The sequence below is a fragment of the Ranitomeya imitator genome, chromosome 6 (assembly GCF_032444005.1).
Source record: "Ranitomeya imitator isolate aRanImi1 chromosome 6, aRanImi1.pri, whole genome shotgun sequence".
In the NCBI taxonomy this organism is placed as follows: domain Eukaryota; kingdom Metazoa; phylum Chordata; class Amphibia; order Anura; family Dendrobatidae; genus Ranitomeya; species Ranitomeya imitator.
In genome coordinates, this window is record NC_091287.1 from 299,892,740 (window position 1) to 299,964,828 (window position 72,089).

The window sequence follows — 72,089 nt, forward strand, 5'->3', positions numbered from 1 at the left end:
AATCAGCAGGGAGCAATGACCTTTGGATTTAGCTGTCATTAGATCATTAGAGACTTTAGTGAGGGCAGTTTCAGTGGAGTGTAAAGAGCGGAAACCAGATTGTAAGGGGTCGAGAAGAGAGTTATCCGAGAGATAGCGGATTAGATGAGAGTGGACCAAGCGTTCCAGGACTTTAGAGATGAAGGAAAAGTTAGAGACAGGTCTGTAGTTAGCAGTGCAGCTCTGGTCCAGGGATGGCTTTTTAAGGAAAGGGGTTATGATGGCATATTTAAATGAGGAAGGAAAGATACCTGAAGAAAGAGAGAGGTTATTTATTTTAGTCAGGTGAGTGGTGACCACTGGTGAGAGAGACTGCAGGAGATGTGAAAGAATGGGGTCACTGTTGCAGGTTGTAGGCCGAGCAGAAGCGAGGAGCTTGGAAACTTCTTCTTCTGAAACAGGCTCAAAGATGTCTAGTGAGCTTGAGGTGCAGCAGGGAAGGGGATCCATGCACTGAGGAGATTGAGCTGAGATATCCTGATGGATGTGGTTGATTTTTTCTAGGAAATAAGTTGCCAGATCCTCACCGCTGAGGTTGGTGATGAGGCCTGTACTTTAGGTTTCAGGAGGGAGTTTAAAGTTTCAAAAAGTCATTTTGGGTTATTGGATAGTGAGGTGATGAGGATGGTGAACTAGGTTTGGTTGGCCAGATGAAGGGCAGAGTTATAGGTTTTGAGCATGAACTTATAGTGGATGAAGTCTTCTGCTAAGAGAGATTTTCTCCACTGCCGCTCTGCACACCTTGAGCAACGCTGAAGAAAGCGTGTTTGCATAGTGTGCCAGGGCTGCCATAGTCTGTGTCGGGTCTTTCTGCATGTAGAAGGTGCTGCTTCATCTAGGGCATTCTTCAGTGCATTATTGAAGTGTGACAATGCTAAGTCTGGACAGGAGAGGGAGGAGATGGGGGCTAAAGAAGTGTAAGTAAATTAAACCACAAAATACAAATTAAAATATAAAGTACGTACTGTTAGATTATATGCCGCCTACTTCCTGAAAAGAAACAGAAGGTAGGTGCAGAGTAAAGAATAGAAAAAGCAAGGAGATAACCCCCAGCTGGAATTTCACTGACTGGCTTTAAGATACAGCAGAATGGCTGAACATACACATGAAACCAGCAGGAAATGCCAGCAGAGGGAAAGAATTGAAAACTGCACTTGAAAGGTGATAGGGCAGACAAATGAAAACACCTGTATTATGATAAACAGACTGCAGTGAGAATAACAGAACCTAATCATGTGGAGAAAAGGTGTGTCTGCTGTGGACTAACAAACAGAGAAGCTGACCACAAAACACAGGCTTAAGGGTTCAAACCCAGGAGCATGACAAACAGACAAGCAGCTGGGGTTGACATCTGAACTGAGCAGGCCTTTCTAATTCTTCCACACCAAACTCACTCAACCATGTCTTTATGGACTTCGTTTTTTGCACTATAAAGGCAAACTACATGGATATGTGCTTTAATTTCTACACCTGTGGCAATGGCACTGAATCAAAAACCTGAATTCCACGATTCAATTTTGAGTCTCAATACTTTCATCCAAGCCTGTTTTTTGGCTAGTGTTGTGGGTTTTGTGTCTTTTTTTGTTTGTACCTAACTCATTATTCTATTAAGAAAAAACACAAAAATTAAGCTTGACTTAAGTTGGTACACATGGCAGCACATAAACGCATGTTCACATTGGCCATAAAACATATAAAACCTACAAGAGAAAAAATGAGCAAAAACCCCGCTGTAATTAGGTAAAAATCAAAAAGTGCATCTAGATAACACAGAGTTTTTCGTAAAACTGCTTTTGATCAAAAAATAGCATAAAAGCCATCTGACCATGGCAAGGTAACTCTGATCGGGACAGTCCTACATTGTCTAATATTAAAAGCCTTACCTTGTGTCAATGTTGACCTCAGTGTGAATAAGGGCAGACAACAAGACATTATTCTATTAAGTCTAATTTATATGTTCTCGCCTGTTTTTTGTTTTTGTTTTCCGCTTTGTGGATGGAGTTTAACGATTCCAAGTGTTTTGCTTGATTCATCAATTTCAATGTTTTTGAAAGGTCGCAAAATTGGATGCAACTCCACTCAATCATGAAGAACGCAACTATTGTCAAAAAAAGTTGCAATAACGGTTCAAGACAAAAAAAGACCATTTTTGACTTTGCGTCAAATTCATGAAATACGTGCTCCATTTTAAAAAATATGGCACTAAACATAACAACTAATACCACAAGACAAAAAAGGAAAGTAACTTATAAAGAACGTAAATGATGAATCAGTGGCATAGTATAGTTTAGCATCCATTCATCTCAGACACAAGCCTCTTAGCCTGTCACCGATATCTTCTTCCCGTGTGTCTCCTCAGTAGGTCACACACAGACTACAATAGGACTGTTGAAAGTGAACATGATGTTTATCTCCCTGTCTACATGTGTAATGAGCGACCCTTGCTGCACTTGTGTCCCCATTCCTACATTGGCCGAGGAATACCCTATCATGATGCTCGGGGCCACATTCTCTCATTACACAGTAGATTACCCAGACTAAGCTGTACCCCACATTTCAAACAGCAAAAACATCTATTCACAGCAAAAACACATTCACCAAAAATGGTAAAAGTCTATGCAGGAATTGCTGCTTGGCTTGTGATTGTGGGGGGAGAGTGGCATCAGCCCACTGTATATTCTCCGTCTCCGCTCCATGATGTACTGTGTACAACCACCATCCTCGTCATGGTGCTATCTCTAAGGATGCCTCAGACAATAGGATGATTCATGCAGCAGTGATGCGGCACTGCCAAACTGCTGGTGCCTTACTACAAATTTGACGTCATGATGTTATTGGCCACGAACGAGAAATTGACTTTACCCTAACAAAATACCTGTGTGTGTAAATTGCTATCTCAGAACAGTTTCATTATCATTAAGATCAGTCTGCTAAAAAGTATTTGGGATAGATGAGGGGTAGGGGGGGTGGCGGTTTTAGGGCTTATTCACATGTCAGTGTTTGTATGCCAAAACCTGGTTTGGCACTGACAGAGAAAAACTATGAAAGATGGACACCTGTTCTTTGTTTTGGAGACATTCCTGGTTTTGGCATAGAAATACTGATGTGTGAATAAAGCCTAGGTACATTGCTGTTCAGTACACTAAATTGTATCAATGTGTTGCCTGGTGCTTGTTATATTGGGGTGCTTTTTAGCATAACACAGTAGTCCTGCCTCTTATCATTTTATTACATAAACTAATCTCAGCCTGTTCTGCCATACTCTACCAAATCGGACACAAATAACATGCTCCCCCCAAAACAAAACAAAAATTGAGCAGGATTTTGTAAGTGTTGGTCTGGACGCCCTCAGCGCTATCTCATTCTCATGAATGCTGCAGCCCTTTGTTCCACTTGGTGATCCCATGAGATGCTCTCATCTGGAAATCCATCCTCGTGTCTGCAGAACACACAAGGTATGACAGGTCCAACAGGGCACGACAGGTCAAACGGCACGACTGATCCAGCAGGGTACGACAGGTCCAACAGGGCATGACAGGTCCAACAGGGCACAACAGGTTAAGCAGGGCACGACAGGTCCAACAGGGCACGACAGGTCCAACAGGGCACGACAGGTCCAACAGGGCACGACAGGTCCAACAGGGCACGACAGGTCCAACAGGGCACGACAGGTCCAGCAGGGCACGACAGGTCCAACAGGGCACGACAGGTCCAACAGGGCATGACAGATCCAGCAGGGCATGACAGATCCAGCAGGGCTTGACAGGTCAAACACGGCACGACATGACAGATAAAACAGGGCACGGCAGGTTAAACAGGGCACAACAGGTCCAGCAGGACATAGCTTTCTTTTTTTTTTACATGTTCCATGGCCACATTCATTGTACTCATAAATTCATAATTTTCCCATCAAAGTACTCATGTTTGCCCTCTATTTGAAATGTAAAAATCTATTATGCTTTTTGTGTTCAGGAAGCCGCTGATGTCTTGTGCCTTCGGCCATGTTCACATGGTCAGTATTTGGTCAGTATTTTACATCAGTATTTGTAAGCCAAAACCAGGAGTGGGTGATAAATACAGAAGTGGTGCATATGTTTCTATGATACTTTTCCTCTAATTGTTCCACTCCTGGTTTTGGCTTACAAATACTGAGGTAAGGGGCGTGGTTTGCCAAGGACAGGAGCAGACGTGCTTGTCTGAAGCTCCTGCTATTCCCTTGTTTGCTACTAATTTAGCTTACTATAAAGTGGACTATTCATCTCCTTAACCTATATAAACATGCCAGGACCAAGAGGAACTTGTGGAATCGCTGGCACACCGACGAAATCTCCCTCATTAGGGCTGAGAAGTCCCCGGGAGAAACACAGCAATGGCGGCAGTAAGCTTCCCTCTAAGGAGGAAGAAAGAAGTTCCGTGTACCAGAGCAGTGGTGCTTCTGGCCGAAGATCGGCGGCTATGCGGCCCCAAAAGTCACTGGTGGCCACCCAGACCCCTGCACAGAAGACCCCTGCCCCTGCCTCAACCCCGGCGCTGACTGCAGAGGAGCCGGTAAGAGGCAGAGAAACTGCGGAGATCCACAACGGAGCGACGCGGCGGAGGGATACCTCAAGCAGTGGAGCGGCGCCACCGACGAGAATCCCCTCGCCTGTCAGGACAAGGATGTCGGACGGGGAAGGCAGGAAGGAGCGCCGAGGATTCACACAGGCACAGCAAGATATGGCGCCGCAGAGAGAGCCGATGGAGGACATCGCGTCAGCACAGCAGCCCAGCCGCGGAGTGATCCCCCCGGCGCACCGCAGCTTGTTAAGGTACGAAGCACAGGAGTTCGTACCTGGAGGCGAGGGGGACAGGCGGCGTCGGGCATCGGGAGCGGCGGCGGAGGTAGAAGAAGTCAAAGTGCAGCGGCGAGGCTCGCCTGCAGCACTTCACTCTGAGGGAGAATACCCTAGACACCGCACATCCCCCCAGATCAGAGAGGGGAAGTTACTAATGAATAAGGAAAGCGGTAACAAACATATAGTATCAGACTGGGACAGTCTCTCTAGGGATGGGGCAGAATTACATTCACAACAGGTGCAGAGCCACAGATACAATCCCCATTTACTTCCACTGCAGAGCCACAATGAAGAAGAAGTTCTATCACTGGAGCTGGGGATCCAGCTCAGCACCACCAATGACTGTGTATCCTCAAAAAACAAATCCAATTTGTGTAGGAATAAATCCTCTTCAATTAGAGAAATAGCAGAACTTGCTGCAAAGCTGCCTCAGTCATTTATTGACTCGCTCAACGCACAACTTGAAATCCTTACTGGAGGGTTATCTAAAGATCAGCCCAATACTGACTGTTCTCAGTTAACCCCTGACCCTCCTATGTCACCATTAGAAGAGAAATATGCACACTCAGACAACTTTGTGGAATCTTCAGCTTCCTCTGACTTTGACTACAATGGTTCCTCTGATGACTTTGACAATGAGGGCTTATCAGACTCAGACGGGTACTCAGAGGGGTCTAACGACACTGAGGATTTAAGCGGCTCAGACGACATGTCAAGGTCCTCAGATAATAGCGACATGGAGCACGAACAGTCTTGCTATGAGGTTCCTAATTACGCCTTGATAGACAAAATCTCAGCCTCTGACGGCTACCCCTCAGTGAAATTCATGGTTAATCTAAGTAAGGCTCTCCTAACATCTATGGACATAGCGGGAACCAGAGCATCTGAGAAAATCTTCAAAAAACTATTAAAAGACATTTTTTCACAAATGAATGCGGTTCCAACCTCAAACCTTAAAGTGTCCTCTGTCAAACCTCCCCTCTCCCTGAAAAAGCTTGACGCCTCTAGGGAACGTCACGAGTTGAAGTCTTCCCATAATACAGGAGGTGTACCTATACAACCAGATCCTATGACCAATCTAAAGAAGGATATAGACATATTTCAGAATAACTTATCAGATTTTGAAAACTTTAAAAGAAAGAACAACCTGAAAATCCGAGGAATCCCAGAATCAGTGGGAAAATCTCAACTGGGAGACTATGTCTCATCTATGATATCCTACTTGCTCCCTGATACGAAAGGGAATAACTTAGTTGCGAAAATATTCAGGATACCCAGACCACCGTCTCTCTCGTCAAATCTAGCTGCAGACGTAATTGTCTCATTCTATCCCAACTGGTTAAGAGACTCATTGCTCGATGTCGCAAGGAAATCAAAATTTCTCTCTTCCCCATACAGCCACCTGTCCTACAGGGACTTGTGTAGGGATACTCTACAAAAACGAAAATCATTCCAACACGTCACCTATAAACTACAGCAGGCTGGAATTCAGTACATTTGGCATCAGTTCTCCAGCCTAAGATTCTTTTTTGCGGCAAAGTGGCGCACCTTCACTTCTCCAGACGGGGCGGCGGACTTCCTAGATTGCGCGGGAATTGGTCCTCCTAGATCTCCTCCTGGCCCTGCGTCCATACCCAAACCAAATTGAGAACTTTGAGGGACATCTCATTTCTTTACGTTTAGTCCACGTCACAGCCTGTATTTGAACCGAACATTTTGCCCACAGAGTCCTTAGGTCATCTGATGATGTCCGGGACCTGACAGGCCTTCACATAATCTTCATCTCTACTGGACAGCTTTTGAGACATCTATATTTACGTTTATAATATGCCATCACTGAACAGCTTCAGAGCTAATGCCTTTATTATGTCTATGCTTTTCTTAACTAACCCTTTATGTTTTTAGGTTGTATATTTGGAGCTGCAACACATCGTCAGAGTTATCTAACAAGCTTAGGTGTGACTTTCATATATTTGTTTCTTGTATGTAAAATATCGGCCACTATATTACTCTACAAACCTACTATGATGCTCTATCTTAATGCCACTTCAACTTTGTATATTTTTACTGTATTGTGTGACGGGATGTCTCCCCTATTTTTATAGGGGTATTTTCCCTACACTCATATCCCTCCCTTCCCCTTTCCCTGATCTACCCTCCCCAGTTCAAAGTTTGGAAAACCCAATAAATTCTTTTGAAACAAATACTGAGGTAAAATACTGACCAAATACTGCTAGTGTGACCCCGGCCTTAAGCCAATGTCTTCGCTCTTCGATGTGTGGTGTTTGTGTACTTGCCCACACTGAAGGGGTCACGTATCAAATTAAACTGGTCAGACTATATGATGGATGTATTGTGAACCGAATTTACCACACAGACGCCATGACTACCAGCAGAAACCTCCATATACATGGAGGACAGTTGGAGGAGCTGTGGAAATGACAGGACGACAATGGATGGAGAAAGAACTTCCCGTGTGAGACAACAGCCGCATTGCCTCACACTTCATGAGGTGAAGACATTGGGGAGAGAATGGAGAAGTGAGGGCCGGGCTGTGGTAATACCTGGCCGCCTCCTCCCCGGATAATAAGCCCTCCTTCCCGGCCTCCAGTCCTCCTCCTTCCCGGCCTCCTCTCCTCCTCCTCCCCTTGTCCAGGACCAGGCCGCACGCTGCTGTCTCCCTCCCGGAAAGATGATACGACGCCGGTTCGTGGTGCTGCTCTGGGCGCTGCTGGTCAGCGTGTCCGGGGAGATGGGGGAGCAGGAGGAGGACGACGAGGACCCGCACAACAAGCACCTCTACTCCGCCGAGATGTTCAGCCATGCTGTCAGCCAGGCGCCGCACTTCATGATGTTCTTCGCTCCCTGGTAATACCTGCTGTAATGGCCTGCAGCCTGGCCGGGGCACGGACCCCTCTCCTCAGGACCCCCGGTCTGGCACCGTGCCTATCCTGCCGGTTCAGTTTCTGCTAATCTTCTGTTGGCATTTCTTATCTGTCAGTACACAGTGATTGTGGCTCCTGTCCCAGCTCCAAGCCGTGGCCGCACTTTTAACCCTTTCTATCTGTTGTGCTTATAAGTACACAGTCTCTGTCACACTGGCCTTGTAGTTCGCTGCGGCCTTCCCGTTGGGCTGTGTATCCTGCGGTCCGGCCGCGCACTGGGTGTGGGGCTGCTGACGTGGCAGTCGGTTACGTGCTGCTGCCCGGGGGTTGTGCTTGTCCCTGGGATGAGGGTTGTGTGGGGGCCGAGGCCTCGTCCTAGGTGCACTCACCGCTCTGTGTACGGGTCTACGAGCCTTTATATTGTTTTCTGTACATAAAGCACAAGCTGCTGTTTCCTTCCATGTAGGTGCAGTAATCCTCCGTGTCACTCGTGTTCTTATTACCGGCAGCCCTGTCCTGTTCTATAGGTCCGAGTAATAGCTGCATTCAGCGTCGGACTGGAGCACCTTGGGCCCACCAGAGAAAATCATTCTTGGGGCCCACCATGTAGCTACATAGAAATAGATACAAGACCACCAATTGTGCGGTAAAAAGCGCTAATATCCGGGTATAATATAAGGTAGTTCATGTCTTAATAATGTAGCAAGGGTTGGGGTAGCCCCCTCACAGAATATGATGTAGCCCCCTCAGGTATGACACAGTCCCCACCATAGAATATAATGTAGCACCCCCATAGGGTATAATGCAGCCCCCCTCATATAGTATAATGCAACCCACCACAGAATATAATGTAGTCCCCTGAGAGAATGCAGTTCCGCCACAGAATATAATGCAGCCCCCCATAGAGTATACTGTAGCCCCCATAATATAATGATGTACCCTGAGTATAATGCAGTCCCCCCACAGAATATAATGTAGCCCCCCAGGGCCGTATTTAGAGTTTCTGCTGCCCTAGGCACTTTTAGCTCTGCCTTCCCTTTTGGTGAGTATGACACTATCGGCAGTGACTTTGGCAAGAATCGCTGATGTGAAAGTCGCCATTTGCAGCGGATCGAGCAGTTTTTCTGCATCTGCTGTGTAACGGATCACTTACAGTAGCACTGCATTCAGCCTCATTCTTTCCCCATGGGATTTGCGGCACTTGCCGTGATCTGGCAAATGTGGTACCATACCTCCCAACTTTTGAAGAAGGGAAGGAGGTATAAAGTTTGCGGCGCGCGTAGTGCGCCGCGGCAAATTTTAGGCCACGTCTCTGACCACACAACTAGTCACACCCATATCCACGTCCCAACCACAGCCATTTAGCACTGCTGATCACACTGTTTCATATACAATAATTATAAACAAAAAAAATATGGCCACACATAATAGCCACACATGATGCTCAATACTGTACAATGGCCACCACACATGATGCTCCATACTGTACAATGGCCACCACACATGATGCTCCATACTGTACAATGGCCACCACACATGATGCTCAATACTGTATAACGGCCACCACACATGATGCTCCATACTGTATAACGGCCACCACACATGATGCTCCATACTGTATAACGGCCACCACACATGATGCTCCATACTGTATAATGGCCACACACAGTTCTCCATACTGTATAACGGCCACACATGATGCTCAATACTGTATAATGGCCACACATGATGCTCCATAGTGTATAATGGCCACACATGATGCTCCATAATGTATAATGGCCACACAGTGCTCCATACTGTAGAATGATCCCACATGATGCTCAATACTGTATAATGGCCACACATGATGCTCCATACTGTATAACGGCCACACATGATGCTCCATACTGTATAATGGCCACACAGTGCTCTATACTGTATAATGGCCACACAGTGCTCCATACTGTATAATGGCCACACACGGTTCTCCGGTGGGCCAGTCCGAGCCTGGCTGCATTATCCTGTTTGCTCGGATAGAAATCTGAGTGATCCTAATGATCATCACTGCACGCTGATTGCCCCAGACAATCAGAATTTCCTGATCTAAACCCTGGACACATGCCAGCCACTATAGTGCTGTAAGGTGGCATGCAGGACGCCCCTATGCAATGACACAGTCCGCTCCGCTCTTCATATAGCTGAAAACATTTATACCGATGTTGCCTTTGCCAGCTAGACGGGCTTCTCTGTCAAGTTAGATGGCTAGTGAATACTTTTGCAGCTGTCCTACAGCAAGAAAACACTGCGTCAATTTAGCCTTAGTCAGTGGGGTGAGAAAATAATCCTAAGGGCTTGTTTTCACTTGCGAGGAACACGTCCGTGTCTCGCATGTGGAAACGAAGCTCTGGCGCCGGCACTGTGGAGCAGAGCGTGCGGCCGCATAGGAACACATGCAGCCGCACGCTCCACTCCGGAGTGCCGGCGCCAGAACTTCGTTTCCACATGCGAGACACGGACGTGTTTCTCGCATGTGGAAACAAGCCCTAAGGGCGCAGACAGATGGCCATATTTCCTGTGCGAGGATCTCATCGCAATTCTCAGACTGGCGGTTTTCTCTCTTGACCTGAGCGTGACAGCTGTATAGAAATACATCACACTCAGGTCAGGAGGGCAGACGGCCAGTCCGTGCAGTGTGGTGCGATCCTCTCACGAGTTATACAGCCCTCTGTCTGCACCCTAACATGATATTGGCTCAGGTCAGGAGAGCAGATGGCCAGTCCGTGCAGTGCGGTGCGATCCTCTCACAAGTTAGACTGGTTTCGCATTTGCGTTGGGCAGAGCTGTGGAGGGCTGCGTACTTCTTCCATGAAGCCCCGCCCACTGCCGCACCTCTTCCATTCAGCTCTGCCTACGTCTACATGCGTCCTGCGTACCTATCTTTAACATTGGGTACGCAGGCCATGCGGATGCATCATTTTGTCGCTGCGTCAACTGCAACAAAATGCAACATGTTGCGTTCGGCGCAGCGTCAAAACAACCCATGCGTCGCATGACCTGCATACCCAATGTTAAAGATAGGTACGCAGGACGCATGTAGACGTAGGCAGAGCTGAATGGAAGAGGTGCAGCAGTGGGCGGGGCTTCTCGGAAAAAGTACGCAGCCCTCCACAGCTCTGCCCAACGCAAATGTGAAACCAGCCTAACTTGTGAGCGGATCGGGTGCAGACAAAGGGCTGTATAACTCGTGAGAGGATCGCACCACATTGCTTCATACACAAATATGAAACCAGCCTTATACATCCATCTGTCTGCGCCCTAACAGATGACATTGACTCAGGTCAGGAGAGCAGATGGCCAGTCCGTGCAGCGCAATGCGGTCCTCACATGAGTTGTGTGGCCGTCTGTCTACACCCAAACAGATGATGGTGGCTCCATCATTTCTGTCTCTGTTCTATACCCCAGTGTGAAAACTGTACTTCGCCATATCCCAATTACACGAGCTGGGTCTCATGCTAAGGACACGTTCAGTATTTTCCATCAGTATTAGGCCGGCTTCACACTTGCGAGTTTTACGGACGTAAGAGCGCAGAAACTACGTCCGTAAAACTCGCAAAAAATACGGCACAATTATTCTCTATGCCCCTGCTCCTATCTGCCGTATTTTACTGATCAGTATTATACGGCTTTCTACGGCCGTACAAAATCGCAGCATGCTGCGTTTGTCACCGTACTGCGCAAGAAATACGCCAATGAAAGTCTATGGAAGCGTGAAAAATACGGATTACACACGGACAAGCAGTGTGACTTGCGAGAAATACGCAGCGCTGTTAGAGAGAAAAGCCGGCAATTCAGTGCGGTGTACAGTAAAATCACACTGACAGCTTACAGTAGAATAGGTAGAATAAATGTGTACACATAGAATAGGTATATATATATATATATATGTCAGTGAGACACATATATGTATATATATTAATATTTTTTCCAGCGCTATACAGCTTGAAAGCCGGTAATTCAATTACCGGCTTTTTCCTTCTTCCTAAAACCCGACATGATTTGAGACATGGTTTACATACAGTAAACCATGTCTTCTCTCCATTTTTTTTGCAGATTCCACACTACTAATGTCAGTAGAGTGTATCTGCAAAATTTGGCCGTTCTAGCTCTTAAAATAAAGGGTTAAATGGTGGAAAAAATTGGCGTGGGCTCCCGCGCAATTTTCTCCGCCAGAGTAGTAAAGCCAGTGACTGAGGGCAGATATTAATAGCCTGGAGAGGGTCCATGGTTATTGGCCCCCCCCCTGGCTAAAAATATCTGCCCCCAGCCACCCCAGAAAAGGCACATCTGTAAGATGCGCCTATTCTGGCACTTGGCCACTCTCTTCCCATTCCCGTGTAGCGGTGGGATATGGGGTAATGAAGGGTTAATGCCACCTTGCTATTGTAAGGTGACATTAAGCCTAATTAATAATGGAGAGGCGTCAATTATGACACCTATCCATTATTAATCCAATTGTAGTTAAGGGTTAAATAAAACACAAACACATTATTTAAAATTATTTTAATGAAATAAAAACAATGGTTGTTTGAGTATTTTATTCTACGCCCAATCCAGTCACTGAAGACCCTCGTTCTGTGAAAGAAAAAACATAATAAACCAACAATATACTTACCCTCCGCAGATCTGTAACGTCCAACGATGTAAATCCTTCTGAAGGGGTTAAAACATTTTGCAGCAAGGAGCTTTGCTAATGCAATGCAACTCCTCGCTGCAAAACCCCGGGGAATGAGTCTAAATATAGATCAATGAGCTATATTTAGCTTCATTTGCGGTGAGGCGCCCTCTGCTGGATGTTCATAGATCGTGGGAAATTACCTAGAAAGCTCCCAGGCTTTCTAGTAAAGTTCCCACGATCTATGAACATCCAGCAGAGGGCGCCTCACCGCAAATGAAGCTAAATATAGCTCATTGATCTATATTTAGACTCATTCCCCGGGGTTTTGCAGCGAGGAGTAGCATTGCATTAGCAAAGCTCCTTGCTGCAAAATGTTTTAACCCCTTCAGAAGGATTTACATCGTTGGACGTTACAGATCTGCGGAGGGTAAGTATATTGTTGGTTTATTATGTTTTTTCTTTCACAGAACGAGGGTCTTCAGTGACTGGATTAGGCGTAGAATAAAATACTCAAACAACCATTGTTTTTATTTCATTAAAATAATTTTAAATAATGTTTGTGTTTTATTTAACCCTTAACTACAATTGGATTAATAATGGATAGGTGTCATAATTGACGCCTCTCCATTATTAATTAGGCTTAATGTCACCTTACAATAGCAAGGTGGCATTAACCCTTCATTACCCCATATCCCACCGCTACACGGGAATGGGAAGAGAGTGGCCAAGTGCCAGAATAGGCGCATCTTACAGATGTGCCTTTTCTGGGGTGGCTGGGGGCAGATATTTTTAGCCAGGGGGGGCCAATAACCATGGACCCTCTCCAGGCTATTAATATCTGCCCTCAGTCACTGGCTTTACTACTCTGGCGGAGAAAATTGCGCGGGAGCCCACGCCAATTTTTTCCGCCATTTAACCCTTTATTTTAAGAGCTAGAACGGCCAAATTTTGCAGATACACTCTACTGACATTAGTAGTGTGGAATCTGCAAAAAAAATGGAGAGAAGACATGGTTTACTGTATGTAAACCATGTCTCAAATCATGTCGGGTTTTAGGAAGGAGAAGGAAAAAGCCGGTAATTGAATTACCGGCTTTCAAGCTGTATAGCGCTGGAAAAAATATTAATATATATACATATATGTGTCTACTGACATATATATATATATATAGACAGTATATATATATATTTTTTTCTTTTTGGGACACATGGATCACTTCTATAGCGGTATGTTGGTTTTGCTAGCCTGCGAGAAAACCACGCAGTACGGATGCCATACGGATTACATACGGAGGATGCCATGCGCAAAAAACGCTGACACACCCTGCCTACGGAGGAGCTACGGACCACTATTTTCGGGACATTTCAGCGTATTACGGCCGTAATATACGGACCGTATTTTCATACGCTGAGTGTGAAGCCGGCCTTAGTAAGCCAAAACCAGGAGTGGATAATACAGAAGTGGTGACATGTTTCTGTTATACTTTTCCTCTGATTGTTCCTCTCCTGATTTTGGCTTACTGATGTGAAGTACTGACCAAATACTCAAAGTATGAACGTAGCCGTAGATTTATAATGGACTGGTTGACCGCGACTGTAATTCTAGAATCTATCTTGAGACACCTTTTAAAGGGGTTGTGCCATATATATTTTTAACTTATCCAAGGGATGCATGATATATGGATAATTGCTTGAAGTCTGGCTACTGAGACCACCTGTGATTTCAAGATTGTGGACCTTAGGGTACCGTCACACTATAACATTTCGATCGCTACGACAGTACGATTCGTGACGTTCCAGCGATATCGTTACGATATCGCTGTGTCTGACACGCAGCAGCGATCAGGGATCCTGCTGAGAATCGTACGTCGTAGCAGATCGTTTAGAACTTTCTTTCATCGCTGGATCTCCCGCTGTCATCGCTAGATCGGTGTGTGTGACATTAGTCTCTAATGTAAATGAGACCTTGGAACACAGGCACAACGACTGTTCCATTAGTGGATGATAACTCCTCTAAGGTCTAGACAGTGTGAATGGAGCAGTGGTCGCACATGCCCACCAATTCTCTCTTCACACATAGGATTTTGGGACCCTGATTCTCAATATCAGTTTCCTGACTCTCATCATCTATCCCATGTGTTTATGGGGCAATCCCTTGTAAGGAAATAAATGTATTGACTTTGGAGATTTGCATTGTTGCCCTGGTGCTCCCTGAAGTTAACTAGAGACAGTCATCCCCCTCTATCACAGTTTTCTACATATTGGGACCTTTATAAATTAACACTTACTGTAGACGCTTTGCCAGGATTGTAATCATATATATCATTTTAAAGAGGCCTGTCCAACATTTTAATAGCTGCAAATGTGAAAGAAAGAGCTTAGTATTTGCAGTGGTCATATGAAACGTACAACCCCTGTCCAGAAATCTGAAACCTACAAATATACCTGTGTCTAATCATAAGATGTCATGTGTGATTTCAGGTGTGGTCACTGCCAGCGTCTCCAGTCAACCTGGAATGAACTGGGAGATAAGTACAACAATTTGGAAAAGACTCCGGTTTATGTTGCCAAGGTGGATTGTACTGTGGATAACAAAATCTGCTCAGATAACGGTGTTCGTGGCTATCCCACGTAAGTTTTTTTTTTTTTTTTTTTTCTCTTACAAGTCTTTAGAAAGGCCAATTCACACATTGTAAAGATCTGGATTAGTTGCAACTCCTATAATTTTTACAGTTAAAACTGCACCCAAAACTTTAATGTGAGATCTGGTGATGTTGCTTCATTCACTGTGTGGGGTCTTTTTCATCCTTGCTCCTAAACCTTGCAGGGGTTTCCTCTCACTCCAAGAGTGTTGTAAGGGGTTTGTGAAACAATAAGTACAGTACTGGCCCCATTGTGTCCTTCCCAGAAGCAAAGATTATTACAAAACTAATTAAAGCTGCCAAAAAGGAAACAGAGAAGCACATTGCTAAGGAGAGTAAAACTAATCCCAAACTGTTCTTCAACTATATCAATAGTAAAAGAATAAAAACTGAAAATGTAGGCCCCTTAAAAAATAGTGAGGAAAGAATGGTTGTAGATGACGAGGAAAAAGCTAACATATTAAACACCTTCTTCTCCACGGTATTCACGGTGGAAAATGAAATGCTAGGTGAAATCCCAAGAAACAATGAAAACCCTATATTAAGGGTCACCAATCTAACCCAAGAAGAGGTGCGAAACCGGCTAAATAAGATTAAAATAGATAAATCTCCGGGTCCGGATGGCATACACCCACGAGTACTAAGAGAACTAAGTAATGTAATAGATAAACCATTATTTCTTATTTTTAGGGACTCTATAGAGACAGGGTCTGTTCCGCAGGATTGGCGCATAGCAAATGTGGTGCCAATATTCAAAAAGGGCTCTAAAAGTGAACCTGGAAATTATAGGCCAGTAAGTCTAACCTCTATTGTTGGTAAAATATTTGAAGGGTTTCTGAGGGATGTTATTCTGGATTATCTCAATGAGAATAACTGTTTAACTCCATATCAGCATGGGTTTATGAGAAATCGCTCCTGTCAAACCAATCTAATCAGTTTTTATGAAGAGGTAAGCTATAGACTGGACCACGGTGAGTCATTGGACGTGGTATATCTCGATTTTTCCAAAGCGTTTGATACCGTGCCGCACAAGAGGTTGGTACACAAAATGAGAATGCTTGGACTGGGGGAAAATGTGTGTAAATGGGTTAGTAACTGGCTTAGTGATAGAAAGCAGAGGGTGGTTATAAATGGTATAGTCTCTAACTGGGTCGCTGTGACCAGTGGGGTACCGCAGGGGTCAGTATTGGGACCTGTTCTCTTCAACATATTCATTAATGATCTGGTAGAAGGTTTACACAGTAAAATATCGATATTTGCAGATGATACAAAACTATGTAAAGCAGTTAATACAAGAGAAGATAGTATTCTGCTACAGATGGATCTGGATAAGTTGGAAACTTGGGCTGAAAGGTGGCAGATGAGGTTTAGCAATGATAAATGTAAGGTTATACACATGGGAAGAGGGAATCAATATCACCATTACACACTGAACGGGAAACCACTGGGTAAATCTGACAGGGAGAAGGACTTGGGGATCCTAGTTAATGATAAACTTACCTGGAGCAGCCAGTGCCAGGCAGCAGCTGCCAAGGCAAACAGGATCATGGGGTGCATTAAAAGAGGTCTGGATACACATGATGAGAGCATTATACTGCCTCTGTACAAATCCCTAGTTAGACCGCACATGGAGTACTGTGTCCAGTTTTGGGCACCGGTGCTCAGGAAGGATATAATGGAACTAGAGAGAGTACAAAGGAGGGCAACAAAATTAATAAAGGGGATGGGAGAACTACAATACCCAGATAGATTAGCGAAATTAGGATTATTTAGTCTAGAAAAAAGACGACTGAGGGGCGATCTAATAACCATGTATAAGTATATAAGGGGACAATACAAATATCTCGCTGAGAATCTGTTTATACCAAGGAAGGTGACGGGCACAAGGGGGCATTCTTTGCGTCTGGAGGAGAGAAGGTTTTTCCACCAACATAGAAGAGGATTCTTTACTGTTAGGGCAGTGAGAATCTGGAATTGCTTGCCTGAGGAGGTGGTGATGGCGAACTCAGTCGAGGGGTTCAAGAGAGGCCTGGATGTCTTCCTGGAGCAGAACAATATTGTATCATACAATTATTAGGTTCTGTAGAAGGACGTAGATCTGGGTATTTATTATGATGGAATATAGGCTGAACTGGATGGACAAATGTCTTTTTTCGGCCTTACTAACTATGTTACTATGTTACTTTGCTAGCTATTCTAGTTTCCTACCATCTACTTCCCTGTGTTTACTATGTAGTTAATTACCTTGCAGTGACTAGTAATGCTTCCTCTCATTGTTCTCCCCAGTCTAAAACTCTTTAAACCAGGCCAAGAAGCTGTGAAGTACCAGGGTGCAAGAGATTTCCAGACCCTGGAGAACTGGATGCTCCAGACTTTAAGTGAGGAGCAAGAAGAAGTGAGTACATCCTTCCTGATGAGTTTAAAGTTATCACATCTCTTATGTGGTACCTGTTAGGAAGCAGGGCTGGCTTTAGATAAAGTGGGGCCCTAGGCAAAAGTTGAAAGCGGGGCCCAAGATGCTCACATATTGCACAATCACATAGAAACATTTACCACGCAATTACATGAGTTGAGTTCAGGCCGTTAAACGAGCATGATCAACAATATTGAGGTCGTTCGGTGCTTGTGTACTCTGGCTGAGGAAGAATGATGGGGACAGAATGAGCACTAATAGATCAATTTGTCCTCAAACCATATCATGTTATCAGCAGCACACCTGCAGTTTACACCTGGTGATGTGTTGCTGAGAACAATGACTTTTGTTCTGGCATAAACAGTTGGCAGCATTTTGCCCATTCGTTGGGCGATTGCTGATCGACACCTATGGCGTCCCTCCTGTGCTACCGGTATTTATAAATGTGGATGCTAAACTCACACACATGTACACAAACTGAATAGTATACACATAGCAAATACATACAGATACATGTACACAGAGCACCTGCATACTGCATGCATGGATGGAGCACGTGCATACAGAGACATAGTATAATGGACCCCACATAGTCCTCCACAGTATGATGGACCCCCACACAAACCTTCACACTGTATAATTGCTTGCATACAGTATAATTGCCCCCACATAGTCCTCCATATAGTATAATGGCCTCCATATAGCCCTTCAACTATTGTAATGCCCTCCACATAGCCCTCCAAACTCTGTAATGGCTTCCACATAGCCTTCCAAATATTATAATGGTCCCCACACAGCTTACCATGTACTATAAAGGGCCCCACATTGCCTCTTATATAGTATAATGGGCTCCATAATCCTCCATATAGTATAGTGTACTCCCTATAGTCCTCCATATACTATAATGCACTCCCCATAGTCCCCCATATGGCATAACGCACTCCCCTTAGTCCCCCGTATGATATTATGGTCACCACATTGTACTCCACTGATTTAAAACAATAAACACATACTTTCCTCTACCTGTTCCCCCTCTGCTCCGGTCTCCGCAGAGCGCCTCCTCAGCAGCTCCACTGCCCGTCACAGCATGGTGCAATGAAGTGACATCATCGCTCCTTCTGGCTGATGCGTCTGACGCTGTGAAAGAATGATGAGGGAGCGGGCGGCTTCCCTCCTCCATCATTGCTTTCAACTGAATCGGCATCCTCGATGCCGATACAATTGAATGTGCTATACTGGCTGGGGGTTCACGGCGCTGGCATCGGGCTCCCCCGAATCACGGACCCCATATGAGCTGTGTGATCTGCCGTGAATAGCAGCACGCCACTGACTTGGGGCTTCTGGGGGAGTGGTGGCCCTGGGCATTTGCCCAGTTTTCTCCCCAAAACGTCATCCCTGTTAGGAACATATATATATATATATATATATATATATATATATATATATATATATATATATATATATATATATATATATATATATATATATATATATATATATATATATATATATATATATATATATATATATGTATATATATATATATATATATATATATATATATATACACACACACACACACACACACACACACACACACACACACACACACACACACACACACACACACACACACACACATATCTAAAAAAAATTTTTTTTTTTTTTTGGTATGCAGAGCATCAACCACCTTATTTAAAGTAATAATAATTTATACAAGACTGGTTAGGCAGGATTAAAGGACGTTGACAGGCCTTAACAGGAAAATCTTGAGCTTCTTGTGAGAACTTTTGTTGATTTTATTTTTTAAATAAAGTGTTCTCTGTGAAACTGGAAAGGCCAGTTGGCATGGGGCGGTGGCTAATAAATACTATAGGTAATGGCAAGGGATATTCAAAATGGCAGGTATGGGTTCTGGCATGCACTATTAATGATGTAGGGAGATAGCATTGGCTTAAAAGGCTTTAGTTTAAATTGAGGAAAGGTTAGGCCCAATTTCAGCTGGTGTATGGATTAATAGTGGTAGGAAAAGCTCAGGTGTTCAGATCATCATAAAAGAACTGTACATACAGAGGAAAAAATATATACTGTATGTGGACGGACATAGCATGTCATGAGCAGGTGTCAGTTCCCGCACCATGATGTGCTATGTCCATCATGCATCTAAACTTTCAGTGCGTGCAAACACGTGACCGTTCCGTGCTGACAGCTGTCACTGATAATTGAGAGGCACGGGAAGAGGTGCGGGGACCCATGTCATCAATCCCCGTACTCGGACTGACCGATTTCAGCCCTCTATCTAACTGACCTATCACAGCATGATTGCTCAGGAGATGCTGAAATATCCGCACCTCCAGCCCAATCGCAGCAGGAGCCTGGTGCTGCTAGTACCTGAGCTTCTGCCGTTAGTCGGGGCCGGTGCCAGCACCGCCTCTGGCTGCTTAACCCCCTAAATGCTACTATTGAGAGTGATTGCAGCATTTAGAAGAGAGGGACGAGCCCCCCTTTCCCTTCATGGGATTGTTGCCATGGTGATCTAAGGTCGTCATGGCGACCCACGGGTCACCAAGCTACGGAAAGCCTCTTAGACTATGCTCAGAGCATGATCTAAGAAGCTTCTGTTAGGTATAAAGCATTACAATGCTTTATACCAGCGAACAAAGTGAGAAAGTGCAAGTCCCATAGAGGAACGAAGTTAAAAAATGAAAAAAAAAACACAAACATTGTTTTAAAATATGATAAAAAAGCAAACAAAAAAAGTACACACTTGGTATCGCCGCGTCTGTAACAAAAATTAGTGAACTACCGGTAATTCAGTGAACGCTGTAAAAAAAAAAAAAAAAAAAAAAAAACAAAAGTTTTTAGTCATACTGCTGGAAAAGTATGACAATGACCTCTGGCGTCATTGTCTGTTGGGTCTTGGTCCTTTGTCCTGAAAGGAGCTTCTAGCTTTGCCACCCTTGGGGTAGCTCCACCTGCCCGACTTCCCCTTACCCCTATAGTCCTGCCTGAGACGAGAGCGAGAAAGGTCGGCATCCTCTTTGGTTTTCCGTCGAGGAAGCCTTTTTTTTTTATCAGATGCTTTTTCAAGCAACTCATCCAGGACTGGTCCGAACACGTGTAGGCCGGAGAAGGGTATCGAGCGTAACTTATTTTTTGACTGGGTATCCCCGTCCATGATTTTAGCCAAAAAGCTCACCTTGCTGCGTTTGATAACGCATTATTTCTTGCTGCACACCGGACTGACTCTGCTGAAGTGTCTGCCATGAAATCGGTTTCCATTTTCAGCAAGGGTGGCGATTTAAGGATTTCTTCTTTGGGAGTTTTGTTTTTAATATGACTCTCTAGCTCATCCACCCATAGACTCATTGACATGGCTACCGAGGTGGCTTCTATGTTTATTTTCATAATGGCTGCAGACAATTCCCAGGCCTTCTTAAGGAGGTCCTCCGATCTTTTGTCCATCGGATCCTTAAAGCCAGAGGAGTCCTCGAAGGGAATAGCTGTTTTCTTAGAGACCCTTGCTACTGGTATGTCAATTTTTGGTACTGTCTCCCATACCTTGGTCTCTTCTGGATCAAAAGGGAGGCGGAACTTAAAATCCCTTGGGACCACTAGCTTTTTCCCCACGTCCTCCCACTCTTCCAGTATCATTGCGGTTATGATTATTAACTGGAAAGATCCTGTTCCTACGGGTTCTTAAACCCCCGAACATTTCATCCTGTACTGTCAGTGATTCAGTGGAATCCTCAATTTTCATGGTGCCCCTAACAGCTTGTAGGAGCACGTCCATGTTTTCAGAGGAAAACAAGTATATTTTACGTTCTTCCGGAAGCACTACTGAGGAACCCTCGCCTTCTCCAGAGTCCGGATCAGAATAGTCAGACACTTTGCCTTCCTCTGAACTTGGGTCCATGTCCCATCTGAGTCTCTTAGGATGGGGGAATTGGGATGGCATTAGAGCGGAAACTGTACTCTGTACCTCCTCCCTAGTCAATGTCTTAATACTGGTCAGTAGTGAGGTTTGCTCTTCCTTAAGTAATTTGGATATTCATCCTTCATAGAGGTTATTGTAGCTCTCTGGGAACCTGGCATTGCATATGGCACATCTGTTAGTCTTTCTTTTGGACGCGGAGGTGGACAGTCTAGGCGTCTTTGTCCTAAAAAGACAATATATGAAGAAGGCCTCTGTAGCTATTTGGATCTTGTGCCAAGCCAACAGACTCTTACTCCAGTTTACTCACATGGTCCAAGGATGGCTGTAAGGACTGGACGTCAAAACGATTAGCACTCTCCATACTAAGTCCGGAGTGCTGCCATCTGTCCCCCGTTTAACCCGTTTCTGACCTCGGATGGGATAGTACATCCGAGGTCAGAACCCCCGCTTTGATGTGGGCTCCGGCGGTGAGCCCGCATCAAAGTCTGGACATGTCAGCTGTTTTGTACAGCTGATGTGCCGCAATAGCTATCCACCCGCTGCTATTAACTAGTTAAATATCACTGTCAAACACTGACAGCGGCATTTAAATAGCTCTTCGGGCCGGAAGCGAGCGCATCGCTGACCCCCGTCACGTGATCAGGGGTCAGCGATGCGTCGGCATGACAACCAGAGGTCTATTGCAGACCTCCATGGTTGTTGATGCCGGCTTGCTGTGAGCGCCACCCTGTGGTCGGCACTCCTAGCAATGCAGTAAATCTATTACATAGGAGCGATCTGAGCATCGCTCCTATGTAGCAGGGCCGATCAGGCTATGCCAGCTTCTAGCCTCCCATGGAGGCTATTGAAGCATGGCAAAAGTATAAAAAAAAAAATGTAAAAAAATTATGAAAAAAAATAACAAATACAGTATGTAAAAGTTTAAATCACCCCCCCTTTCGCCCCATTCAAAATAAAACAATAAAAAAAATTAAAACCTACACATATTTGGTATCGCTGCGTTCAAAATCACCCAATCTATCAATAAAAAAAAAAAAGGACTAACCTGATCGCTAAATGGCGTAGCGAAAAAATTTTGAAACCCCAGAATTACGTTTTTTTTTGGGTCGCAAATGCAATAACAATATAGTGCTTTTTACAAAGCACTATAATAATGGGTGATCAAAAGAAGATATCTGCACCAAAATGGTATCATTAAAAATGTGAGCTCGGCACGCAAAAAATAAGCCCTCACCCGACCCCAGATCAGAAAAATGGAGACGCTACGGGTATTGGAAATTTGCGCAATTATTATTTTTTTCATTCTGCCTTCCAGAGATCACAGTAAGGCTCAGCTCACATTTACCTTGCGCTGAGCTCTTACATCGGGGTTTCTGTGTAAATCTCTGAAATACATTCCCTACAATGAGGCAGATTGAGGCACTGTGGACGCTTTCTGGCCTGTGATCCAGCAGTGTCTTGTTGTCTTTCTAGGATTACATAAAAGTGCAGTCGGCCACAGCTTTTTGCACTTTTAAAAAGGACACTGCCTGCTGCCTTATTATAGTGAATGGATCCCTTTGGGGTTTCGTCTGAATCGTGCCACTTGGAGATTTAGATGGATAGGGGCTCTGTATATGCAGTCTGGAAATTATTATAGGAAAATCTGCACTTCAAGAGGCAAATGGCGCTCTGTCCCTCCCGTGTTTTCTGTATGGCTAAGCAGTACTGTACAGCCACATATGGGGTATTTCCACCTTCAGTAATTGTTGGACAAATTTTGATGCCATATTTACTCATTTCCCAGTGTGAAAATGTAAAATCTGGGGCTAAAACAAAATTTTTGTGGTAAAAGAAACATTGGGGTGAGTGTGAAATCCGATATTTAAAAAAAAAAAAAAAAAATTTAAAATCAGATTGCACTTGCCCAATTGCAAAGCATGTGGGAATGAGCCCATAAAGTGACACTGGTCAGATTTAAAAAAAATAAAATAAAGAGACCCTGTCATTAACCTACAAAGTGGCTTGGTTCTTAAGAGCTGTTGCCAGATTGCTTTGTAATCCATTTTACATTTGCTGTCTTGTGTTATTTTGTTTGGGATTGAGTCTTGCTCTGCTGTCTATTGTACACCTTCATCACTTTGTTTTTTTTTACTCCTTTTTAAACCTCAGATATTTGCAGATTTTATGGCGATCCACCCAGTTATTTCTCAGCATCTATCACGTTAGATCTAGCTCTAAGGAATACCCGAGCAACGAGTATATTCGCTCATCACTAATCACAACCTTGCCATCACAACACCTTCCTAAACAAAAAGACAAACAAAAAAGGGAAATAAATAACAATATAACACACATCCATTGTGTGCTTCTCTGGGGTGTGATTTGGCTCTGGTTTCATGGAAACGTTCTATTTTTAAAGAGAACCTGTCACCAATATCGTGCTACCCTTAATCTTAAATTAGAATTATTACCGTAACCAAAATTTATGATTACTGCTGTATTTTGTACAGAACTGAAGGACTAATACATCTACATTTAAACCCTTCGGGAGTGGATGATTTTTAGGTTTTGCACTTCAATTTTTTTCCTCTCCTCCCCTTCTTGCTCCCGTTTTTCCAAGATTTAAAGGGAACCTGTCACCCCGTTTTTTCAGATTGAGCTATAAGTACTGTTAAATAGGGCCTGTGCTGTGCGTTACTATAGTGTATGTAGTGTACCCTGATTCCCCATGTATGCTGAGAAATACATTACCAAAGTCGCCGTTTTCGCGATGCAAACTCGGCTTTGGGAAAATGGCCGCCGCGATCTCTAATGCGCACGCGCGGCATCCCGCGGCCATTTTCCTGAAGCCCCGTGCAGCAGAGCACTCCATCTGCGCACGCGCGGCCCCAGGAAGATGGCCGCCCCCACCGATGCAAGGGATTACAGCGCAGATCGCGCGCTGTGTCTTCACGTGGGCGCAGGGAATTCGGACCTTGGACATGCGCACACCACTACGCCACCAACGGAAAGCTGGAGAAGAAAAGAGCGCTGTGAACACGCCCACCTGACCAGACCAGCCTGATTGACAGGCGAAAACGGCGACTTTGGTAATGTATTTCTCAGCATACATGGGGAATCAGGGTACACTACATACACTATAGTAACGCACAGCGCAGGCCCTATTTAACAGTATTTATAGCTCAATCTGAAAAAACGGGGTGACAGGTTCCCTTTAATCAATATAGCCTGTCTGAAGGGTTGTTTTTTTGTAGGATTAGTTGTAGTTTTGAGTGACACCATTCATATTACTGTATTGTGCAAAGAAAGTGGAAAAAGGATCCAAAAGTGGGATGAAATTGTGAAAATAAAAAATAAATAATTGCCGTTTTTGTATTTGCGGCATTCATTGTGAAGTTTAGTCTCCTAGGGGGACTTTAACCTGTGTTTCTTTGACCACTATCACTGAATACTGCAATACCACAGTATTGCGCTGTTTAGTATAAATCACGGTCTCCTTTGAAGTACAACATAAAAATAAAACGGTTACAGGTTTTGTAACGCAAAAATTAAGAAACAAAAGCAATTAAACATAAGATGGCTTCATGCTTAGGAGGTGAAATTTATTATATTCTTTTTTTAAAGGAACCAAAAGCTGAACAGGAAGCTCCCAAAGCTCCAGAAGCTAAACAGGGTCTATACGAGCTTGCCTCATCAAATTTCAAGGATCACATATCTCAAGGTACCTTATTATTTCTGTGCATCAATTCAATATGGAGAAACTATAACAAAAGAATGTTTTGTCTTATCCATGTGTTTTTATATCTAAACTGATGTCTGACCATGGACAGCACTGTCGTGTGACTAACAGCTGTTGGCTACAACCCTCCTGATGCACAACACCAACTTTTTTAATGTTTGGTAAACTGTGTAGAAATCGAAAATTTTGGTCAAAGCGATGCTTATTGGGACTTGGTTCATGCTCGTGTTGGCAGTTGTTAAAAATGTTCACCTCTTGTGGATCATCTTAAGATTGCACTGACATGTTTTACCACAAATTGTTTACTGAAAAATTTGTATAGGTGAGATTAGTAGAAAGGAGGCTTATCAAAAACTAATAGCCAACCAATACCTAATTACCCAACCGGGCACAAACCACTCTCTGGCTAAAGAACGAGGGGCAAAGGACAAGCACAATTTGCGTATCAAACTAGGGTGCCAATCTCCACAGCAAGGCAGGGGGTTGTCCATAGGGAAAGATAAGAATGAGTGATAATTCTGCCTTATTTTCTACCTTTGCTGTCTTTTTTGCATTTTTAAGATGTTCAATAAAAGTAAATTTTTAGGGTATTAGCTTTTTGATAAGCCTTTATCACAGACTGGCATAGTTTTTAAACTGACTAGAAAGTAACCCCACAGTTAGCCAAAATTCAGATCTCTAAATCCTGACTATAAAAGGTGGTCGAAGTGAACAATAAGAAAATGCCAAATATTGATGTGTCTACATGAAAAAACACCACGGGGTTTCCCCACAAAACTGTACATGATGTTTTGCTAACCTGTGGCCTTTGCTAAAATGGTGGTACAACTGATTGCTTTGTAGGAAACCATTTCATCAAATTCTTTGCTCCTTGGTGTGGACACTGCAAATCCTTGGCCCCTGTGTGGGAACAGATGGCGGCATCTTATCAGAGTTCAAATGCAGTCAAGATCGCTAAGGTATGGACATGATGATGATCTGGTTACATATGCTCTCTGTAGTATTTGCTTGCATCTCTGCCTCAGAGCTCTCCATCTTGATTTTAGATCACAACTAGTAATGAGCGAGTATACTCGTTGCTCGGGTGATCTCCGAGTATTTGTTAGTGCTCGGAGATTTAGTTTTCATCGCCTCAGCTGTATGAGTTACAGCTACTAGCCAGGCTGAGTACATGTGGGGGTTGCCTGGTTGCTACAGAATCCACACATGTACTCAGCCTGGCTAATAGCTGTAACTCATGCAGCTGAGGCGATGAAAACTAAATCTCCGAGCACTAACAAATACTCGGAGGGCACCCGAGCAACGAGTATATTCGCTCATCACTAATCACAACCTTGCCAAACTGAAAGGGCTTCGCCACTTTGATTTTCTTCACAAATGTGCTGGAAACCAAATTAATAATTAACAGTATAAATGGAATCTGTTGCCAGGTATTTGTCATTTAACCTGAGAGCAGCATAATGTAGACACAGAGACCCTGATTCTAACGATGTTCCACTTACTCAGCTGCTTGCTGTAGTTTTGATACAATCATTGTTTTATCAGCAGGAGATTATCACTAGTCGACTAGTAAACCTGCTGCCATGTGGTCCTTCACCACATTCTTGAGCTCTGCATATAACCCTGCCCTCACCACTGATAGGCAGCTTTATGCCTATGCACAGTGTACACTGTAAGCTGCCAATCATTGCTTTAGGCGGCGTTATACAGAGCTCAGCAGGCAGAGACCTGATAAAATCCTTGCATCTCTATCAAAACTGCAGCTAGTTTTCTTATCATTTACAAGGTGCTTAATTTTGTTCCACTGTATGGATGTGTACTTTTAACTCATTATGACGCTGTTCCCTTATTTAAAAAAAAGAAAAAAATAGGCACAACAAAGTAATTCCCACAGTTGTGACTAGAATGAAACGCCCATAAAGTAGGTCAGGACTATTTCCGTGCCATTATTACTGGTCTTTAGGCCTCAGCTGCTCTTTTGACATTTCTCGCTATTGATTCTGCTGATCAGAAGTGCGGGGAGGGAGCTGTCAGCGTGGTCACATGAGACCCGATCTTTAGGATGCATGTGACTAGCAGGCCTGGTGCAAATAGTCACATCTCATTCTGTAGTACAATGCGAACGTTACACACATGTACATGCAAAAGCTGGCCATACAATTGCTCACCAGTTTCTTATGTCCACCTGCTCTGTTATGCTGAACTCACACTGGGCGTTTTTTTTGCTGCATTTTTTTTCTGCAGGAAAGAAGCTGTGGCAAATACGCAGGTTTTGGTGTTTATTTTTTTTTCTCATTCATTGAGTGAAAAAATGCTGATAGAATTGACCTGCTCGGTCCAAAAAAACATGCAAAGCACAAAATACTGATGAGAAAAAAAACAAGCTGTGTGCACGAGATTTCTGAAATCTCATAGACATAGCTGGTACTGTAAAAAGCAGCTGAAAATTAGCATAAAAAGCCAAGTGTTCATACAGTATCTGGCATTGTCAGAATTCCCCATGTCTGCTGATTGTATTGGGGTATTCTGTATTGATATAGAAGGTAAATGTAATCTTACTGTCTAGAAACTGACTAGTAGTTTGTTTTTCACAATTTCCAGACCATATGGCTTGGGCAGCAATTGCGGCTCTGCGGGTGTTGATGATACCACCTGTTATCTTCTATCCCTGGCACTGCTGTTGCTGCTGTAAGCCAGCCATTCCATTTTTCCGCACAATGATGCAGAAGGTGTTAATGATTTTTTTTTTTTTCTTACACGAACTGCATTCAGTTTCTAGTGTCACGTATTTTCCATTGTGACCACTTGTGTTCACAGTTCACCACCAACCCCGCCAGATGTTCTCTGAAATATTATCGGATATGACCATGCATTTGCATGGAGTCTGTTTTCCTGTTGGTTTAAACAATTTTGGTCCTGATTTTGTTCTTCTTCTGTCAACACCGTTTATTCTATGCATTTTAGGGTACATTTTTCCCTTTCTTTTCCTTTAGGTTGATTGTACTCAGCATAACGACCTCTGCTCTGACAATCAAGTCCGCGGTTATCCAACATTGCTGTGGTTTAGAAATGGTGAAAAAGTGGGTAACCATTTTACTTATTTGTGTTAAAGTGCAATTTCTTCCACATGGCTGTACATATGAAAACTGGCTTTGGGATAGGGTTAAACAGCAGCATGTGTTGTGCGACACTGCGATTGTGGCATCTTGCATCTAATGACTTTCATGGTGTCGCATTGTGATCTACTTTGACTGTCGCAAATGTTCCAAAAGTGTTGGACTTTGTCTTTGGACACAAGTTTCACTTGGCTCACTACCATAGATCAATGCAACTTGTTTTGGTTAATTACTTTGATCCACAATTTGGAACTAAATGACATGTCTAATTATATTTTTAAGCAGATCATTGAATAAAAAGTATCACCCCAATATAATGGTGTGCGATCAGTGAAAAAAGCTGTCGGCACATGTATGTAAAAATTGGACATGTGAGTGGCTTCTAAGTCTGTTGAATTGCTTAACAAGCGAGGCCTGACAGTATTAAGTAATGTTGCTAGCAATTTACTTTGTGACGTGGTGATTTTAGGAGGTTTCTTGTCTGCTATGCCTGTGTTCTTTACTATTACAGGTGGAACAATACAAGGGAAAGAGAGACTTGGATTCCCTGAAAGAGTATGCCGAAAGTCAACTGAAAACTCCAGAAGACAAGGAAGCTGATATTCCAGCGCAAGCTGATGAGGCGCCGGCAGTAGAGGTGTGTTGCAAATTTGTTGTAAATGTAAAAAAATAGACAAGTCATCCTGTGACATTGGTTAATAAAGGAATGCCAAGCAATAACTGTTAAGACTCTGGCAATTAAAATACTAAAACAGCCAACTTTTGAGAAGTTAGTGCACTTACACCTTTTGGCAAACTTTTTACTAATCTGAGTTGTGTAGATATAGTGTTTCATAGATGTCATGATTTAGAATTGAAGGCTTACAGTAGTGAAAGTTTACAGTTTTGGTTTGCTTAGTAAATCCGCACCAGTAAATTATGGGACGCCTTTGTAATGGAGAGAATGTTTGATGCAGGTCATTAAATCATGAAGCAAAGTGTATATCTTAGCGCTTATGAAAAACACTTTGTTTTTTGTCTCTTCCAGTCCAAAGTTCTGACTCTTACCGAAAGTAATTTTGACCAGACTGTGGCCACCGGTGTTAGTTTCATTAAGTTTTATGCACCATGGTGAGTATTTTTAGCTGTAGATGTTGAGACTTCAATTTTTAAAGGAGTTGTCCAGTCTTAAGCTACACGTCTGCATTAAGGCCGGGATCACACATGATCTTATTTACTCCTCTCCATTATTAACCGGGCTTAATGTCACCTTACAATAGCAAGGTGACATTAACCCCTTATTACCCCATATCCCATCGCTACTTGGGAGTGGGAAGAGAGGGGCTAAGCGCCATTTCTGGGGCGGCTGGGGGCTGGTATTTGTAGCCGGGGGGGGGGGGCAATATCCATGGCCCCTCTCAAGGCTATGAATATCAGCCCGCAGCTGTCTGCATAGCCTTTCAGGCTATAAAATATAGGGGGACCCCCCACGTAATTTTTTTTTCTTTCTTTTGGGTCCCCCTATTTTACTAGCCAGTAAAGGCTATGCAGACAGCTGCGGGCTGATATTCATAGCCTGGGAGGGGCCATGGATATTGGGCCCCCTAGCCCCCCCCCCCCCCCCCCCCCCCCCCGGCTACAAATATTGGCCCCGGCCGTCAACTTTCCCCCTCTGGCGCAGAAAATTGTGCGGGAGCTTACGCCTTTTACGCCATTTTTTTTTTTTTTTTTTTAACTGAAACATTGTTCATTAAGCCCTTTCTGCCAGCTGACAGAGTAGTACGTCAGCTGGCAGTATCCCCCGCTTTGAGGTGGGCTACGGCGGTGAGCCCACTTCAAAGCCGCAACATGTCAGCTGTTTTCAATAAAGACGAAAAAAATTTCCATGATCGCTAAATGGCTTAGCGAGAAAAAAAATCAAAAGCCAAAATTATGTTTTTTTTTGGTCGCTGCAACATTGCATTAAAATGCAATAACGGGCAATCAAAAGATCATATCTGCACAAAAGTGGTATCACTAAAAGCGTCAGCTCGGCACACAAAAAATAAGCCCTTAGCCAACCCGATATCTCAGAAAGTATAGACGCTAAGGGTATCGGAAAATGGCGCAATTATTTTTTTCTTTTTTCTTTTTAAGCAAAGTTTGGAATTTTTTTTCACCACTTAGATAAAAAAGAACCTAGACATGTTTGGTGTATATGAAGTCGTAATGACCTGGAGAATCATATTGGTAGGTCAGTTTTAGGCTGTGTGCACACGCTGCAGATTTGGGTTCAGAAATTTCTGCACAAAATCTGCATCTCCTGGCAGAAAACACAGCTGCGTTTTTGATGCGTTTTTTCCCTGGTTTTGATTCAGTTTTTTTATGCATTTTTAGTCCGGTTTTTGGTGTGTGTTTTGCGCAGTTTTGATGCAGTTTTTGGTGCAGTTTTGATACGTTTTTGATACAGTTTTTGGTGCGTTTTTTTTGCGCAGTTTTTGTGCGTTTTTGATGCAGTTTTTTGTGCAATTTTGATGCGGTTTTGGTGCGGTTTTTGCGCGGGTTTTGATGTAGTTTTTGGTGCGCTTTTGATGCAGTTTTTGCGCGGTTTCGATTCATTTTTTTATTCGTTTTTGGTGCGGTTTATATGCGTTTTTGTAAGCTAAATAAAGATGTATTATTGAACAACAAAAAAAAAAGATTTGTGATGTCATTATTGTCCAACCTCCTCTTTTACATTTGTCCAACCCACACTCCATTACACACGCAGATAGACTGATAGATGAGATGGATAGACAGATCTACATATAGATAGATGTATGCATCTATAGATCTATCTATTCATATATCTATCTATTGATAGATGTATGGATCGTGTAGGGTGTGTCAACTGTCCGGATTACATCCGGATTAGCTGCAGGTTGGATGCTGCGTACTTATAGTCCCATGGGATAATGCCTGCACACACACCCCCAAAGACCCCCCGCACAGCCCCGAACACACCCGAACAGCCCTGCACACACCCAAACAGCCCTGCACACACCCGCACAGCCCTGCACACACTCGAACAGTCCCGCACACATCCGAACAGTCCCGCACAGCGCTACACACATCCGAACAGCCCGCAGACCCCACCCGCACACACCCGAACAGTCCCGCACACCCCTAAAGACCCCCCGCACAGCCCCGCACACACCTGAACAGTCCAGCACACACCCGCACACATCCGAACAGCCCGCAGACCCCACCCGCACACACACACGCACACAGTCACCGTCCACATACTTCCCTCCTCCCAAACCGCAGCGTTTCTCGGACCCACATCCGCAGCAAAACTGCACATCTTTTTTTACATCTGCGGTTTTGCTGCGGATGTGCCTGACTCAATGCAAGTCTATGGGTGCAGAAACGCTGCAGTTCCGCACAAAAGAAGTGACGTGCTGTGGGAAAAAAAAGCTGCATTTTGGTGCGGCTTTTTCCACAGCATGTGCACAACAAGTCTGCGGCTCCCATAGACTTACATTGGTTGTGCACTACACTGCGGATTTGATTCAATTCCGTGCGGCAAAAAACGCTGCGGATCTGGAATCAAATCCGCAACGTGTGCACACAGCCTTAGCATTTAGTGAAAATAGCAAAAAAAACAAGCTAAAAACAAGTGTAGGATTGCACTTTATTTGCAATTTCATCGCACTTTTTTCACATTTTCTGTTACACGACATGGTAAAACCAATGCTGTCGTTCAAAAGTAGAACTTGTCCCGCAAAAGATAAGCCCTCACATGGCCATATTGACGGAAAAATTATGGCTCTGGAAAGAAGGGGAGCGATAAACGAAAAAAGCTTCGATGGAAATAGATCTATCTATCTATCTATCTATCTATCTATCTATCTATCTATCTATCTATCTATCTATCTATCTATCTATCTATCTATCTATCTATCTATCTATCTATCTATCTATCTATCTATCTATCTATGTGTAATGGAGTGTGGGTTGGCCAAATGTAAAAGAGGAGTTGGACAGAAATTACATCACAAATCTTTCTGAAGGGAGAGGAGGGAGGAGTTTGGGTGTGTTTTGGAGTGGGTGTGCCAGGTTCGGACTTAGTGGCAGTGCAAAGCATCATGGAACTTGTAGTATTACAGCACAATAAGTCAGGAGAAAGGAAGTTGTCGATTAACCCCATGAGAGCTGGATCCAGCACTGAAGATGTGCTGCTACAGCATGATAAAAGGTAATACTGCTAAGATAAACACAGTGGATGTTTTCAGTGGCACATAATAGCAAGATTTATGAAAAAAAAAAAAGTTATAGTAGTGGACAACTTCTTTAATTATTTTGTGTGACATGCCGTACTGATTTCAGGGCATAAAAATGTAAAAGTTTAAAAATTTTCTGCAAATTTACTTTTTTTCCACAAATAAACGCAAGTCATATTAAATAAATATTACTACTATCATGTAGTACAATATCTAACGGAATCCGTGAGATCTATTGAAATTTTCCAGAATTATTACCACATAAGGTGACACTGGTCAAGGTTGTATTAACCCCTTCATGACCGGGGGATTTTTCGTTTTTCCGTGTTCATTTTTCGCTCCCCTCCTTCCCAGAGCCATAACTTTTTTATTTTTCTGTCAATTTGGCCATGTGAGGGCTTATTTTTTGCGGGACGAGTTGTACTTTTGAACGACATCATTGGTTTTAGCATGTCGTGTACTAGAAAACGGGAAAAAAATTCCAAGTGCGGTGAAATTGCAAAAAAAGTGCAATCCCACATTGGTTTTTTGTTTGGCTTTTTTGCTAGGTTCACTAAATGCTAAAAATGACCTGCCATTGTGATTCTCCAGGTCATTACGAGTTCATAGACACCAAACATGTCTAGGTTATTTTTTATCTAAGTGGTGAAAAAAAATTCCAAACTTTGCTAAAAAAAAAAAAAAAAAAAAAAAAAAATTGCGCCATTTTCCGATACTCGTAGCGTCTCCATTTTTCATCATCTGGGGTCGGTTGAGGGCTTATTTTTTGCGTGCCGAGCTGGCGTTTTTAATGATAGCATTTCGGTGCAGATACGTTCATTTGATCGCCCGTTATTGCATTTTAATGCAATGTCGCGGCGACCAAAAAAACGTAATTCTGGCGTTTCGAATTTTTTTCCCGCTACGCTGTTTAGCGATCAGGTTAATACTTTTTTTTAATTGATAGATCGGGCGATTCTGAGCGCGGCGATACCAAATATGCGTAGATTTGATATTTTTTTTATTGATTTATTTTGATTGGGGCGAAAGGGGGGTGATTTAAACTTTTATGTTTTTTTTATTTTTTTGACATTTTTTTAAACTTTTTTTTTTAACTTTTGCCATGCTTCAATAGCCTCCATGAGAGGCTAGAAGCAGGGACAGCACGATCGGCTCTGCTACATAGCAGCGATCTGCTGATCGCTGCTATGTAGCAGAAATGGAGGTGTGCTGTGAGCGCCGACCACAGGGTGGCGCTCACAGCGACGGGCAATCAGTAACCATAGAGGTCTCAAGGACCTCTATGGTTACCATTCACAAGCATCGCCGACCCCCGATCATGTGACGGGGGTCGGCGATGACGTCATTTCCGGCCGCCCGGCCGGAAGCGGTAGTTAAATGCCGCTGTCTGCGTTTGACAGCGGCATTTAACTAGTTAATATGTGCGGGCAGATCGCGATTCTGCCCGCGCCTATTACGGGCACATGTCAGCTGTTCAAAACAGCTGACATGTCCCGGCTTTGGTGCGGGCTCACCGCGGAGCCCTGCATCAAAGCAGGGGAGCCGGCATCGGACGGTATAGTACGTCCGATGCCGGTAAGGGGTTTAAAAAAAAAAAAAACAATTCTGAAGTGGTTGTATGAGATCTTTATTTTATGTGGAAGAAATCACTTTTTTTCCAGTGCTGTCTTGGTGTATATTTAAAAAAGGAAAAAAAATGACATACAATTTTGTTCTGAAACATGAACAATAAAAAATATCGAGATGTAAAAAAAATTCAACAAATTTGAGCATATACACTTATATATGTATGTGTATTAAAGTCCATTTTAGTAGGAAAATATTTTTTTAGTTTGGGGGAAAAAAAACATAAAGGGGAGCTTTGTGGAACTTCTTGTATTGTGCGTTTTTACCACTGTAACTGGGGTATCCATTTTATCACCGTTAAGCAGCCCAATAATGTAACTTTGATTTTTCCCCTTTCTTGTCACTTTAAGGTGTGGACACTGTAAACATCTCGCCCCAACATGGGAGGATCTTTCTAAAAAGGACTTTCCTGGTCTGAGTGAGGTGAAAATTGCCAAAGTTGACTGCACTGCGGAGAGATCCCTGTGTAACAGATTCTCAGTAAGTCCAAGCCAGCGTTAACATCGAACTGCATGAAAATTGTGTTTGAGGGGAGGGTCATTGTGCTTATGATTACCGTATATACTCGAGTATAAGCCGAGATTTTCAGCCCAAATTTTTGGGCTGAAAGTGCCCCTCGCGGCTTATACTCGAGTCAAGGTGGGTGGCAGGGTCGGTGGGTGAGGGCGCTGAGGCATACTTGCCTAGTCCTGGCGATCCTGGCGCTCCCCCTGCCGTCCCACGGTCTTCTGTGCTGCAGCGTCTTCCTCTCTTCAGCGGTCACGTGGGACCGCTCATTAAAAAAATGAATAGGCGGCTCCACCTCCCATAGGGGTGGAGCCGCGTATTCATTTCTCTAATCAGCGGTGCCGGTGACCGCTGATAGAGAAAGAGGCTGCGGCACCGAAGACAGCTGTGACAGGCAGAGGGAGCGTCAGGATCGCTGGGACTAGGTAAGTATTTTATATTCACCTGTCCGCGTTCCAGCCGCCGGGCGTCGCTCCATCTTCCCGGCGCCTCCATCTTCCCGGCGTCTGCGCTCTGACTGTTCAGGTCAGAGGGCGCGATGACGCATATAGTGTGTGCGGCGCCCTCTGCCTGATCAGTCAGAGCAGAGACGCCGGGAAGATGGAGGCGCCGGGACCGGACGCTGGGAGCTGCAAGCAAGAGAGGTGAGTATGTGTTTTTTTTTTTTTTTTTATTGCAGCAGCGACAATGGCAGAGCATCTATGGGGAAATATGAACGGTGCAGAGCACTATATATGGGGCACAGCTATGGGGCACAATGAACGGTGCAGAGCACTGTATATGGGGCACAGCTATGGGGCACAATGAACGGTACAGAGCACTGTATATGGGGCACAGCTATGGGGCACAATGAACGGTGCAGAGCACTGTATATGGGGCACAGCTATGGGGCACAATGAACGGTGCAGAGCACTGTATATGGGGCACAGCTATGGGGCACAATGAACGGTGCAGAGTACTGTATATGGGGCACAGCTATGGGGCACAATGAACGGTGCAGAGCACTGTATATGGGGCACAGCTATGGGGCAATAATGAACGGTGCAGTGCACTGTATATGGGGCACAGCTATGGGGCACAATGAACGGTGCAGAGCACTGTATATGGGGCACAGCTATGGGGAAATATGAACGGTGCAGAGCACTATATGGCACAGCTATGGGGAAATAATGATCTATTTTTATTTTTTAAATTCACCGGTAAATGCTGCATTTCCACCCTAGGCTTATACTCGAGTCAATAAGTTTTCCCAGTTTTTTGTGGCAAAATTAGGGGATTCGGCTTATACTCGGGTTGGCTTATACTCGAGTATATACGGTACATATTTTGTTGTGTGCATGTGCTGTATTAAAGCATCCTCACAAATAATTTAAGTTTAGTTTGTGCTTTGTTTTTGTAGTTGTCCTTTTAATAACTTTTCAGCGTAGAAGGCAATAGTACATCCCACGTTCGATCCCCATGTAGTTAGCAGACTGGAGAGCTGGACCTGTACCATACCCAGCAGATGCCTGCTAGCAGCAGCGACTGGAGCTTTCTCCTATTTCTGCTTTCTCCATTTAAACAGGGCCTTTTCACAAATCTCGGCATTATAAACTGTATATTCCTACACTTAGTAGCAGTTTTGTTTATTTTATTTCTCCACTGTGGGCATACAGGAAACAACAATTTCCGCTGCCAATTTTCTTATTCTACTGGGCGTTTCATTTTTGACAGATCCGGGGCATTTGCTTTAAGCTCACTGTGACTGTCCAATTGTAAAAAGGCAGTGTAATAGGGATGAAAAACGGGACACCCACAGTTTAGACTGGAATGGAAGTCTATAGAGGGCGTCATAACTGTACAATGAAACGATTACAGGTTCAAGTATACGAAAAGTACTAAACATTAAAGCAAATTTAAAAATGACAATTTTAAAATCGAAATTTTTACAATCACTTCCCCCATATTTGTTGTCGCCACGTCTGTAAAAGTGCAATCTATCAAAGTATAGAATTAACCCTTAAGTTAAACGCTATAGGGAGAGAGGGGAAAAATGTGTTTGCAGTCCATTCTTTACGTATGCAACAAGGGCTCAAAGCATCATAAGTATCGCAAAATTGTGTCAATATGGCATCAGTGTGCCATAACAACAAAAGAAATCAGTCACACAGCTCCAGCGACTGAAAAAAAAAATGTTATGGGTCTCAGAAAATTGGGAAACAGACATTATTACTTTTTTCATTCTAATGCAAATGTTATGGTTGCTTTTGCCACCATTTGTAAAAAGCAATGTTTTTGTGTATGTGTGTGTGTGTGTGTGTGTGTGTGTGTGTGTGTGTGTGTGTTTTCATCACATTAGTTTTTTTTTTTTTTTTTTTTGCTTTTTTTCATCAAATTATGTTGTAAAATGAATGGTGTCATTCAAAATTTTCTCCGGTGCAGCCATGTTGACTAAAGTGTGTATATATAAAAAAAAGTTATGGCTCTTGGAACATTGGGATGAAAAATGAAACCACAAAAATGTAAAATGGTTTGCAGCGGGAAGGTTTATTATGTAATGGTAATTTTTTATTTTCTATAGAATCATCTAAAGTGAGTTGTAACTTTTTTACAGTTACTGACCGCTAGGATTTCAAGATTTTTTTTTTTTTTTTTTTTTGGTTCCGGATTGCCTAGGCTGAATACAGATCTATACATTTAGATGGTCATTTAATTCAAGCAGTTTTTTTTCCATCCAAACGGATAACATTTTGATAATGGTGAAGAACTGCGGAAAATAAAACATAGAAACCTTTATTTGCTTTAATATTACAGTATTGCTTTTTTTAAAGCAACTTCTGACTTAATATCAAGGTTTGCCAGTGGCTGATAAAATGCTGGGTACATATTCCTGGTGCCCCATCTCCTATCATCCTGCAGCTCTTGGACTGGCCAGTGCTGGACATTTAACAGCGTTGAGCAATCCGAGGGCTGCAAGATATGCATCAGTAGTGTAAGAAGCACTGCGGCTATCTTAGTTGACAAAAGTGAGGAATGGGATCTGGCGAATAGAAACTATCAATATGAGGTATATATGTATTGTTACAGTCCTTATATAAAACCACAGGGTGTTTTAAGAGTAACTGTTCTTTTAGAAAACTTTAGATATATCCTATATCATTTTCTGTCCTATTCTTTGCTAACAACTCCTCATCATGGTTCTGCACAATGATCAGTCTAGAAGGAAAAGTGAATTTCTAATGTACAATGAAAAGAAATGACAGGATATCTTAAAATATGGCTTTCTTTTCAGCCACTTTCCAGCTTCTTCTTACTTTACACAGATGCTTTGTTTGTTCACTTTGACTAAATCGCACTTGAATTTTTCTTCAATAGGTACAGGGGTATCCATCTTTATTACTCTTCCGGGCCGGGGACAAGATTGGTGAACATGAAGGAGCCAGAGATCTGGACACATTGCAGAACTTTGTCCTGCGCCACTCCAGAGATGAACTATAAATCTGTCCTAAACCCTATGGGTTTGTGCTAACTGTATGGGCCAAACAGTAACTGAGTTCTTTATATGCAGTACTATATGACTAGGGCTTCATGGTGGCATAGAACGGCCTGCAACTCAACGTGTGTGTGTGGATATTTTTTATTCTTCTTTGACACCTGACACCATGTAGCCCTATCCTATTATTGATGGTTTGTCATCTGAGTGTTCAGTGCAACAAGTTTTATTACGAAAAAGTATGCCCAATGACCGTTTATTTCAGAAGTTCCTAAGAAACCTCTACAGACACCTCAGGATGTATGTTATACCACTATAAGTGTAGTTGTTGGTTTATAAAACTTTTAGTGCACCACTTTTTACAATTATGAAAATTTCTTCCTATTGTTAAATCAGATGTGAAGTGCCTTACTTCCTAGTGGGTGAGGGATGATGGCTTGCGTCTTTATTTTTAACTTTGCCCTGCTACTTATTTGTAGCAAACTCAAATGCAGTATGGTCTCTATTATAGAGGACAAATGTTTGTTACAAATTGTTGCCACATGTGTGTATTTTTTTTTCTGTTCCCCTTTGTCTTTCTACGCGGGGTGAGGGTGGGGGTGGGGTTGGTTTAAACAGGATCATCCTATGTACTTTTAAGCCTTGGCCTAGCAGTTTTGTTTCCTAGACCAAGCTGCACAAATAAACGTGGCTATAACTAACAAGATTCTTGTGTTTTGCATGTAATACCGTAGATTAAGATCTAATCTAATGTGACATCACGTTCTAGTCTAGTCACATTCTCATATATAAAGTACGTCATCATTTTTCTGACATTTTTATTCTCTGAAAGAAAAAAAAATAACCACAGACATTCAAAGAGTAACTACATGTATGGGACAATTTTTTTTTTTTTTTTTTTTTTTTTTTTTAAAGTTTATTAAATTACTTTTAATTGTGTGCTGATCAATGGGGTCCGGAACCTGAGACGCTTGCCAATCTCTCAAGACTCACAATAAGGCTATGGTCACACTATCAGTATTTGGTCAGTATTTCACATCAGTTATTTGTAAGCCAAAACCCGGAGTGGGTCAAAAGTACAGACTTGGTCACGTGTTTCTATTATAGCTTTTCCCGTCTCCCATGACAGCACACCTGAGAGAGGGGATCCGCCCAGTCAGGACTGGAAACCTACTGAAATAAAAGGGCGGTACCTCTCCCTCGCTTCAGTTGGGTTTCCTGTCCTGATAGGAGCCCTAGTTCTGGAATCACGGCGGTTTTGAAGACTCACCCACTCCTGTCCCGACACTGGAAGAACAGGCAGAGAGCCTGTATGCCGGCCTTCAGGTTGTGGAAGCGCCGTTCGCAGGTCCTGGGGCCTTTGCGCACGTGCGGGCGTCAGGTCAGCGCAGTCCGGAGTCCTGTGGCTCTTCTGCGGCTGCCACGCCGCTCTCTGCCCCCTCTGCTGCTGCCTTCTGCCCTGGGCCTAGCTTTCGGGTGCGCGGAAGGCGTTGCGCGCAGGGCACGCAGGGAATGGGTGTGCCCGCGTGACATCACTGCTGCGCGCCGGATCCAAGATGGCGGCGCCCATGTGCTCACATCTACAGAGCTCCACTATGGAGGATTGTATGGAGCAGCACCCACAACAGCCATTGCTACAGCAGCAGCAGCAAGAGATCTTACCAGGTGCAATGACTGCTCACCAGCATACTAAGAGGAGAAGCGGCAGTCGTCCGGATCGAAAGTCGCAGGACTCCTCAGCTTCTAGGAGGGACGTTATCCGTACTCCAGATCGGCCTCAAAATCCGGTACCCTTGAGTATCAGCGGGTGGTGAGTGATCTTCGTGAATGTCACATTGGTGGTAACGGGCTACATTTCTCTGCTTACTAGTCAGGCGCCGAGGAAGGCTAGTGCCAAGTCAAAGAACAAAGAATGTGCCCTCTGTAAAGCCCCGCTAGCAGTCCAATGGCAGAAAAGCCTCTGTGCGGACTATCCAAAAGACTATTCAGGCTGAATCCCCTGACTTTGCCTCTAGCCTTAGGGCCATGATTAGGGCAGAGGTTAAAGGGTCCTTAAAATCAGTCCTTAAAAAGAAAAGTAGCAAAACCCTAGAGACTGTTTCGGATTCTGGTGCCTCTCAGTCTGACGAGGAATATCAAGAGTGACCTCTGTCTCCCTGTTCATGCTCTTCTGTGTTCTTTGGCTCCTCTTCAGATAGCGATGTTGGGGGTCAACCATGCTTTCTAACTGAGAATACAGATAAACTGGTGAAATCAGTTAGGGCTACAATGGGCCTTAAGGATGAGAAAGCGCCTAGATCGGTAGAGGACGTTAGGTTTGGTGGTTTGGAGGAGAAGAGGAAGCATACCTTCCCAGTGAATACTAAAGTAAAATCCCTTATATAAAAAGAGTAGAAGAAGCCTGAGAAGTCTGGTAGTCTTCCCTCAGCTTCTAAGAGACGATATCCTTTTGAGGAAAAGGATTCAGAAGTATGGGATAAAGCTCCTAAGATTGATGGTGCGGTGGCTAGGTCATCTAAAAAGTCATCCCTACCCTTAGAGGATTCAGGCGTCCTAAGAGACCCTTTAGACAAAAAAGCGGATGCTTTTTTAAAACATACCTGGGAGGCAGCCGCAGGAGGTCTAAAACCGGCAATAGCCGGAACATGTGTTGCCCGCTCCCTTATTGTCTGGCTGCAACAAATGGAGGATCAGTTGAAATCTAAAGTGCCGAGAGAAGAGGTCCTAGCCAATATGGCAATGGCACAAGGAGCTGCAGCTTTCATAGCAGATTCCTCAGCAGACTCTAAGACTAGCAGCTAGGGCAGCGGGATTGTCTAACGCGGCAAGACGTGCCTTGTGGTTAAAGGGGTGCCCAGGGGACTTACCCTCAAAAAATAGACTTTGTTCCATTCCATGCGACGGCAAATTCCTCTTTGGTCAGAAGCTGGAGGACATTTTAGAAAAAGCAGGCGACAAGAAAAAAGGTTTTCCTCGCTTTCCGGTGGATATCAGAAGGCCTTATTTTCGGAGAGGAAAATTTAATAGATGTCGCCCTCCGGGAGATAGAAGGAACTGGGACTATAGAGATAAAAAAGGATCTGGGTACATGTTTAAGGGCCGCTCCACATCGACAAAAAATCCCTCCCAATGACGCCAAGCCAGAAGTAGGGGGAAGGCTCTCTTTCTTCACGCCTGGTTAAGTATTTCCCCCAGCCATTGGGCATTAAGTGTTGTCAGCGACGGACTAAAAATAGAATTTATTCATCCACCTCGACAGACTTTTGTGTTGACACCACAAAGAAAACTTCCGGAGGAACAGCTAGCTCTGGAAACAGAGGTATTGGGGCTAGTTCTAAAATGCGTCCTAGTAGAAGTTCCAAGGGAAGAGGAGGGAGAAGGTTTTTATTCCCCTCTCTTTTTGATACGAAAACCAGATGGCTCGCTAAGGACTATTGTCAACTTAAGAAAACTCAATCGGTCAATAATAAATTACTCCTTCAAGATGAAGTTGGTAAACTCAGCAATAAAGATGCTGTTCCCGGACTGCTTCATGGCAGCTATAGACTTAAAAGACGCTTACTACCATGTCCCAATTCATTGGGACAATCAAAAATTTCTGAGGGTAGCAGTGTTTGTCCAAGGGCAACTCAAACACTACCAGTATGCTGCCCTTCCATTTAGTCTATCGATAGCGCCAAGAATATTTACCTTTACCACTGAGGACTCTCAATTCTAAATATTTTTCTATCTACTCGCTAACACAGTACCAAGATATATTTCTTTCCTGTATCAAGAATATTTACAAAATTAATGTCAGAGGTCATGTCCTTCCTCCATTCCCGGGACATAGTCATTGTTCTGTACCTAGACGACTTCATTGTAATAGGCAGATCAGTGGATCACTGTCTTGCACAAATAGAAGAGGTGACTACGACCCTAGCAGTGTTAGGTTGGGAAATAAATGTCGCCAAGTCGAGATTAACACCAGAGAAAGTTTAGTCCTTCCTGGGGTTGGTTCTGGTCTCCACGCGCCAACTCTGTCTCCTGCCAGAGAGCAAGGTGTCCAAAATACAAAGTCTTGTGGAATTGGCGATACATCAGCCTGTAATGACACCGAGGAAGGCGATGTCCCTGCTAGGGTCACTAACATCCTGTATTCCCGCTGTAAAATGGGCACAGTTTCACCTGAGGCAATTACAGTGGGAGGATCTGTCAACACAAAGATTGTTAGAAGGGCGTTTGGAGGGAAAAATTCACCTTTCAGTAGGCATCAGAGATTCCCTAGTCTGGTGGTCAGTAAGGGATCACTTGAGCTCAGGGGTTCAGTGGCTAACTCCGATAGAAAACGTGATCACAACGGACTCGAGTGGTACAGGATGGGCTGCACATCTAGGGACCCTTTCGATACAGGGATCCTGGTACCATACAGAAACACATCAGACATCCAATATAAAAGAGTTATGGGCTGTAGAAAGTGCAGTAAGACATTTCCTTCCTATTCTTCAGGGTCGTCATACCAGAGTTATGTCCGACAATTACGCAGTAGTAGCCTATAATAACCATCAGGGGGGAACTAGGTCCCTTTCACTTATGGGGGCAACATCTGTGCTTCTTCAATTAGCAGAATCTCACCTACTGTCCCTCACAGCTCTGCACATAAAGGGGGTCGAAAACACGAAAGCGGACTACTTAAGTCGCAAAAAGCTAAGAAAGGGAGAATAGTCGCTGAATCCCAGGGTGTTCCAACAAATAGTGCAGGCCTGGGGCAAACCGGTAATAGACTTATTTGCCACGCTTCACAACAGGAAGGTGAAGAGGTTCTGCTCGTTAGACCCATGGGGGAACCCGGTTGCAGTAGATGCCCTTCAAATACCGTGGAAGTTCAGCCTCGCTTACTTGTTTCCACCGATAGCATTAATTCCGGTAGTAGTAAGGAAGATCAGACTGGAGCAGGCAAGAGTGATTCTGATTGCTCCATTTTGGCTGAAAAGACCATGGTTTTCTCTCCTAGGACAAATGTCGGTAACCGATCTATGGATCCTACCAGAGGTTCCGGACCTGCTTACCCAGGGACCAGTATGCCACTCTCAAGTGAAGGGCTTCCATCTGGCAGCCTGGAATTTGAGAGGGCATTACTAAGCCGTCAGGGATTCTTGTCAGGGCTAGTCTCCACCCTGTTGAGAAGTAGGAAGCCGATTACATCGAGAATTTATGGTAGGTCATAGAAGAGGTTTCTAGAGTTTTTAGGACCACCTTTGTCGGATGAGTCTCCTGTGGGTGCTATTTTAGAGTTTCTACAAGCAGGATTACAACTAGGGTTGGCAACCAATACGCTTAAGGTTCAAGTGTCAGCGTCAGGAGCTTTATATCATTGTAATTTAGCCTCCAATAAGTGGGTAGCCCGTTTCATAAAATCATGTAGTAGGTCTAGACCTGTAGTAATTCAGAAAATTCCTCCCTGGGATTTAAATCTGGTTTTAGATGCGCTAACTAAAAGTCCTTTTGAGCCTTTGCAAGAGTTATCGGTAAAATGTCTCACTCTAAAAACAGTGCTATTGGTAGCTTTAACATCCGCACGTAGGGTGAGTGACTTGCAAGCCCTGTCCGTTTGTCCTCCATACACTCAGATATATGACGACAGGGTGGTTCTAAGACCAGATCCGGCTTATCTACCTAAGGTAGTTCTTAAATTTCATAGGAGTAACGAGATTGTATTACCCTCATTTTGTGTTAATCCTAGAAATCCAGGTGAGGAAAGGTTTCATACTCTTGATGTAAGGAGGTCTATGTTACAGTACATATCCTTAACCAGTCAGTGAAGGAAAGATCAGTCTCTATTTGTAGCTTTCCAGGGTAGCAGGAAAGGTCATGGGGTGTCCAAAGGTACTATTGCTGGATGGATTAGGGAGGCCATTAGCTTATCCTATGCTGCATGTGGCGTTCCGATCCCTGAAGGCATCAAGGCTCACTACATCAGGGCCGTGGCTACTTCCTGGGCTGAAAAAGCAGAGGTATCGATTGATCAGATATGTAAGGCCGCTACCTGGTCCTCACCGTCTACCTTCTTTAAACACTACCGACTGAATTTATCTTCATCTACTGACCTTACCTTTGGTAGAAGGGTGCTGCAAGCGGTGGTCCCTCCCTAAGGTGTTCCTTTCTCCAAAAATCTCTCAGGTGTGCTGTCATGGGAGACGGGAAAACACCAAGGTTACTTACCGGTAGCCGGTTTTTCCAGAGCCCATGACAGCACCTGTATATTCCCTCCCTTCTTTTTCACCCTTTGGTGCGCACTTTTAATTGGGTGTTTTTTTGTTATTATAATGTGGTGGTAGATTGCCATGTGAACTAACCAAGGGGGCCTCTCATGCTCTGAAAACCAACTGAAGCGAGGGAGAGGTACCACCCTTTTATTTCAGTAGGTTTCCTGTCCTGACTGGGCGGATCCCCTCTATCAGGTGTGCTGTCATGGGCTCCGGAAAAAACGGCTACCAGTAAGTAACCTTGGTGTTTTTCCCTCTGTTTGTTCCATTCCTGGTTTTGGCTTACAAATACTGATGTAAAATACTGACCACATAGTGATAGTGCGAACATAGCCTTAGGCTACGGTCACACTATCAGAATTTGGTCAGTATTTTACATCAGTATTTTATAGTTCAAAACCAGGAGTGGAACAATCAGAGGAAAGTATAATAGAAACACGTCACCACTTCTGTATTTATCACTCACTGCTGGTTTTGGCTTACAAATAACTGATGTGAAATACTGACCAAATACTGATCATGTGTGCATGGCTTAAGCGCACTGCTTCTGCCTGAGCTCCCTGCAATGCGAGAAACTTGCGCGAGTATCTAGCCTCAATACCCGCCACTGCCGCCGGCGGTTCGGACTGAAACGTTCAGCTGCATAGAAATACATGCAGCCTCACACTCCGGGCCCGAGTGCTGGTGGCAGTGCCGGGTATTGAGACACTGGCCTAATCCGGGCAATTGCATTGATTTTTGTTTTGGTTGGTTTGTCTGAACCCCTTAGAAATACAGCAAAGGAAAGAGAGACAAACAGTCCAATATAAAACGTAACCCATTTTATTAAATACATAATTAAAAGCATAAGCATATAAATACAGGTACAATGAAAAATAACAAAGATGAATAATGTGGAACAATGGTGAAAATAGCACCAGGACCCTAAAGAGGATATGTATATAGTGGATGGGAAACCCGTGGAAATAGCTATATTATAAATGAAGTGCCAGTGCTTATGTTATTCCTGACTACTAGTGATGAGCTAGTATGCTCGTTATTCGAGTTTCTCCGAGCATGCCCAGGTGGTCTCCGAGTATTTGTGAGTGCTCGGAGATTTAGTTTGTCAACACAACTGCATGATTTGCGACTGCTAGCCAGCCTGAGTACATGTGAGGATTGCCTGTTTGTTAGGGAATCCCCACATGTATTCAAGCTGTCTAGTAACCGCAAATCATGCAGCTGTGTCAACATAAACTAAATCTCCGGGCACGCTGAAATACTCAGACGATCCGAGCATGCTCTGAGAAACTCGAGTAACGAGCATACTCGCTCATCACTACTGACCACTCATTCTGAGCTCTCATAGTGTGTCAAATTCAGTTGAAGTCTCAATACAAGAAAATAGATGTCTGAATCAAAAGATTCAGTATTAGTAACCAGTAAGCTGAGTAATATAGGACACAGAGAGCACCGGTGACTAGACAGTATATACAACTAAATCCTTAAAAAAGGGGTCTTGTCCATAGTATCCACACAGGGTCAGGTGCTGGCAGCCCCAATGCGCATTTCATGTGGGTTTCCTAGGGAGTGGCACCAAGTGTCGAGGAAGATCATATCAGAGGAGAGCGAAATAAATGGGAAATCGGCCTAATTTTTTATTTTTTTTTGTGGTTGCTGTTATTCGGTGAATAACAGTAATCGCAACACTAGGGACCGTAAAAACCCCATAGATTTTCCAACACTGGTGGGCGCTGTACCCTTATTTATCAGCGCCATTAAAAAGGCGCTGTGGAATAAGTACCCTTAAGGGTATGTGCACATGTTGCGGAAAGGTGTGCGGATTTTTCCGCACTGAATTTGGTAAATCCGCAGGAAGTCCATACTGCAGATTTTCTGCGGTTTTTGTGTGGGTTCCAACTGCGGTTTAACAACTGCAGATTCCTATTATGGAGCAGGTGTAAACCGCTGCGGAATCCGCACAAAGAATTGACATAGGTAAGAGAAGAAATTGGACCCCAAAAGTTGTACAATTTGTCCTGAGTACGCTGATACCCCATATGTGGGGGTAAACCACTGTTTGGGTGCACGGCAGAGCTCGGAAGGGAAGGAGTGCCGATTGACTTTTCAATGCAAAATTGACTGGAATTGAGATGGGACACCATGTCGCGTTTGGAGAGCCCCTGATGTGCCTAAACATTGAACCCCCCCACAAATGACACCATTTTGGAAAAGTAGACCCCCTAAGGAACTTATATAGATGTGTTGTGAGAGCTTTGAACCCCTAAGTGTTTCACTACAGTTTATAACGCAGAGCCGTGAAAATAAATTTATTTATTTATTTTTTTCACAAAAATTATTTTTTAGCCCCCAGTTTTGTATTTTCCCAAGGGTAACAGGACAAATTGGACAACAACTTTTGGGGTCCAATTTCTCCTGAGTACGCTGATACCCCATATATGGGGGGGACCACCGTTTGGGCGCATGGCAGAGCTCGGAAGGGAAGGAGCACCTTTTGGAATGCAGACTTAGATGGATTGGGCTGAAGGCGTCACATTGCATTTGCAGAGCCCCGATGTACCTAAACAGTAGAAGCCTCCCACAAGTGACCACATATTGGAAACTAGACCCCCCATGGAACTTATCTAGATGTGTTGTGAGAACTTTCAACCCCCAAGTGTTTCACTACAGTTTATAACGCAGAGCCGTGAAAATAAAAAATATTTTTTTTTCTCACTTCATTGGGGGACACAGGTAACCATGGGTGTATGCTGCTGTCGCTAGGAGGCTGACACTATGCAAATAAAGAAGAAGTAGCTCCTCCCCGGCAGTATACACCCTCCGACAGGCACCAGGCAACTTTTTGCTTAGTGTCTGTAGGAGTTGGACCTGGATCTAACCCCAGATCTGTATTTCATTTACAGGGATTTGTTGGGTGTTATTAATCATTTCCCCTTTCTTTTTCAGATACTTTCTTCAGGGTAACAGGGTGCAGTTTTCTCACCCTGTTTTCCCCACTTTGAGAGACCGAGAGAGCAGTGTGGTTTCACCCATATCACACTCTCTCGGATCCGCTGGGCAGGAGTTCATCCCCTGTCACCCATTCGGGTGTTCAGGGTGACCTTTTCTCGGTGGTCAGTCCTTGCCCGTTTCCCCTCCTCATCCCTCTCCTCGGAGTGGGCTGAGAGGAAGACGGCGGTCACTTCCAGTGACCCTCTCCCCCTGTTTAGGGGTTGACGCTGCCTTCTGCACCGTTGTTCGTGGCGCCGGAAGGAGGACTTCATTCCCAGGACCCTCTCCTCTGACAAGGGCTCCTGATGCGTTCCTCAACCTCAGGTAGGGGATCTACAATCAACATTTAGTGGGCAGCTCAGGATGACCAGTAACCCTCACCCCCCCCCCCCCCCAGCGATCTCTTAGGAGGGCCTCTGCTTTCTATGGAGTCACCTTTATTCTTGCGTCGCTCCAGTCGCTTCGTTCGCCGCATGGCAGGCATCCTTTATTTCCCCCCCCCCTTCTATTTCAAACCCCTTCGGGCGCTCGTGCGCACCATTTTTTTCTTACTACAGGTGGCCTTTCGGCGCTCGGCTCACCACGCCCCCTTGCGACATTGTCCCGTCATGCATCCCCGCCGCCAGAAGTCCAGCGCTCTCGGGGGCGTTCTCTCCCCTTCGGCGCTTGTACACACCCACCTCATTGCGTTGTTCCCGCGCTCCACAGGCCGACTTCCTCTTCCTGCCAGCGTCTCCTCACATCGCGTGGGACACGAGGATCCCTGGGGGACACAGACTCCTGCGGCTGTCGCTGTCTTTTCGGTAGGCTCGGCGCTACTGCTCTCTCGGGCTCTACTCCTCCCTGCTGTACTTCTCCGCACCTGGACAAGGTAATATCTTTACCTATGTCCGACCCCGCTCCAGGCTATTCCACTACGGTTATCCACTACGCCTGCGCTCACTGTAAGAAAAAGTGGGCCTCAGGTCAGCCTTCTCCTTTCTGCCCGTCCTGCGTTCCTCCCATCATGTCAGCCCCTCAGGAGGCTCCCAGATCTTGGGATGAGTGCAACCCCCCCCCACCCCCCCGGAGTGGGCTGTTGCAATGTCTCAATCAGTGTCAGACCTGACTAATGTGTCTCAGTTCCTGGTCCAGGCACTTGAACGTATCCCGCTTCTCTCTAATGCCACCAGTGCCACGAACGCCTCACACGGCGATTCGCTCGCACCTGTCCAAGACCCTCACAGAGGCAGACTTGAGAAAAGAGACAGAAAAAGGACCCTATCTAGATCCGCTTCCAGTTCCCCGGACCACACCGGAATACCCCTATCTGCCCATTCCCCCTCCTCGCAGGCGGACGTTGGGTCTGACTTAACCTATCAGTCGGAATCTGACTCGGATGCAGATCAGACTTCCGGAACACAGGATATGGTCAATAGCCTTATCTCGGCTATTATTCAGATGCTTGAACTTAAGGAGGATGAGGCAAGCTCTCAGGACGTTTCCGTTGCGTTTAAATTGATTAAACGTCCCTCTAGGGTTTTTCCTAATCACAGGGAGTTCGACAACACTACCTCTACACACTGGGAAAACCCTGTTAAGCGTTTCTCTGGCAGGAAATGGCTAGATGTTTTATACCTTTTTCACTCAAACCTTGTCAGCAAATGGTCCGAGTCTCCTAAGGTCGACTCGCCTGTGTCCAGGCTATCCTCTCAGACGGTTCTGTCTATTCCGGACGCGGCTTCTCTTAAGGACCCCACAGATAGACAAATTGAGGCATTAGCCAAATTGGCATTTGAGGCTTCTGGAGCCTCCTTCTGTCCTAGTTTCGCTTCTTCATGGGTAGCGAAAGCTGTGTCAGCCTGGGCCAAAACCCTACGCAGAGGCATTTTGGCCTCTGCTCCTGCTGAGGAACTGTCGGATTTAGCGGATCAGATTTCTCTCGCGGGTAAATATCTCCCTTGATGCGGCGGTCTGCTCGGCCAGGGCTAACAGTAACATTGTGGCCATTCGCCAGGTTCTTTGGCTAAAAGCGTGGAACGCAGATCCTGCTTCTAAAAAATCCCTCACTGGTTTGCCCTTCCAGGGTTCTAGACTCTTCAGCACACAGTTGGATCAAATGATCTCGGACGCTACGGGTGGTAAGAGTACCTCCTTACCCCAGTCCAAGCCTAAACTTTCCTTCAACAGGAGGGGCCCCCAGTCCTTTCATCCCTTTCGGGCCTCCACAGGAAACCCCAACCAGGACCGTTCTTCCTCACAAGGAAACTGGAGGAAGCCTTCTTTCAGGTCTCCCCCGCGCTGGAGAGCTAAGAGCCACCCCTCAAAACCATCTGGACCTCGTGGCCACAGGCTTTCTAATAAATGACGGGTCGCCCCAACCTGGAAAATCGCTCCAGTGTGGGAGGCCGGCTTCTTCTGTTCTCAGAAGTTTGGCTATCGGTAGTCGACGACGCCTGGGTCAGGGAGATCGTCACTTCAGGCTACAAGATAGAATTTTCTTCGCCCCCAGGAAGACGTTTCCTGCTCTCTTGTCCTCCCAAACAGCCCTCCCATCTCCCAGGGCTTCTCCAGGCCGTCGATTCGCTCCTCGCCTCAGGAGTCATAGTTCCGGTTCCTTATCGCAAGCGGTTTTCGGGTTTTTACTCGAACCTGTTTGTGGTTCCAAAGAAGGACGGCTCTCTCCGTTTTGGATCTCAAGCGGTTGAACCGCCATCTCCGGATTCGGCACTTCAGGATGGAATCTCTACGCTCGGTGGTCGCGTCCATGGAACCGGGAGAGTTTGTGTTCCGTGGATATCTGGGATGCGTACCTACACGTTCCGATTTGCGTAAAGCATCAGAGATTCCTCCGGTTCGCGATCCAAGAACATCATTACCAGTTCACGACTCTCCCCTTCGGACTGGCGTCTGCTTCCAGGGTCTTTACGAAGGTCATGGCAGCTGTCATGGCCATTCTGCGTTCAAAGGGGGTTCTGGTAATCCCATACCTCGACGACCTCTTGATCAAAGGCTCACCCCATCGGGATTGCAGCCAGAGCCTCCAGCTTACTCTGGACACGCTTCTTTGCCTCGGCTGGATAATCAACTACCAGAAGTCTTCCTTGATTCCAACCCAGCGTCTGGAGTTCCTGGGCATGGAATTCGACACCTCTCAGGCTCAGGTCTTCCTCCCCAAGGAGAAGTTCCTTTCTCTTCGTCGGGGTGTCAGAGCACTAAAGGGCTCGAACCCTCTGTCCCTCCGCCTCGCCATGAGGGTTCTGGGGAAAATGTTCGCTTCTATGGAAGTGGTCCCCTATGCCCAGTTCCACTCTCCTCCCCTCCAGCTGGCCCTTCTGGCTGCCTCGGACAGGAACCCACTTTACCTGGACCGCCCGCTTCGCTTCTCTCCCAGGGTGAAACAGTCTCTCTCTTGGTGGACGCTGTCCACCTCCATTCTGCGCGGGAGGTTATTTCTCCCTCCTCGCTGGCAGGTTTTCACCACCGACGCCAGCCTCCAAGGTTGGGAAGTGGTTTTTCTCCACCTCACGGCCCAGGGCCGCTGGACTTCTCAGGAGGCGTGCCTCCCTATCAACCTCTTGGAAATCAGAGCCATCTTCCTAGCCCTCATCCGCTGGGAGTCTCTCCTCTCAGGAAAACCGGTCCGCATTCAGTCGGACAACGCCACAGCCGTGGCTTACAGAAGCCATCAAGGAGGGACTCACAGCAGACAAGTCATGACAGAAGTAGCAAAAATTCTGCGTTGGGCGGAGAGCCACGTTCCCTCTATCAGCCATCCACATCCCAGGGGTGGACAATTGGGAAGCCGACTTTCTAAGTCACCAGGGCATCATGGCGGGCGAGTGGTCTCTTCTCCCCTCAATCTTCAGCCAGATTTGCCATCGGTGGGGCATCCCAGACGTCGACTTAATGGCCTCCCGGGCAAACCACAAGGTTCCCCAGTACGTTTCCAGATCTCGGGATCCGATGGCAGTCGGATGCGACGCTCTCGTGATCTCGTGCGCCCAGATCCAGATGCCCTATTTGTTCCCACCCCTCCCCTTGATCCCAAGGGTCATAAAAAAGATCAAGTCGGAAGGGGTCCCCGTGCTCTTCGTAGCTCCAGATTGGCCTCGCAGGACCTGATATGCGGAACTGGTGAACATGCTATCGGACGTTCCGTGGAGACGTCTGGATCTTCTTTTGCAGGGGCCCCTCTTCTACCCGAATTCTTGGTCTCTGAATTTAATGGTATGGCCGTTGAGGCCGCGGTCTTGAAGGACGTGGGTTTTTCTCACAGCGTCATCCAGACTATGATAAGAGCGAGAAAACCGGCTTCCTCGCGTATCTTACCGCAGATGTTGGAAGGCCTTTTTCCGGTGGTGTCAGGACAACAGTCTGTTTCCTATGACCTTTTCATTTCCATCCCTTCTCAGTTTCCTTCAAGCGGGTCTCGATTCGGGACTTTCCTATAGCACCTTGAAGGGTCAGATTTCAGCTCTGTCCATCCTTTTTCAAAGAGACCTGGCCTCCCTTCCTCAGGTGAGGACCTTTTATTCAGGGGGTCGCTCATATAGCTCCCCCTTATCATCCTCCTGTCGAGCCTTGGGATCTTAACCTCGTGTTAGACGCCCTCCAGCGTGCGCCTTTTGAACCGATTCAGGACATTTCCTTCTCACTTCTATCTTGGAAGGTAGCCTTCTTGGTCGCCATCACCTCCATTAGAAGTGTCAGAGCTGGCGGCATTATCCTGTCGTTCTCCCTTTCTAGTCCTGCACCAGGACAAGGTGGTTCTTCGACCGGTTCCTTCTTTTCTACCAAAGGTAGTTTTGGCTTTTCACATCAATGAGGACATCGTCCTCCCTTCCTTGTGCCCTTCCCCGGTTCATCCCTTGGAGAAATCTCTTCACAAGTTGGATGTGGTCAGGGCTATCTGGATTTATCTCTCCAGAACTGCTTCTTTTCGTCAGGCTGATTCTCTGTTTATGGTCTCGGAAGGGCGTCAAAAGGGGCTCCCCGACTCCAAGTCCACAATTGCTCATTGGATCCGTTCGGCGGTTCTGGAGGCATACCGTGTCCAAAACAAACGGCCTCCTTCAGTAGTGAAGGCTCACTCTACCCGGGCTGTGGAAGCTTCCTGGGCAGTTCGTTACCCAGCTTCGGCCTCACAGGTTTGCAGGGCCGCAATGTGGTCATCCATTCACACCTTTGTAAAATTCTACAAGGTGCATAATCAGGCTTCTGCGGACGTGAGCCTGGGTAGGAAGATACTGCTGGCGGCGGTTTCTCACCGGCCGACCTAACTCCTCTTTTTCTGCAGAATATCCCACCCTAGGGACTGCTTTTGGACATCCCATGGTTACCTGTGTCCCCCAATGAAGCGAGAAAGAAAGAGGGATTTTTGGTTCTTACCATAAAATTTCTTTTTTGGAGCCTTCATTGGGGGACACAGCACCCTCCCTTGATGTTGCATCATGTTATAGGTCAGATCGCTGATCTGACACCTTGCAGTGCACTGTGTCAGATCAGCGATCTGACAGGTGGCAGTGCAGGGACGCTTGCAAGCCACCTGCTCAGAGCAAGCGCTTGCAAGCCACCTCCCTACAGGACCTGGAAGCAGCCCCGTGGCCATATTGGATCCGGGGCCTGCAGGGAGGAGGAGGTAGGAGACCCTCGGAGCAACGCAATCACATCGCGTTCATCTTTGATCGCGGTGTGCCGGGGGTTAATGTGCCGGGGGCGGTCCGTGACCGCTCCTGGCACACAGTGCCGGATGTCAGCTGCGATAGCTGACACCCGGCGGCGATCGGCTGCGTTTCCCCCGTCAACGCAGCCGATCGCTTATGACGTACTATCCCGTCGCTGGGAATTAAGTCCCAGGTCACCTCGACGGGATAGTGCGTCATATGGGATTAAGGGGTTAATGACCGCACCAATTTTTTCAATTCTGACTACTGTCCGTTTTATGAGGTAATAACTTCCTGAATGCTTCAATGGATCCCGGTGATACTGAGATTTTCTTGTGACATATTGTACTTCGTGATAGTGGTAAAATTTCTTTGATATGACTTGCGTTTATTTGTGAAAAAAAAAACCCAGAAATTTAGCGAAAATTTAGAAAATGTTCGCAGTTTTCCTGCTTTGAATTTTCATGACCTTAAATCACAGAGATATGTCACACAAAACAATTACAGTCATGGCCAAAAGTATTGACACCCCTGCAATTCTGTCAGATAATACTCATTTTCTTCCTGAAAATGATTGCAAACACAAATTATTTGTTATTATTATCTTTAATGACCGCCAATACGCCTTTTAACTGACCTGAGATATAAGAGAATAGCCTCCCCATACAGATGACAATCCAGCATCTGTTGGTTGTACACTATAGCTGACAACTTGCTGTATCAGCCACGATCAGTATTTGCACCTTCTAAATCTGTTTAACCCCTTAGATGCTGCTGTCAATAGTGACTACATCATTATAAATGGTTAACAGAGTGTGGGGGCTTCTTCTTTATCCCAATTGGTGCCCTCAGATCATGATTTTGTTGTCCTGATGTTTGCGATGGCAATTCATGACCAAATAGCGGCCTTAGAGTCTGCCGGCTATAGTAATCTGTTTAGAAGTTAGCAACATTTAGGTGGTAAAAATACACATTTTCATTTCTGTCATGCCACTTTGCATTAATTCCTGCAAAGCACCTGAAGGGTTAATAAACTACCTGACAGCAGTTTTCAATATGTTTAGGGGTGCTGTTTTTAAAATGGTATCACATTTGGGGGTTTCCCAATATATGAGACCCCTAAAGTCACTTCAAACATGGATAAGTCCCTAAAAAAATAAATGTGGTAAATTTCTTTGAAAAAATGAAAAATTGCTGCTACATTTTTAAACCTCCTAAAATGCTAACAAAATAAAATAACATTTTACAAATGGTGCTGATGTAAAGCAGACATGTGGGAAATGTTATTTATTAATGGTTTGCTGTTGTATGACTATCTGGATTAAAGGGATAATGATTCAAATTTAGAAAATTGCTAATTTTTTAACATTTTTCTCAAATTTTTTATATTTTTTATAAATAAACACAAAAAATGTTGAACTAAATTTACCATTATCATAAAGTAAAATGTGTCACGAAAAAACATTCTCAAAATCACTGGGATTTGTTGAAGCGTTGCAGAGTTATTACCACATAAAGTGACACTGGTCAGATTTCAAAAATTTGGCTCGGTCACTAAGGGGTTAATTTGTCTTAAATGAAAAAACACAAAAAGAATTGTCCTAAAGCCAAATTGGATATAATTCCACACCAAACATAAAGGGGGTAGACAAAAGTATTGGCACTGTTCGAAAAATCATGTGATGCTTCTCTAATTTGTGTAATTAACAGCACCTGTAACTTACCTGTTTCACCTAACAGGTGTTGGCAATAACTAAATCACACTTGCAGCCAGTTGACATGGATTAAAGTTGACTCAACCTCTGTCCTGTGTCCTTGTGTGTACCACATTGAGCATGGAGACAAGAAAGAAGACCAAAGAACTCTGAGAACCTGAGAAACCAAATTGTGAGGAAGCATGAGCAATCTCAGGGCTACAAGTCCATCTCCAAAGACCTGAATGTTCCTGTGTCTACCGTGCGCAGTGTCATCAAGAAGTTTAAAGCCCATGGCACTGTGGCTAACCTCCCTAGATTTGGACGGAAAAGAAAAATTGACAAGAGATTTCAAAGCAAGATTGTGCAGATGTTGGATAAAGAACCTCAACTAACATCCAAACAAGTTCAAGCTGCCCTGCAGTCCGAGGGTACAACAGTGTCAACCCGTACTATCCGTCGGCGTCTGAATGAAAAGGGACTGTATGGTAGGAGACCCAGGAAGACCCCACCTCTTACCCCGAGACATAAAAAAGCCAGGCTGGAGTTTGCCAAAACTTACCTGAATAGCCTAAAACGTTTTGGAAGAATGTTCTCTGGTCAGATGAGACAAAAGTAGAGCTTTTTGGGCAAAGGCATCAACATAGAGTTTACAGGGGAAAAAAAGAGGCATTCAAAGAAAAGAACACGGTCCCTACAGTCAAACATGGCGGAGGTTCCCTGATGTTTTGGGGTTGCTTTGCTGTCTCTGGCACTGGACTGCTTGACCGTGTGCATGGCATTATGAAGTCTGAAGACTACCAACAAATTTTGCAGCATAATGTAGGGCCCAGTGTGAAAAAGCTGCGTCTCCCTCAGAGGTCATGGGTCTTCCAGCAGGACAATGACCCAAAACACACTTCAAAAAGCACTAGAAAATGGTTTGAGAGAAAGCACTGGAGACTTCTAAGGTGGCCAGCAATGAGTCCAGACCTGAATCCCATAGAACACCTGTGGAGAGATCTAAAAATGGCAGTTTGGAGAAGGCGCCCTTCAAATATCAGGGACCTGGAGTAGTTTGCCAAAGAAGAATGGTCTAAAATTCCAGCAGAGCATTGTAAGAAACTCATTGATGGTTACTGGAAGTGGTTGGTCGCAGTTATTTTGGCTAAAGGTTGTGCAACCAAGTATTAGGCTGAGGGTGCCAATACTTTTGTCTGGCCCATTTTTGGAGTTTTGTGTGAAATGATCAATGTTTTGCTTTTTGCTTCATTCTATTTTGTGTTTTTTTTTCATTTAAGACAAATTAAATGAAGATAATAATACCAAAGAATTTGTGTTTGCAATCATTTTTAGGAAGAAACTGAGTATTATCTGACAGAATTGCAGGGGTGTCAATACTTTTGGCCATGACTGTAAGTGACATTTCCCACATATCCACTTTACATCAGCACAATTTTGGAAGCAATTTTTTTTTTTTGGTAGGAAGTTATAAGGGTTAAAAGTTGAACCAGCGATATCTCATTTTAAGGGCTCCTCTCCACTTGTGAGAAAAACGGACGAGTGCAATCCGATAAAAAATCGGATTGCACTCGGACCAATGTTTTTCAATAGGTGACTTCTCATTTGCGATTTTTTTTTTTTTCTCTGCCGAAATCAGACTGAGAAAAAAATCGCAGCATGCTGCGATTTGCTGCGAGTCTCGGACAAGACTCGCCAATGCAAGTCAATGGGTGCGAGAAAAAAAACGCATGGAATACGAACCATCCGTATTCCATCCGTTTTTTACGGATACCTTACCATTCTGTGGCACAGAACACTGTAAATAGTCCTGTAAATGACTGTATAAAAATAGTTGCAGAGAAAAAAACGGATTGCATACGGATGTCATACGGATGTCAAAACGGATGATGCGATTAAAAATCGCATTGCACTCGCATGACAATCGCATATGTTACATCCATTTTTTCGGTCCAGATTACGGATCGTTTTTTTTTCTCACAAGTGGCAAGGAGCCCTAACACTTTTTTTTTTTTTTTTAAGGATCGCATCACATTTGAAGTCACTCTGATGGGTCTACATGATAGTACATACCCAAAAGTGACACCATTCTAAAAACTGCACCCCTCCAGGTCCTCAAAACTACCTTCAAGAAGTTTATTAACCCTTCATGTGCTTCACATGAATTTTTGGGATGTTTAAAAAAAATAATAAAATAACATTTCTTTTTTTCACAAAAAAATTACTTCAGATCCAATTTTTTTTTTCCCATGGATAACAGGAGAAATCGGACCCCAAAAGTTGTGCAATTTCTCTTGAGTACGCCGATATTCCATATATGGGGGAATACTACTTTTGAGGCACAGTATATGTGAACTATATGTGAACTCATTTTGCAAACTACACTCACCAATGAATGCATGTAGGGGTGCAGTGATCATAATGACACCACATGTACCTCACAGAATTTTATACCACTGAGCGGTGAAGAAAGAATAAGGCTACTTTCACACTAGCATCGGATTCGGCCCGTCGCAATGCGTCGGCCGAGATTCCGACGCTAGAGTTTGATGCGCTGCACAACGGAGGCAATGGAGGCAGCGGATGCATTTCTCCGGCGCATCCGCTGCCCCATTGTGAGGTGCGGGGAGGTGGGGGCGGAGTTCCGGCCGCGCATGCGCGGTCGGAAAAAGCGGTCCGTCGGGAGCAAAAAACTTTACATTTAACGTTTTTTGCTCCCGGCGGTCCGCCAAAACACGGCGCAACCGTCGCACGACGGTTGCGACGTGTGTCAATACGTCGCAATGCATCGGTAATGTTACTCTGTGGGGCAAAAACGCATCCTGCAAACAACTTTGCAGGATGCGTTTTTTCCCCTAAACGACGCATTGCGACGTATTGAAAACAACGCTAGTGTGAAAGTAGCCTAAATTACATTTTTACCACTGAAATGTTGTTTTAGCTCCAAGCTTCTAATTTTTCTAAGGGCTAATAGGATTTTTTTTTTTTTTTTTTTTACAACAAACTGAGGTCCATTTTTCCCTGAGTGCACCAATACCCTACATGTAATTGGGAAATATTTTTCGGGCACAGTGCAAAGCTCAGAAGGCAAGGAGATCCAGATTTTACTGTTATGGTTTGCAGGTGCCATTACCCACTGGGAGAGTCCATGGGGTGCCAGGACAGCAGAACCCCCCATAAGTGACCCCATTTTACAAACTACACCTCTCAATGAATTCATCTAGGGGTGCAGTGATCATATTGACACCATGGGTGTGTCACAGAATTTTATACCATTGGGCAGTGAAGACAAAATTGGGCAGTTTTAGCCAAAGATTTTATATTTTCACACAAGTGGGTAAACATGGCACCAAAATGTGTCCCACAATTTCTACTGAGCGTGGCAATACCCCGATATATGGCTGTACAGTACTACTTAGCCATGCAGAGAGACTTGGGAGGATCGAAGCGCTATTTGCCTATTCAAGTGAATGGGTCTGTGCACATGTCAGTGTGTTTCCATGGACTGTCCATTTACAAAACAAACTCAGATGTCTGTTTTTAATGTCAGCACAGACCACAAAACATCCCACACGTGCGTATGCATGACACATGGATGTCATCTGTGTGACACGCATCGGTGCCAGGGAAGAAGCGTTACAATAAGTGCTGTTCCCCGGCGCCGGGTGCTGACTACGGCTCTCATCATTCTCCCTTGCTCTGTTGGCGATCGCCGCAAGCAGGGGAGAATTATGAGTTGCATTTAAGTGATAAAAGAGACAACAGGCGGCGGCTGATGAGACTATTACTCCCATCAGCCTACCCCTGCTGCTGCTAACAAGTGACAGCACGAGCGGCTGTTTTTGACAACCGGCCTTGCTAAAGCTCACAGCTGGGGGCTGGTATTCTCAGGCTCGTAAAGGTCCATGGATATTGACCCCCCAGCCTAAAAATAGTAGCCAACAGCTGCCCAGAAAAAGCATTTTCCCATATTTTGGCCCACGGAGTCATGTGAGGTCTTGTTTTTTGCGGGACGAGTTGACGTTTTTATTGGTACCATTTTCAGGCATATTCCATTTTTTGATAGCTTTCTATTCCGATTTTTGGGAGGCAGAATGAACAAAATCCAGCAATTCATAAATTTATTTTTTGTTGTTGGGGGGATGGGGGGTTATGCTGTTCCATGTGTGGTAAAATTGATAAGGCAGCTTTATTCTTCGGGTCTGTACGATTACAGCGATACCTCATTTATACCTTTTTTTTTATGTTTTGGCACTTTTATGCGATAAAAACTACTTTCTAGAAGAAATAATTATTTTTGCATCGCTTTATTCTGAGAGCTATAACTTTTTTATTTTTCCGCTGATGGAGCTGTATGGTGCCTTTTTTTTTTTTTTTGGGACACGACACAGCGGTACCATGTATATTTATATTCATCTTTTTGATCGTGTGTTATTCCACTTTCTCTTTTGCAGTATGATGATAATGCATTGTTTTTTGCCCCGTTTTTTTTTTCCTTTTTTTTAATTTTTTTATTATGGTGTTTCCCTAAAGGGGTTACCTAGTGGTACAGTTTTATAGGTTGGGTCATTGCGGACGCGGCGAAATACCAAATATGTGTACTTTTATTGTTTATATATATTTTTTGGATCTTAACATATACTTACCTTGTAATGTCTTCACATCCTGTTCCATCCAGATGTGTCCAAATCACAGACTTCCAAGCGGTGCAAGTTCACCGACCGCCATATTGGGGCGCCCAAGCGATGGGTGTCTCAATATGGAAACTGCTGATGGTACCAGCCTCTTGCGCGGTACCACCATTGGAACACACACACTCTGTATATGCCGTACGCAACACATACACACACACTCTGTATACGCTGTACGCAACACACACACACACTGTATACGCCAAACGCACCATACATACACACACACACACACATACACTGTATACGCCGTATGCAGCCTCTTGTGCGGTACCACCAGTGGACACCGTCGCGAACACGCCGCCGACAGGATCAGCCGAATGATTCGCTGACCGCTGCCATCTTTGTGCAGGAGGAGCGCATGCGCAGTTTTAATGTGACTGCTGCTTTCTGTCTCCACAAAGATGGTGGTGGTCTGATTTACCGCGCCTGCGCGAATTCCGAGGATGCCAGTCACATTAAAGGGGTTTTCCCACGAACGAAAGTTCATTTTTAAAATTGTCTGTCTGACCATGTACGGAGCATACCACATCTCCTGGGCAGGGGAGGAAGCAAAAGACAATACTGACATTACAGCAGGGGATCACAAAGGATTCATTTTGTCAGGTAAAATATTTCACTGAATGTTTTTAAACAATATTTTGCCTCACAAAATATATCCTCTGCGATCTCCTGCTGTAATGTCAGTATTGTCTTTTGCTTCCTCCCCTGCCCAGGAGCTGTGGTATGTTCTGTACATGGACAGATACACAGACAGGAGAAGTCAGCACATGGGGAAAGAGTGGATAGGTGGGTGAGCACATGCGGGGTGAGAGATTGTCAACCCTGCAAAAGTGGCCAATTTATACTTAAATTCCCGCTGCTCACGAGTATTCTGCTTTTTGTTTATATTTAGTGTAAATTTTTATAGTCTACACTATGGGATGTAATTCACAGGATTCTCTAGCATCTATACGCTGCTCTGCAAAGTTACCCTATGAGCAATGCCCCCTTAGTAAAGACCATAAAGAATAAGCACAAACTAAAAAGGTCCACATCTCTGGGTCCGCATGATGAATTGGTAAAAATAACAAGTGGAATACTTGGGAGTAGCTGAAAAAAAACGGAGGTTAGACCTACCGGTAATGATGTTTCCAGGAGTCCATCCTGACAGCAACATGGAGGTTTTCTTTCTTATCCTTATCCTTATATGGACAGGAAACGCATGAAAGGTTGAACGGCCCCTCCCACCCACCTCCCTCACTGCTTTCTACAAGTACCACACCATGATGGATGCAACTTATGCTTATTAAATTCCCATACAATGATTAATCACAGTACTAATATGAAATCATAAGGGAGGGGAAACTAACCGTGCTGTCAGGATGGACTCCTGGAAACATCATTACCCGTAGGTCTAATTCCTGTTTTCCAGGACATCCCTCCTCACAGCACCATGGAGCATACCAAAGTATTATATTCTAGGGTGGGACCACTGCCTGGAGAACCTTGCTACCAAAAGCAGTTTGTTGGCCTGACAGTTCATCTAATTTATAATGTGTACAGAAAGTATTCTTGCTATCCCAAGTTGCTGCCCTGCAAATCTGTTCTACCGAGGCCCCTGCTCTGTTTGCCCAGGAGGTGGAGATTGCTCTAGTAGAGTGGGCTTTTATGTTCCCTCGAGGGAGGTATATTCTCCGACCTGTAGGCTAGAGATATTGTGGACCTAATCCATCTTGCTATAGTAGGTTTGGAAGCTATCTTCCCCTTATTTCTGCCCTGGTATCCTGTCTCCAATCCTGTGTGGCCCCGAGTTAAAGACTGACAGCTTGTCTTACATCCAAGGAATGGTTCTGGGTAGAGACTACCTTGGGCAAGAATGCTGGATCTAACCTAAGGATTATACTGTCCTCCAAGATATGAAGGTACGGATCTTATTCCGACAAGGCCTCAATTTCCCTGACTCTCTTTGCGAAGGTAATGGCTACCAGAAATGCTGTTTTAAACGTCAGTCTGGAAATGCTTATGTCTTCTATGGGCACGTAGGGGAATTTGCATAGGGCATTAACCCCTTCATGACCAAGCCTATTTTGACCTTAATGACCTGGTTATTTTTTGCAATTCTGACCAGTGTCCCTTTATGAGGTAATAACTCAGGAACGCTTCAATGGATCCTAGCGGTTCTGAGACTGTTTTTTCGTGACATATTGGGCTTCATGTTAGTGGTAAATTTAGGTCAATAAATTCTGTGTTTATTTGTGATAAAAATGGAAATTTGGCGAAAATTTTGAAAATTTTGCAATTTTCACATTTTGAATTTTTATTCTGCTAAACCAGAGAGTTATGTGACACAAAATAGTTAATAAATAACATTTCCCACACGTCTACTTTACATCAGCACAATTTTGGAAACAACATTTTTTTTTTGCTAGGAAGTTTTAAGGGTTAAAATTTGACCAGCGATTTCTCATTTTTACAACGAAATTTACAAAACCATTTTTTTTAGGGACCACCTCACATTTGAAGTCAGTTTGAAGGGTCTATATGGCTGAAAATACCCAAAAATGACACCATTCTAAAAACTGCACCCCTCAAGGTGCACAAAACCACATTCAAGAAGTTTATTAACCCTTCAGGTGCTTCACAGCAGCAGAAGCAACATGGAAGGAAAAAATGAACATTTAACTTTTTAGTCACAAAAATGATCTTTTAGCAACAATTTTTTTATTTTCCCAATGGTAAAAGGAGAAACTGAACCACGAAAGTTGTTACATAGTTACATAGTTATTAAGGTTGAAGGAAGACTTTAAGTCCATCTAGTTCAACCCATAGCCTAACTTAAGTTGCCCTAACATGTTGATCCAGAGGAAGGCAAAAAAAACCCATGTGGCAAAGAGTAAGCTCCACCTTGGGGAAAAAAATTCCTTCCCGATTCCACATACGGCAATCCGACTAGTTCCCTGGATCAACACCCTCTCAAGGAATCTAGTGTATATGCCCTGTAACATTATACTTTTCCAGAAATGTATCCAGTCCCCTCTTAAATTTAAGTAATGAATCACTCATTACAACATCATACGGCAGAGAGTTCCATAGTCTCACTGCTCTTACAGTAAAGAATCCGCGTCTGTTATTATGCTTAAACCTTTTTTCCTCCAAACTTAGAGGATGCCCCCTTGTCCCTGTTTCAGGTCTATGATTAAAAAGATCATCAGAAAGGTCTTTGTACTGTCCCCTCATATATTTATACATTAAAATAAGATCACCCCTTAGTCTTCGTTTTTCCAAACTAAATAGCCCCAAGTGTAATAACCTATCTTGGTATTGCAGACCCCCCAGTCCTCTAATAACCTTGGTCGCTCTTCTCTGCACCCGCTCCAGTTCAGCTATGTCTTTCTTATACACCGGAGACCAGAACTGTGCACAGTATTCTAAGTGTGGTCGAACAAGTGACTTGTATAGAGGTAAAATTATGTTCTCCTCATGAGCATCTATGCCTCTTTTAATGCATCCCATTATTTTATTTGCCTTTGTAGCAGCTGCCTGACACTGGCCACTGAATTTAAGTTTGTCATCCACCCATACACCCAGGTCTTTTTCATTGACGGTTTTGCCCAGAGTTTTAGAATTAAGCACATAATTATACATCTTATTACTTCTACCCAAGTGCATGACCTTACATTTATCCCCATTAAAGCTCATTTGCCATTTATCAGCCCAAGCTTCTAGTTTACATAAATCATCCTGTAATATAAAATTGTCCTCCTCTGTATTGATTACCCTGCAGAGTTTAGTGTCATCTGCAAATATTGAAATTCTACTCTGAATGCCCCCCACAAGGTCATTAATAAATATGTTAAAAAGAAGAGGGCCCAATACTGACCCCTGTGGTACCCCACTGCTAACCGCTACCCAGTCCGAGTGTGCTCCATTAATAACCACCCTTTGTTTCCTATCCCTGAGCCAGCTCTCAACCCACTTACACATATTTTCCCCTATCCCCATTATTCTCATTTTATGTATCAACCTTTTGTGTGGCACCGTATCAAAAGCTTTTGAAAAGTCCATATACACTACATCTACTGGGTTCCTTTGGTCCAATCCGGAACTTACCTCTTCATAGAAACTGATCAAATTAGTCTGACATGAACGGTTCCTAGTAAACCCGTGCTGATACTGGGTCATGGGGTTATTTCTCTTCAGATACTCCAGTATAGCATCCCTTAGAATGCCCTCCTGGATTTTACCCACAGTAGAGGTTAAGCTTACTGGCCTATAATTTCCGAGTTCAGTTTTTGTCCCCTTTTTGAATATTGGCACCACATTTGCTATACGCCAGTCCTGTGGTACAGACCCTGTTATTATGGAGTCTTTAAAGATTAAAAATAATGGTCAATCAATGACTGTACTTAATTCCTGCAGTACTCGAGGGTATATCCCATCCGAGCCCGGAGATTTGTCAATTTTAGTGATTTTTAGACGCCGCCGCACTTCCTGCTGGGTTAAGCAGGTGACATTTAATGGGGAATTTTTATCACTAGTCATTTTGTCTGCCATGGGATTTTCTTGTGTAAATACTGATGAAAAAAAGTCATTTAGCATATTGGCTTTTTCCTCATCCTCATCCACCATTTCACCCAGACTATTTTTATGGGGGGCCAACACTATAATTTTTTAGTTTCTTACAATTTATGTAGTTAAAGAATATTTTGGGATTATTTTTACTCTCTCTGGCAATGAGTCTCTCTGTCTCAATCTTTGCTGCCTTGATTTGCTTTTTACAGAATTTATTTAATTTTTTGTATTTATTTAATGCCTCCTCACTACCTACTTCCTTTAATTCTCTAAATGCTTTCTTTTTGTCACTTATTGCGCCCCTTACAGCTCTATTTAGCCATAATGGTTTCCTCCTATTCCTAGTATGTTTATTCCCATACGGTATATACTGTGCACAGGTCCTATCCAGGATGGTAATAAATGTCTCCCATTGTCTTTGTGTATTTTTGTGTCTCAGGATATCGTCCCATTTAATTGCACCAAGATCCTCTCTCATCCGTTGGAAATTTGCCCTCCTGAAGTTTAGTGTCCTTGTAACCCCTCTATTACACATCTTTTTAAAGGATACATGAAAACTTATTATTTTGTGATCGCTTTTTCCCAAGTAACCCCCAACCCTTATATTTGCTATGCGGTCTGGCCTGTTGGCTAATATTAGGTCTAGCAGTGCCCCCCTTCTTGTTGGGTCCTGAACCAGTTGTGAAAGGTAATTGTCTCTCATAGTTGTCAAAAACCGATTACCTTTGCTGGAACTGCAGGTTTCTGTTCCCCAATCTATTTCAGGGTAGTTGAAGTCCCCCATAATAATGACTTCTCCTTGAGTCGCAGCTTCATCTATTTGCTTTACGAGGATATTCTCCATTGCTTCCATTATTTTTGGAGATTTATAACAAACCCCTATCAGTAATTTATTATTTTTTCCCCCTCCCCTTATCTCCACCCACAGGGATTCTACATTTTCATTAAATTCACCTATATTATCACGCAGGATGGGTTTTAAGGACGATTTTACATATAGACACACCCCACCCCCTCGCTTATCTGTACAGTCATTTCTGAACAGGCTATAGCCCTGCAAGTTAACAGCCCAGTCATGGCTCTCATCCAGCCATGTTTCAGATATCCCCACCATGTCATAATTATGCTCCAACAACATTAGTTCTAATTCGTCCATTTTGTTGGCGAGGCTTCTGGCATTAGTATACATTCACTTGATGTTCCTCTCTGTACCTCTATTCTTTCTTAAATTATTAACTGTTCTAACCCCACCCCCCCATGCCACCGCCACCCCCAACTTCCTTATTTGTGCCCAGTTCTCTGTCTGCACTATCTTCCTCTCCTATAAATTGAATACCCTCCCCCCAATCCCTAGTTTAAACAATCCTCCAACCTTCTTGCCATTTTCTCCCCCAGCACAGCTGCACCTTCCCCATTGAGGTGCAGTCCATCCCTAGCGTAGAGCCTGTAGCCAACTGAGAAGTCGGCCCAGTTCTGCAGGAACCCAAACCCCTCCTTCCTACACCAATTCTTGAGCCACTTATTAACCTCCCTAATCTCCCGTTGCCTCTCTGGCGTGGCACGTGGTACAGGCAGTATTTCGGAGAATACCACGTTGGAGGTCCTTGCTTTCAGCTTGCAGCCTAATTCCCTGAAATCATCTTTAAGGACCTTCCACCTACCTCTAACTTTGTCATTTGTGCCTATGTGCACCATGACCGCTGGGTCCTCACCAGCCCCTCCCAGTAATCTGTCCAACCGATCAGCGATGTGTCGGACTCGAGCGCCAGGTAGGCAGCACACCGTTCGACGATCCCTGTCTTTGTGACAGATTGCCCTATCTGCTCCCCTAATAATTGAGTCACCCACTACCAGCACCTGTCTGGCCTGCCCTGCTCTCCTATTTCCCTCTTTACTGGAGCAGTCACTCCCCCGGCTTTCAGAGGACATGCCTGGCTGCAGCAGTGCTACCCCTGTACTGGCACCCCCCTCATCTGCCAACTTAGCAAACTTATTGGGGTGTTCCAGATCAGGACTAGCCTCCCTGGCACTCTTCCCTCTACCCCGCTTCCTAACTGTCACCCAGCTTGCTACTTCATCGTCCTGCAGCTCCATCCTACCATCCCCCCCCCATCTGTCCCATTGAGCGTCTGCTCCGTGAGCAGAAGACTCCTCTCCATATTGTCAATGGATCTCAGTGTTGCCAGCTGCACATTTAGAGTCAGAATCTGGGTTTCCAAATGCACAACGTGCTCACATCTCGCACAGCAGTATGCACCCTCGATCGGCTGCTCAACGACTGCATACATGTGGCAAGATGTGCACTGGATGGCATTAACAAGAGTGGAGCACATTTCCTAATGGGGATTGCACCAGACAGAAAAGTTAAATAATAAAAAAATAAATAAATAAATACAAAGTATTAATACAAAACATTCAGCAATTCAGTAATTCCTCCCTTGGAAACTCCCTGAATCCATAGTCACTGAATCACAAGTCACACTTACTTACAAGTCCACACTTACACTCTGGTCACACTCAGCTCGCTCACACTCGCTATGCTGAAGATTTATAGATTTATTTTTTTTTGTCCAATTTGTCCTGAGTACGCTGATACCTCATATGTGGGGGTAAACCACTGTTTGGGCGCATGGCAGGGTTTGGAAGGGAAGGAGCGCCATTTGACTTTTTGAATGAAAAACTGGCTGCACTCTTTAGCGGACACCATGTCACGTTTGGAGAGCCCCCGTGTGCCTAAAAATTGGAACTCCCCCACAAGTGACCCCATTTTGGAAACTAGACGCCCCAAGGAACTTATCTAGATGCATAGTGAGCACTTTAAACCCTCAGGTGCTTCACAAATTGATCCGTAAAAATTAAAAAGTACTTTTGTTTCACAAAAAAATTCTTTTTGCCTCAATTTTTTCATTTTCACATGGGCAATAGGATAAAATGGATCCTAAAATTTGTTGGGCAATTTCTCCTGAGTACACGGATACCTCACATGTGGGGGTAAACCACTGTTTGGGCACATGGTAAAGCTCGGAAGGGAAGGAGCGCCATTTGACTTTTTGAATGGAAAATTAGCTCCAATTGTTAGCGGACACCATGTCGCGTTTGGAGAGCCCCTGTGTGCCTAAGCATTGGAGCTCCCCCACAAGTGACCCCATTTTGGAAACTAGACCCCCCCAAGGAACTTATCTAGATGCATACTGAGCACTTTAAACCCCCAGGTGCTTCACAGAAGTTTATAACGCAGAGCCATGAAAATAAAAAATAATTTTTCTTTCCTCAAAAATGATTTTTTAGCCTGGAATTTCCTATTTTGCCAAGGGTAATAGGAGAAATTGGACCCCAAATGTTGTTGTCCAGTTTGTCCTGAGTACGCAGATACCCCATATGTGGGGATAAACCACTGTTAGGGCGCACGGCAGGGCTCGGAAGGGAAGGCACGCCATTTGGCTTTTTAAATGGAAAATTAGCTCCAATCATTAGCGGACACCATGTCGCGTTTGGAGAGCCTCTGTGTGCATAAACATTGGAGATCCCCCACAAATGACCCCATTTTGGAAACTAGACCCCCAAAGGAACTAATCTAGATGTGTGGTGAGCACTTTGAATGCTCAAGTGCTTCACAGAAGTTTATATCGCAGGGCCATAAAAATTTAAAAAAAAAAATTCTTTTCTCAAAAATGATTTTTTAGCCCGCAATTTTTTATTTTCCCAAGGGTAGCAGGAGAAATTTGACCCCAAAAGTTGTTGTCCAGTTTCTCCTGAGTATGCTGATACCCCATAGGTGGGGGTAAACCACTGTTTGGGCACACGTCGGGGCTCAGAAGGGAAGTAGTGACTTTTGAAATGCAGACTTTGATGGAATGCTCTGCGGGCGTCACGTTGCGTTTGCAGAGCCCCTGATGTGGCTAAACAGTAGAAACCCCCCACAAGTGACCCCATTTTGGAAACTAGACCCCGAAAGGAACTTATCTAGATGTTAGGTGAGCACTTTGAACCCCCAAGTGCTTCACAGAAGTTTATAACGCAGAGCCGTGAAAATAATAAATACGTTTTCTTTCCTCAAAAATAATTTTTTAGCCCAGAATTTTTTATTTTCCCAAGGGTTACAGGAGAAATTGGACCCCAAAAGTTGTTGTCCAGTTTCTCCTGAGTACGCTGATACCCCATGTGTGGGGGTAAACCACTGTTTGGGCACACGTCGGGGCTCAGAAGGGAAGTAGTGACTTTTGAAATGCAGACTTTGATGGAATGGTCTGCGGACGTCATGTTGCGTTTGCAGAGCCCCTGGTGTGCCTAAACAGTAGAAACCCCCCACAAGTGACCCCATTTTGTAAACTAGACCCCCCAAGGAACTTATCTAGATATGTGTTGAGCACTTTGAACCCCCAAGGGCTTCACAGACGTTTACAACGCAGAGCCGTGAAAATAAAAAATCATTTTTCTTTCCTCAAAAATGATGTTTTAGCAAGCAATTTTTTATTTTCTCAAGGGTAACAGGAGAAATTGGACCCCAATAATTGTTGCGCAGTTTGTCCTGAGTATGCTGGTACCCCATATGTGGGGGTAAACCACTGTTTGGGCGCACGTCGGGGCTCGGAAGTGAGGGAGCACCATTTGACTTTTTGAATACAAGATTGGCTGGAATCAATGGTGGCGCCATGTTGCGTTTGGAGACCCCCTGATGTGCCTAAACAGTGGAAACGCCTCAATTCTAACTCCACTAGTATTGAAAGATAGGAGACAAAAAAAGCGCAAATAGGGTCTTATCCCCAGGATTGTTCTTAATCAATTGTAAGAGAACTGCTCACCTGGTAGTACACAGTACAAGCGTGTAGTTGTCAGCTGCTGCAGATCCACAGGTCGGCGTTGCGACCTCTCAGAACCGTTATAATAAATGAAATGTGGATTACATCTGCGCTGCTGCGACAAATAATAGATCCAGATATACTGTTAGGGTGTTCGGGTGGTTTATTCAACGCGTTTCGAAGCTCAAAGGCTTCTTCTTCAGGAAGTTTCCACACAAAGATATCCTTGTGTGGAAACTTCCTGAAGAAGAAGCCTTTGAGCTTCAAAACGCGTTGAATAAACCACCCGAACACCCTAACAGTATATCTGGATCTATTATTTGTCGCAGCAGCGCAGATGTAATCCACATTTCATTTATCAATTCTAACTCCAACACACCCCTAACCCTTATCACAACTGTAGCCATAACCCTAATCACAAGCCCTAACCACAACCCTAACCCCAACACACCCCTAACCCTAACCACAACCCTAATTCCAACCCAACCCTAACCCTAAGGCTATGTGCACATGTTGCGGATTCGTGTGAGATTTTTCAGCACCATTTTTGAAAAATCCGCAGGTAAAAGGCACTGCGTTTTTCCTGCGGATTTACCGTGGATTGTCAGTGTTTTTTGTGCGGATTTCACCTGCGGATTCCTATTGAGGAACAGGTGTAAAACGCTGCGGAATCCGCACAAAGAATTGACATGCTGCAGAAAATACAACGCAACGTTTCTGCGTGGTATTTTCCGCACCATGGGCACAGCGGATTTGGTTTTCCATATGTTTACATGGTACTGTAAACCTGATGGAACACGGCTGCGAATCCGCAGCCAAATCCGCACCGTGTGCACATAGCCTAATTCTAAAGGTGTGTGCACACGCTTTGGAAAACACTGCGTATCCGCAGCAGTTTCCCATGAGTTTACAGTTCAATGTAAACCTATGGGAAACAAAAATCGCTATACACATGCTGCAGAAAAACTGCATGGAAACGCAGCGGTTTACATTCCGCAGCATGTCACTTCTTTCTGCGGATTCCGCAGCGGTTTTACAACTGCTCCAATAGAAAATCGCAGTTGTAAAACCGCAGTGAAATGCGCAGAAAAACCGTGGTAAATCCGCGATAAATCCACAGCGGTTTAGCACTGCGGATTTATCAAATCCGCTGCGGAAAAATCCACAGAGGACCAGAATACGTGTGCACATACCGAAACCCTAACCCTAACCCTAGCTCTAACTCCAACCTTAGTGGAAAAAAAAAAAATCTTTATTTTATTATTCTCCCTACCTTTGGTGGTGACAAAGGGGGGGGGGGTCATTTACTGTTTTTTTTTTTTTATTTTAATCACTGTGAGGTTTTATCACAGTGATCAAAATTCACATTGAAACGAATCTGCCGGCCGGCAGATTCGGCGGGCGCACTGTGCATGCGCCCGCCATTTTGGAATATGGCGGCGCCCAGGAAAGAAGACGGACGGACCCCGGGAGACTCGGTTAGTATGATGGCGTGGGGGGGGGGAGCACGGGGGGGTGGATCGGAACACGGGGGGTGGATTGGAGCACGGGGGGGGGGGGTGGATTGGAGCATGGGGGGGTGGATCGCAGTGCGGCGGGGTGGATCGGAGTGCAGGGGGGGTTGGATTGGAACACGGGGGGTGGGATTGGAGCACGGGGGGAGCGGACAGGAGGATGGGGGAGCGGAGCACAGGACGGAGGGGAGCGGACCACAGATCAGAGGACTGGGGGGGCGATCGGTGGGGTGGGGGCTTTCACTTTCAACAGCCAATCAGAGCGATCGTAGCCACGGGGGGGTGAAGCCACCCCCCTGGGCTAAAGTACAACTCCTCCTGTCCCTGCAGCCCGGGTGAAATTACAGTTAACCCTTTCACCCAGCCTGCAGGAGCCCAATCCGGCCATGATGCATATGCTGCGTCACAGGTCGGAATGGCACAGGTTTTCATGACGCATACGATGCGTCAAAGGTCGGGAAGGGGTTAAGGGCTAAATTTAATTCCCATGGGGGCATTCATGTTTTTACAGTGGACCTTAGCCTATGTATTAGGCTGCCGTCACACTAGCAGTATTTGATCAGTATTTTACATCAGTATTTGTAAGCCAAAACCAGGAGTGGGTGATAAATGCAGAAGTGGTGCATATGTTTCTATTATACTTTTCCTCTATTTGTTCCACTCCTGGTTTTGGCTTACAAATACTGATGTAAAATACTGACCAAATACGGCTAGTGAGGCGGCAGCCTCACTCTCTCAAATCTGAACACCCAGGAAAGAAGGCTAGAGGATGGTCGAAGAAAACACTTAAGGCTGATAGCTGAACTTTTAGCGTGCTTGGCCTTATCCCTTATTAAACCTGGCCTGTAGGAAATCTAGTATTTTAGGGATATCTGGGTTGGAAATGTCTATGGAAAAACTGCCACATTCCAAACAGAATATTTTCCAAATTTTGTTATAAATAGCCAAGGTGACCGGCTTCCTGCTTGCCTGAATGTGGTTATCACTTGATCTGAAAGACTCCGGGATCTAAAGGCCCCTTCACATTAAGCGACGCTGCAGCGATACCGACAACGATCCGGATCGCTGCAGCGTCGCTGTTGGTCGCTGGAGAGCTGTCACACAGACAGCTCTCCAGCGACCAACGATGCCGGTAACCAGGGTAAACATCGGGTAACTAAGCGCAGGGCCGCGCTTAGTAACCCGATGTTTACCCTGGTTACCATCCTAAAAGTAAAAAAACAAACACTACATACTTACCTACCGCTGTCTGTCCCCGGCGCTCTGCTTCTCTGCACTCCTCCTTTACTGGCTGTGAGCACAGCGGCCGGAAAGCAGAGCGGTGACGTCACTGCTCTGCTTTCCGGCTGACCGACGCTCACAGCCAGTACAGGAGGAGTGCAGAGAAGCTGAGCGCCGAGGACAGACAGCGTTAGGTAAGTATGTAGTGTTTGTTTTTTTAACTTTTACGCTGGTAACCAGGGTAAACATCGGGTTACTAAGCGCGGCCCTGCGCTTAGTTACCCGATGTTTACCCTGGTTACCAGTGAAGACATCGCTGGATCGGTGTCACACACGCCGATCCAGCGATGTCAGCAGGGAGTCCAGCGACGAAATAAAGTTCTGGACTTTCCTCAGCGACCAACGATCTCCCAGCAGGGGCCTGATCGTTGGTCGCTGTCACACATAGCGATTTCCTTAACGATATCGTTGCAACGTCACCAAAAGCAACGATATCGTTAACGATATCGTTATGTGTGAAGGTACCTTTAGGATGTTCCTTTCAGGATCCCAGTAGACGCTCTCTCCAGGTCGTGGTGAAGAACTGGATCCTGATAAATCAGATCCTCTCTCAGAGGAAGTAAGACCGGTTCCTCTTAGGCCATGATTTTCAATAGAGGGAGCCAACTT

The 72,089-nt window shown here is 44.6% G+C and overlaps 1 protein-coding gene across 1 annotated transcript; it reads left to right on the top strand.

Moving 5' to 3' along the window:
• Window positions 1–7,503: 7,503 nt before the first annotated feature.
• On the top strand, window positions 7,504–38,770 carry TXNDC5 (thioredoxin domain containing 5). The gene is made up of 10 exons (XM_069730683.1): window positions 7,504–7,742; window positions 14,894–15,043; window positions 17,341–17,449; window positions 25,011–25,107; window positions 25,969–26,084; window positions 28,119–28,205; window positions 28,753–28,878; window positions 29,269–29,351; window positions 34,438–34,567; window positions 37,949–38,770. The coding sequence occupies exons 1-10, from the start codon at window positions 7,567–7,569 to the stop codon at window positions 38,069–38,071; spliced, it is 1,197 nt and encodes a 398-aa protein (XP_069586784.1). The 5' UTR covers window positions 7,504–7,566; the 3' UTR covers window positions 38,072–38,770.
• The last annotated feature ends 33,319 nt before the right edge of the window (window positions 38,771–72,089 follow it).

Coding starts and splice junctions, on each gene's coding strand:
- TXNDC5 (XM_069730683.1), top strand. CDS start 7,567: ATGATACGACGCCGGTTCGTGGTGCTGCTCTGGGCGCTGCTGGTCAGC. Junction 28,879..29,268: donor ATGAGGCGCCGGCAGTAGAG/GTGTGTTGCAAA, acceptor TGTCTCTTCCAG/TCCAAAGTTCTGACTCTTAC. Junction 34,568..37,948: donor CCCTGTGTAACAGATTCTCA/GTAAGTCCAAGC, acceptor TTTCTTCAATAG/GTACAGGGGTATCCATCTTT.